A 60,948-nucleotide genomic window follows, 5' to 3' on the forward strand; every position below is an offset into this window, starting at 1 on the left:
TTTTTTTTTGTCTCTTGTCAAGGTGTTTTTTGCAGCTAGATTGTAACCATGGCATTGTCTAAACCTATGTTGGACTAAATGCAGTGATTAAAAAAACGAAATGTACCCAATAGGTTGAAAAGTGACACTTCACGGGCTCTCTGTGTGCCTGTAATACGACACCCTGCCCAAGAGGCACGGTGTAACCTGGGAGTGAGAATGTGTCGATTGTAGAAGTGTGTGGTGCTATATTTACCTGCTGAGACTCTGCCATAGGTTTTCTATTTTCCTCTTTTTCAATGTGTTGGAGAAAACCCAAGGTGTCACCCTTCATGCAGTGAGGTTGACCCCGTAAAGGTAACCAGCACACCAGTAACAGCACTGGGCAGGTGGAATAATAGAAAAATGAAGCCACTCCAGTTTATTCTGCTCCTCTTGCTTTCTGCACTGCTCATTAACTTGTGCAGATCTGTCTGAGAGACAAAACTCTGGGCAAAACAGACATTAAGTTACAGACACCTCAGCCTGTTACAGACACAGAGCTGTAAGCTCCAGTTTTTAGCTTACCGGCCAACAGGCTGTCGTCCATTACAAAACTTTCAGTCTTCTTCTCTGAAACTACAATTCCGATTGACTTCAAACTTGGTATGGATGACCAAAACATAATGTCCACATGCTGATCAGGATCTTCTTCTGGATCTGGGAACTTATGGAAAATTTACATTGGCCTCTTATGAGGGAAAAATTTCAATCGTCTTCTTCTCTGAAACTACAGTTCTGATTGACTTCAAACTTGGTATACAGCTTCTTTATGATGATGTCAACACAAGGTATTGAAATTATTTCAATCCGGATCTGATTCTGGATTTGGTGCGACTTTGAAAAATCTTCCCATTATAAGAGATAGGAAGTGGATTGATCCAATAAATCAGTAAGTATTAATGATATCAAATTGGAATTTGAATTTTTTACAGATCCAATTGGAATATGACCAAAACATGGGCTATTTCTGTAATATAATAAATACACATAACTGGGTGATAATAAATGGCATCTGGATACATTTCCCGAAGCTTTTAATTTGGCCGGTAAGCTACAGGGCCATTGGTCCTATTTTTTTTTTCCCACTAGAAGATTTTCATATTACTATACAACTGTGTGGGCAGGTTTATGCTTTAGAAAAACACAATCTTGAATCAATAATTTTTTAAAAATCATTTCATTTTTGTATTTCACAGCTTTTTTCCTCACTGACGGCATTTGCTCTTATACATCTATTCATTGAGCAAAAAGAAGGGATGAGCATAGAATTTGTGTTTAGTGTTTTCTTTTTATTTGCCTATTTACAATATTTGAATAAATATACACCTTACAGTTTTTACTGTGTGAATGTAGTGTGTGTTAATGTTTATGGAACAGTTTTTGTATAAGATACAAGTAATTTTGTTGTTTTAATGACATGCATGACTATAAAGTATTCTATTCTATTCTATTCTATTCTATTCTATTCTACATACAAAAGACAACAAATGTTAGATATTGTACCGTTACATCTTTCATGTAAGGTCAGGGGATCCACAAAAAAAAAAAAAAAAATACTAATACTGTTGAGCATTATTAAAAGTCATGTTAAAAATGAAACCAGTGATCTTTTAACAGACAGATATCCCTAGAGCCAGACTGCAATCATGAAAACAAATTTCCATTTGAGATTTAATCAGTTAAATGAATGAAGCTGAAAGTTAAAGTGGGCTGAAATAATTTAAGCTAAATCTCACTAAGTTCACCTGAAATGAACTGAATCGAAATTCCAATGACTTGAATTGCATTAAGATTAACAAGGGGATTAAATACACTTGAATCAGAGTGCATGGAGGTACTGATGGAGAATTCTTCTGTCTCGCTTCTCATTTTGCAGGGATTATGCAACAAAATAAGGAGGAAGAGCAGCATGTGTCTCTTGAGTAGAACCTCCGGAAATCTCTGCTTTGCTTGATTATATTTACACTACCAGAGACAAAGACTATATTACCCCACAGTCGCTCTCATGTACCTGCATATGACTTGTTTACACATGTATGAGAAATGTAAGTGATATTTGTGCAAATGATAATAACATGTTTGTGTCGGTGAGAATTGTCTGTGAAGCAAATATGCCAAATTGAAACATACTTTTCATTTTCCATAAAAATTTTTACTTCAGACATTTAAAGTAGAACCCACTGCGAAGTAAATAAACAATGATTCCTGCTGGCTGGGAGTTTTTGCTCTTCCAGAAACCATCAAGATAAAACAAATTATCCCTGGATGCATTATTAACCTTCAGTGTTTAACATTCCCTCATCTCTCCATTTACATCCTTTTAGCAAAGCACTGCTCATAATGCCTGTCACATTTATTATCATCAGTGGCTATCAATGTCTAAAAGTTTCATCCCCCTCTCACTGAAGTGAGTAACATTCCATTAAATTGTGACAATCCATTAACCTATTTTAACAGGTCAGGAGGTTTATCTGAGGGGTCTGAGTCGAAAAACTCTTGAGGCTCAGAATGACATGAATACGACAATGTCCTAGACAATTGTCTGAGTGAGCACCTCAGTCACATTTTTATAAGAGCAATAAAATCTGTACACTTTGTTAACCCATAAACACCCAAACATCTATCACTGACTAAAAGCATCTACTGATCTAAACTGTTTAATACCAGTTGATCCACTAATCCTATCAATACATGTAAATAATTGGTGTAAAATGCAGTTTGTCATATTTTCATGGTCATCAGATATGGCTGAATTGGATGTTCAGAGGCTCTGTAGTTACCATGGAAACACCATCATCTTCTACAGCACTGATTCACCAGTAAAACCCATGGAGTTGGATCATTGACAGTGGATGGAAATAGTCGGTTTATGTTCAGTTAATGATAGATTTGACTGCAAAGTCACTTTTTCTGCAGTTTCCTATGTTTTTGATATAATAACCCTCAACTTTAATCTGAGCCTTCATGAACATCTACATCATCAGCTAATTCAGTATAGGAAAATACCTGATTTATACTGGTAAAATACAAAATATGTAATGCGGCTAGTACAAACACTGAATCCAAATGCAGTAACTCGGACACAAAAATAAGGTTCAATGGATTTATTATTCACACACAGGTGGAAGAATAATAATAATGACAGACTCTTGAGGATAAAGGTGGGAGATATCCTCCTCTGATTCGTCCTCCGGTTCGAGGGCGGCAGCCCGTCTCCCCGTGCGGCGTTTGGGGTATTTTCCCCGACTGGGGAAAAGCAAAGGGAGGTCAGGGACGGAAACAGGTCATGCACAGGCAGGCTATCACTCAGGCAACAGGACATAAGGGCTAGACAAAATACTCACGTACCAGAAAGTCAGGGCGAGAAGATCGAAACCAGGAAATCCAAAGAGGCAGACAAAAACCGACAGGGAGCAGGCAGTAGGCAAAAAACCGAGGAATCCAAAAAGGGTCACAACAGGCAGACAAAACGAACAAACGAGGTCAAGACGCTGGTAAGAACTACGAGAGTTACAAACTGGCGACTGACCAGGGGAAAGGACAGGGTTTAAATACACAAAAGGGAGGGAAGACAACTAGACACAGGTGGAGCAAATCAGGGCGGAGACAGGTAATCAGGACAGAGGTCAGGATGAACGGGGAACAGGAAGTAAAGACGACGGACAAGACACATGAGGGAAAACTTAACAAAATAAAACAGGAAATGACAAACAAAACATAAAAGACAGACAAAACCAGACTAGCGTCTGGCAGCAGGTATGACAAAATACAGAAGATAATATTAACATAAATGTAGTAAGTGAGTAAAGTTTATTGATAAAGCGCTTTTCACTGATAAAAATCACAAAGTGCTGTACATAAAATGGGTGCAATAAAACAACAAGAATAATTTCATAAAATAAATAAAAAGGATAAATCCATCAACCAAAAGCTTTCCTAAATAACTACATCTTGAGCTGCTTTTTAAAAGAGTCCACGGAGTCGACCACATGGAGGGACAGGGGCAGGTCATTCCAGAGTCTGGAGGCTACAGCCTGAAAGGACAGGTCTCCTCGGGTTTTGAAAAGAGTCTTTGGGACCTTCACGAGGCTCTGGCCTGAAGACCTAAGGGTGCACCCTGAGGAGTACAGGCACAACAAGTCAGCAATATACTGGGGGGCCTGACCATGCAACTCCTGGAAAGTCAGGACTAAAATTTTAAAATCAATATGAAATTTGACTGGAAGCCAATGAAGAGCTGACAAAACGGGATGATGTGGGCTGTTTTGGTGATGATAAATCACTTCAGAAAGGTTAAATATATAGAAAATGTCACTTGGGAACTGACACAAAAGTTGCACTGGGTCTTTATGGGTTAAATATGTTTAGCACAATCCAATGTGAATCAGCTCTCCACCTCGTATGGTATAGTAGAGTATAATTTCTTTTAAATGTAGTGAAACATCACAAAAATTGTACATGTTTATATTTTTCCACTAATGAACCCCAAGCATAGATTATATAATGTCTTGTTTTAATACTCACACAACTGTGATTTATTTTCCAGTATTTTGTGTCTGACATATGCTGTATATTGCTATTTAAATTTAATATAAAACCATCTTTCTGGAAATGTTTATAACCATAATTGTAGAGCACATCCATTCATTCTGTCTTAGTGCTGCATCTTAAATGGTTTTCTCTACCAGTTGTCAATCTTCACATGTGCTTAAAATGGATGAATTTTCTATGGGTTTAGACACCAATTGCGTTGCTGTATAGAAGCATCTTTAAGCTTGAGGCTTTGTTGTACATGCAAAACACCAGTCATTTGAGATAACATCACAAAAGCTATGCAGTGTGCAGATTCACAAACCTTGTGCCTTAAGATGGTTACATAAACCCAGATGAAACATATTTAATCAAGTATAGTATGACAAATATCATAGCCAGCTAGGGCGAATAAATATTTGCCTTTGTATAAATAAATACCAGTTGGAGTATCATTAAAGAGCGCCTGACAAAATACTACAGGGCCATTACATCTGGCAAATCAGTGATGCATTGAACTATTTCTGCATTTGGAAACCAGTTCCAAACATTCAGGATGGAATGATTTTTTACTGTTTTACTTTACCGTATGTCTTACATGTATTATGACTGTTAATAACAGCACACAAGAAGTAGAAAACACAGAAATAGACATAAAGAGGGATGTAATTACTTTTTTCATCTACAAAACATACAGTAAATTGGAACTCTTAATAACTTCCAAATATTCAAGCCAAATATTGGAAAAATAAATTTCTCCCTCCCTTTATTTAGCCCTTTATCTTATTCTCCATTCTCTTCTGCTGTTTATTTTAACCAGCAACCAAAGGCATATATTCTACAAAGCACACTCAAATGTAATGTATGAAATGAACAGAAAACCGCTGAAATCCTAAATAATAAATCAGATCAGTCAGACTAACAGATGCAAATCGGCTGGAGAAACTGGTGAATAAAGCTCGCTCTGTTTTTTGAAAGAAGCAGGACTCACTGGGGAGAGCGGTGGAGAGATGCACAGTGAGTATAATGTGGAGGGCATCCTGGGAATATTATCCTTGTGACAAACCAGAAGAGCCACTGCAAAGGGCGACTATACCCTGATTAAGCTGCAGGACTGAGAGGTATAGAAGATCCTTCAAACCAATGCCATCAGACTCTACAACTCCTCATCTGGATGATTCATGGACTGATGATTGGTCATTTTTGTTTAGTTTTCTTTCTTTCTGTCTTTTTATTGAGCTGATGGAAAATGTGCATTTCCCCCTGGAGATCAATACAATTCATCTGTACCTGCGTCTGTGTCTGTATCTGAAGATCATTGACTTATAATTTCAGATAAGGGTTTAAATAACAGAAGTAGAAGAGAAATCAGACACAAAGCAACATCATTTAACACTAAAATGCTGAATTAATCATTAATTTACTCTGGCAGTATTGCAAGTGCACAGTATGAACAACTCAAATGGAAATGTCAGGCTGTCACAGTGTCAATAAAAACAACTGTGCAGAAAACCCGACAGGGAATACAAACACACAAACAAACTGCATTAGGATTTAAATGAGAACTAATGCTTTATTATGTCAAGAGGTGAGTCACAAAATACATAATGAATATTTATGCCATTAATGCCATGTGATGAATCAATTGTCATTGAACCAAAATATGGTAAAGACATAACATAAGGTCAAATAAATTTAGACTAATCATTTTATTTGTCCTATTAAAATTGGTAGGATACATTAAATGCATGTTTAGCTTGTAAATACCACAGCAAAACAATCTTATTATTTCACTTTAACTCTGCCCCCTGCTGGGCCCTGTTTGTCAGGTAGAAGTGTATTTCCCCTGTTCTTTAAATTAGGCAAGGCAAGGCAAGGCAGATTTATTTGTATAGCACAATTCATACACAGTGCTTTACAAAAATGGAAAAGAGACACAATTAAACATATTTATGCTCTTAGCACAGGTGTTAACATCCAATACCTCATTCTTTCACACACACACACACACACACACGCATGCACGCACGCACACACACACACACACACACACACACGCATGCACGCACGCACACACACACACACACACACACACCTGTGGAGCCCTTGAAAGTGCCTCAGGAAAATGGAAAGTTCATCTTCACCATAGCAACAGGATGAAGCCCCTGTCTCCACCCACGTCACATGCACAAACCTGACGGCACTTCAGAGAAATTACAGTGGTTCACAAATAGTGTTCATGATCACACAGCTTTGACAGCTTCTCTCGTCAAAGGACTAATTGTAGTGAAGTATCCAGGAGGACATGCATAAGAGGCTCTAACTTTTAAATGATGTTTTATGTATTTTTTCTGTCTAGCCAAACTACTAAATCTCTATTCAGTGCATCAACCATCTGAGCTCTATTAATCTAACTTATTCAAATAGGGAAATGATAGGGATAAATCACAATAAAAAACAATTCTTAATGTGAATTAAACTTAAGGCTGCAACAAGAAACATTTTATATCCTACCTAAATAAAACATGCACACAGTTCGACTGTCTACCACCTCTCACACATAAATAGAAGCCTGAGATTCAGCAAACACTTTTTTTTTTTTTTTTTTTATGATGTGGATTGTGTTGATTAAACTGCCTGGAAATCCAACATACAACAATGACTTTGAGTACTATTATCGCTCATGTTAAACAGTTTTACTCCAAACAGGCCTCCAGCACGTTTAGTAAGTGACCTTTGCCCTTTTTGCGCCTCTCTGAAACTGTAATGAGACAAGCAAGGACATTATCTTGATTAAAATCAATCCCTATTGCATTACGCAGTGCTACATTCCCTCGCTCGGCTTCACTCATTACAGTGCCCTGTTACAGCATGGAAAACAGGAATCACAAGTGAGAAGGGTCATCAATGTGCTGCTTGTACATGCATGGAGGACCTGTCAGATAATCCCTGCAAGCAGTCATTGTTGTCTACAGATCTTCCTCCAGCTATCTGATATCACATTGTTTTATTATTATCTGTTGGTGTGCTGCATAAAAACATTTAAGGACAATAACTGAATATTCACCTTTCTATTTTCCTGGAGTGTCTGTCTGGTTATGCTTGTGTGTGCATACATCTACAAGTACCAGATGTCTACAGACACTTGAAAAACTTATATATGCAAATAGATTATTTCTGTATAATTATCCTCAAATGAACACAGACCAAATAAAAGGAGGAGATGGGGGAATGATGCAAGAAAAACAAAAACAGAGCTGGAAATACAAGTTAAAAATGCATGAAAATGAATATATTTAGCCTATTGTTGTAAACATCTCAAGACCAGGAAAAAGGGAGGGAAAGTAAGGACAGAAAAAGTAAAAGGGGGAGTAAGGGAAATACATTTTTATTTCCATGTCAAAAATGAAGAAAGTGGGGGAAGCAAAAGAAGAAAAAAACGAAAATGTGAGTAGAAAATGAAGGCTAGAAGGACGAACAAAAAAGCAGAGCGTCACTGAGGCCGAAAATAAGGCAAGAATTACAGAAGAATGAAAATATAGGAAATAAGGAAGGAGGTCAGGAAGGGAAAGAGGAAGCGAGGGAGAAAGGAAGCCAACTAATTCATTTTCACGCCGTTGCCTGTCCCGTGCAGGCTCGCTGAGAAGAAGCGCGAGGCTCCTAGTGAACTCCGTCTCGCGCACCCCGCCGCTGTGACCCTCACTCCACCAACACGCGACCACATTCTTCAACACGGTGAGGTTTCAGAGCCGAGCCTGAACCAGCAGCGTTCCTCCGAGTTCAGAGACACCCAGTTCACCACCAACAACAACACCACTAACACCACCACCTCCACCGGCACCAGCACCAGCACGAGCCACCCGAGAGGAGGCGAGACACCGCGCGCGCATCACCCGCCGCTGACTGAGCACCATGGAGAGCGCAATCAACGGCTCGAGCGCGGATTACCGGAGCCCGTTCCCCGTGCTTTACAAGAACACCACCAGCTTCTGCCGGAACTTCACCGACACCAACAACAACACGAGACTGGCGGATGCGCGATGCGAAGAGGACCAGGGGCTGGCTGGACTCGGCGGCATGGACAACGACACCAACCCGGTCATCATAGCGATTGTTATCACGGCTCTGTACTCCATAGTGTGTGTGGTGGGGCTGGTGGGGAACGTGCTGGTCATGTATATCATTGTCAGGTAAGACATCCAGAGTGCTTCAGTACATATGTCTGTCATCTAAATGCTCGGTATTATTATTTTTTGTTGTCTCCAAACTCTCCTCTGACAAATAACTATAGCCTGTTGCTGCGTTTCTCGCATTTAAAGGTGTGTTTCTGAAGCCAGCTGATATCAGGTGTGTAATACTGACAGTGTTGTTGCCAGCTCAGCGGTAGTCCGTGCGTAAAATGCCTCCAACCTCACCTCGCTGTAAGTTGCTCGTGCGCGCATAAAGCGAGAAGAGCGAGGGGCTGCTGCATAGAAACAACAACCAACAAAGGAATACACATAAGAGTACATTTACAGCACGTACATGGTGTATATTTTCTAACTCATCCTAATACCAGTGCAGTGATGTGGCAAGACTATATAGATCAGGGGTGTCAAACTCATTTTAGTTCAGGGGCTACATTCAGCCTAATATGATCTAAAGTTAAATAATATAAATAATAGGATAAGAACTTCTCAGTAAAAAAAAAAAAGTAAATTCCGTAATGAAAATGTTTACATCTACAAATTGTACTTGAACATAACATGAACAAATATGAACCTGAAAATTCTTTAGTAAAATAAGTGCAATGTTAACAATATTACACCTTAGTTTATCATTTATATATGTGAATCACAACTTAGAGATCACAGTGGATCTACAAATACATAAAACATTAAATAACAGTACAAATATTATTAAAATTCCACATACTTCTCTTTAAGACATTTCAGATATTCACATTTTTTGTTAAAGGCTAGACTGTAAATGTAACCATTTTTGTGTAATTTTACTTTTTTTTTGCACTAAAACAAAGAGACAAATTACAGTTTTCATTATTTATAGGTTATTATGAAAGTATTATACTGGTTTGATCCGCTTTAGACTGAAATGACCTAAAATGATTTTATCATCCTTGATTGTTAATATCTTCAGTGTAATTTTTGCATTTTACAAAATCATCATCATTAAACCCTTTGGTGGGCTGGATTTGGCCCCCGGGCCGTATGTTTGACACCTGTGCTATAGATGAAGACACTGTGCACCATGATGCTTCTGTGATGCTGTTGTATATAGTTTTCCACTGTTCCATTGCATGTTACCCATATAAATTAGACACAATAACTGGATTTCGAGTGGTGCAGCATACTGCGGTTATATATTCAATATCAGGCAAAGACATTAAAATAGTTTCTCATGCACCTGATCTCAAAAACTAATCTTAACCCTTTATAGAGAGACACAGAAATACTCTGACAATCTAAATTCTAACGTCAGTGTTATTAGAGGACATAACAAGACTTTATTAGTTTTGTGAAATTTTTCATTTTTTTTATTATGTAGAAAATCAAGGTCAATGAAGATACCATAGTTGATTCCATACCCATAAGTGGCAAAAAAAAAGAAAAATACAAGAAGTTAAAACAGAAAATACAAGAAAAGCTGATTTAAGGATAAAGGGACATTAGAACATCACTTTTAGAGCATTTCAACAACATACGTGCTGATCCAGACACCTGTCATCATCCACGTTTTCCATTTGAACATCATTCCTAACACTAGTACCATTACTTCATGGTACCTAACAAAGCAGTTACACTCACTGTTCAAGCAGACGTGGACCCTGTAGACCACATTGGACCTGAGATTGTTGACTCACTGTCCCCACTGTAACTGTTGCTGTCACTATCTTGTAATGTATACGGTAATTACCAAAAATAGTCACTGGCCCGATAAAGGGTTAACCAAGAGTCTAGTCTCCATTGTCTTCCACTGCTTTCTTTGTTAGATGTAGGCCCCCGTCATAATGAATCTGTTCAGTGCACTAATGTGTCACAGTCCCTCTAGTAAGTATCAGTAACTTTGTTTGAAGCAAATTACAAGCCTCTCTTAAGGAAGACCTCCTCATTTGAAGAGCTTTTAATCTCCTTAATCGTCTGTCACAAGTAGTAAAGGGAAATAAAACGTGATTAGTGGGGTTCATAATGAAAAACTGCACAGCCACTTGAATGACTGGTCCAGTGGAGACCAGTCACCTCACAGACACATTTTAGTCTCTAAATTTGTTTTTGGAAGGTGGCATAACACTTATAACTTCAACCTATACAAGTGTGCACATGTAGTGTACATATAGACTAATTACTTAACCCTGATGCTGGTAAAAACACTTTAACTTTGAAAGGAGGACTTGAACATAAACATTTCATATTTTTGTTCATTTTATATGAACGGTATGGCATTGAAACACCCCTTTACTGTGAGTGATATTAGCCTCCAGTAACTGAAGCACATTTTTACTGATAGCCTATTTACACAAAAGATAAAAGTGTATAGTGGTTAAATGCTCCCTGATTGGTACTATGTCATTCTAGATGAGGTGCTGCGAGGTAATAAAAAGTCACAGACTGATGAACAAATAGAGTGATGATGGAGGAAATATGTGCATGGGAGACAAAATAGGTGAGTGATGAAGTGGTCAAGAACAGAGGGTAGGAAGATAAATGAAAGCTTTAAGCAAGTTAAGAGCTGAGGACAATGAAGATAAAGAGGAGGGTCCACCTTCTGATTACCCACTTTAAGGGTCTGACAGAGTCAATCAAGAGTGACTGAAGGGAGGATCTGCTGCACTGAACATGGTGAGACAGGTGCTTTAATGACTTTTAACACTGGAACACAGTGTCTGTAATGGAGGACTATAATACTTTATTGCATCCCTGCTGCAAGAGGTTTGCTTTTGCAAAATCTGCAAATTGTGGATGTGTATCCGTTGATGGATTTGACTTTTTTGCCTTTCCGCATAAAAGCAGGACGTGGTTCTGGAGGATGGAAGATAAAAAATCCATGACTTAACCACCGGAAACTATTCACACCCTGACTTAAACAGAATTAAGTGCATTTATTAAAAAGAGATTTAGGCTATAAATGGACTTAGTTAAGGATTAGAAAAAAGCTCATGGCTTGGTTTTTATTATATTAATACATGCATTTCAGTTATTTTTATATTTTTGCATATTTTTCTGTATTAAACCAAGCCTTGGTGTCTTTCCCAAACCACAACCAAGTGCTGTCAGTTCCTACATTTAGTTTTATAATAGGTGTAAAGTACTGTTGTTACAACCATGTGATCTTAAAAAACAAGGTGAAGGATCTTTGGTGGAAAATTCATGAAATATTTAACTTCTATATTATAGCAGAAAGTTACCAGCAATTAATACACATCTACAAATAATGATACAAAGCATATTTTTGGTTGAGAAATGCTGAGATGGTACATCAGGGCTGCTGCTGCCTTTATGCACTTCACACACTGTGTGTTGGGCATCAAGCACCAGAGGGGGCAACAAAATATACTGACAATCACTGTCATAATTTTAATTATAGATCATTTCAATTTAAGATGAAGCACAACTACATTAGGCAATACAAGGTACATTTACATGTACAAGGTAATGTCAAATGTTTAATATAATGTAAATTTCTGTCACAGTATGTGGGATACAGGGGTTGACCCATCATCTTCAGTTCAGGTTTTCACTCACAGGTTTTATAGTTGTTTTTTTGTTGTTGTTTGTTTTATTTAAGCACCAAAGCAACTCCACAAAATCTACTAGGAGGTTTACAGATAGACTTTAAAGGTCATTGTTTTGGTTAAATATCTTTCCACAATGGTAATTTAGCTTTACATTATGAAAAATACAATATTAATACACAGTATTATTGCAAATTGTATTAAGGAAGTGCTACACAAAGCTGTTAAGCTCAGGGCCACCAAACAGCCAGCAGCACCCCTGTTATAGGTATCTATAGTTTGCACAAATGAACGACAGCAACGAGGTGAATGGTTTGCTTTAGCACTTCTTTGTTGCGTCCCACTTCCCCAGTGTATCAGAGGCAGCGACAAGCCAATCCTCATTTGGCATCCCCTTGAGTTTGAGTGCTTCCCCAAATAGTTCTGTTTTGTTAGAGAATGCATGTGTCTTTAGTGGATGTATTCTGCATGTATGCTTGATGTTTTCTACCCCAAATTACCTATGACAGAGCTCTCCCCTGGCACTTGTATAGCAATAGAAATGAAGCAGAAATTGAACAGAGAGCAGTGGGTAAGCAAGGCCAAGTACAATCCCATTTTAGAATACAAGTTATGTACCAGCATTCTTTTAATGACGTGGTCTGTATCTGCAGCTGTCTGGCAGAAGTACAGCAGTGTTTATGATGTATGAGATGGTATACAGATCATGTTATGTATTCCAAAGTAGTTTGTCAACACAAAAGATGATAGATGGTGAAGGGCATTATTTGTGATTTTTGCTCGTTCATCCTTGGCCTGTACTGTGGGGAGAGGACATCTCAGCTTACTCCTGCTTCCTCCAGACAGTGTTGATTGCAGGCATGTATGGCTGTGAATATGTTACTGGCTGAGAAAAGTTCAAGGGTTTGGAGCTCTAGTAAGTTAGCACCACTAATGGCACTTTAGGGAAATTGGGAGGAAGGTAAAATAAGTCTCATTCAGCTCATTCAGCCATGAGGGTCATTAACATTCATCAGCCTCTTTGTCTTTCTCGCTATCTCTGCCTGTCTCTTGGTCTTTTCTCTCCCTGTTGGCAGATTGAGAGTGAGCACCCATTTAGCTAATGACACACTGGATATTTACTTGTAAATGGGAAAGTTGTCTGGAACTCTCAGTCCCCGCTTTACAGTCACGGCCTTGAATGCAATTTTGCTAGATTAAATAGAAAGAGCAGTGGATGAGAGATGACCCCCTCCCCTGATAAAACCCTCACTGTCTGTGTAATGATAACCTGAAACCCATAAAACATCCTCTCTGACTCTTTATCGCCCTGGCCTCTTCTCTCCCTCCCCTGCACGCACATCCGCAAACTTCTTGTAAGCAAACAAATACAACCAGAGATCTGCACGCTCAATCGGAAAAATCAATTGCGGTTGAACAGAAACCATTGGGTACCACTAGGAATATGCCTCCAGTGCAGAGTGCTTCCTGTTACCATGGCAACACAGGGAGGCGTTTTGAGTATGATGTGTGCAAATGCCTCTCCCCCCTCTCTCCCATGGACGCCACTACCTCAGTTCCATCTGGCATCTGGCAGCAGCTGTACCTGGTCATCGTCAGCAGGCACATAGAAGTTAGAAGTTTAGATGCTTTTCTTTAAGAGATAAACATCTGATTCTGTGAACCTGCTGACCTGTGACACCACCAGTATCCTGCTTAAAGCATTAAACTACTCATAGCTTGCATTGCATTTACCGTAGCTAACCCACAGATTTCACTCTTAATTGTTTTCTTCTCTTTTATCTCGAAAAGAAAGTCTAAACATCTGCAGTCCTGGTGTTTATATGGGAGGTTAAACTCAGTCTCATGAAATATGTTGTTATGGTGAGAGTCATGCCTGTGCTCTAATGTGTTTCTTTTATCCCTGCTGCTTGCCATCACAAATAGGAGGTCTCATTACTCACATTTGTGCTCCAAATAACTAACCTGTTTGGCTTTTGATGTGTTGTGACATCAGGTCAATGCTACATATATAAAAAAAAAACCAAAAAAAAAAAACAAGATTATATAATATGTTTTTGTACAGAGTGCACAGGATAAAGACAAAACTATGAATTGATGCTAAAGTCAATCTGTTATATAGAGATATTACATTACAGGCTATAATAATAAACTATAACAGGAGGTGAGCTGAGTGAGATAAAAGAGAATAGCTTTCACCTCATTAACGCAAATTAGTTACTCAGTGTGTAGTGTTTTTTTTTCCCCCGAAGAAAAAAAAATCATGTAAATTAGCTCTCGGGATGAGCAACTTGACTTTAAAGACTAGTGAACGCACGCATAGCTCAGAAAGTCTATGCTTTTCATGATTTTTTCATAGTTATCATCATGAATGACAGCTGTTGTTGCTCATCACACGAGTAACTGTGACGCACACAGTAGGAGAATCAAGCAGTAGCTGAGAAGGCAAACCAAATAAACCCAATCAATGTACTGGTGGTTTTTCAGGACCATATTTATGATTACATTCCACTTTACATTTCTTTCTAGTAGTACATGTAGTAAACATGTCACATCCTTCATTTTTCCCTCTTTCCAGCCTGTAAACATTTGGGACCTGGTGCTTTGACCTCAGTTTTGTAACAGCTGCAAAGTGCTGAACACCACTGTGTACCATGTCCTTCAGTATTGTTAACCAATGACATGCTGACAGGCTGATAATAATTGCCCATCTGTGGATTTAATGCTGCAATTACGTTGTTTGCTTTGGAGTACTGACAAACTCACCTTGCACGAAAGGAGTCAAGATAATTTGATTTGGTGGCTCACCTCCACCCCTGGCAACAATAAAACTATCAGCTTCCCAATGAAGATTAATTGGTTAAATTATGCCAAAAGCTGCATGAATTTCAATAACTGAAATTGTTATCAGTATGAAATGCTTTTACTGCCCAATATGCAGTACGTGTTTGTGTGAAAGCGAGGATTGAGTAAATCAGTGCAATGCAGTGCACACAACAGTAGGATCTGGGGTTTTCTTCTTGTGTGGGAGACATTTATGGACAGAGAAGTAATTATAGAGGTCTTCCTGCATGTGAGAGGGAGTAATGAGCCTCCTAACACCACTGGACACAGAGTTAGAGTCCTGTCACTCAGGCTTAACAAGTGTTGTATTGAACAGAGCAGGGAAAAAAAAAGAGACAAGTAAAAAAAAGTAAAGAATGACCAATGCTGGATCATGACAAGACACACAAGGTCTTAACTTTGAAAAACTGTGGACGAGACTGAAAATGTTTCAGGAGAAATGAAAGACTTTTTGCAGTGACAGATTTAATAGCCTGTAGGAAACAGACAGTATTTTTTTTCTTGTTCTGCTTGATGATTGGTGAAAGCGCTTGGCTCTTTTGTCCCATCTGTCAATTACGGTGACTCACTCTTTTTCTTCCTTGATGCAACTCTTTATAGTCTCTGACAGGTGCTGTTAAACATGTCCTTCTTCATCAGCACTGGCATTTTCAAACAATAATTATATTAAGGATTTGTACACAAAATCAATTTGACAATGTGATACACTCCAGTTTGCAACAATGAAGACTTTATGCTCTTAAAAATCAGATTTTACAGAAGAGTTGTGTCACTGCTGTATTCTTTGCCAAAGCTAAGCAATGAAAAAGACTGAAATTATTTTTCCCCAGCAGTTTGAATGTCCAATGCAGTGTGCAACAGTGCATGTACTTATTTCATGTGGATGGAAGCCAGGGGTTAAGGACTCAGAGAAACCCTGCAGAAGATCCACAGTGGAAAACAATTATGTTTCTAAGCAACAAGCTGCTAAATTCTTCTTCAAGTCCTTTTTTTTTTGTTAGTAACATCATAAGGAACTGGGTTTGGTCTAAATTGGTTTTCTATCTTGTTTTTCATCATCATGGAGAGAGAAAACCATTACAAGAGTGAATCACAATGAAGTGGACAGTGATTATCAACCACCTAGCGAGCAAAACACAAAGCAGCTGTTGTTGAATGCATGCAGCGCAATAGATTTATGCCGTTTGAAGTATTTTATAAAATGACTTCAAGCATCTCACAACTAGGCCAAGTTTAACCTGCCATCCGTTTCAAATGACAAATTGTCTTTTCTTCTACATATAATTACACATTTGTATAAAATGCTGCTAGGATTGTTTTTCAGCCTTCCAGATGGTTTTCAATTAATTTTACTGTAACACACCTTGACAGCATCAACCAATGTGTCAAACATTTTTTTATTTTCAATTCACTAGATGCATAGGACATATAGAGAATTGAGATAATGTTTCTCTCTCACCCTGTTAAATACTATGCATTTTTTAAAGAAGTAAAAATACAATAAGAATAAGAACAAATAAGTAGTAAGATAAAATCATGTGGTTTGTTCCTCCCCTATCTCATTGATACAATCATGCAATGGCAGATTATGATTTAATGGAAAATACTGTGAGCTGCGTATAGCTTGCAGCTAAAAATAATAAATGGATATTGACCTAAAGTTATCAATGCCAGCACAACCTGTGAGCATTACCTGCAATATTTTAGTTTAAAGGAACCATAGGAAGACACTTCAAACTGAAAAAACACATTACTGCCTATATGGTAAACAAAAGACACAAATGTTCCCTTACTGGTAATGCATTTGTAGGTACTGTAGTGGGAAAAGTCCTGCTGATGCAATCAAGACTTCCTTTGAAAACACAACACATCGATTCACAAATGCCTTATTATATTTTAAATGGCAGATTGATGACCACCGTGAGAATTACAAAGTGGTGTTTCAGTGTATTACAGTTAAAACATGCCCTGAATATTTCCTTTACTTTGTTTTGTAAAAGGATAAATAAGCAGGTACATAAACTAAAAAAAAAAAAAAAAGTTAAATGTGCATACATTTGTGAAGGATATTTATCAGTTATCTGTAAGTGTGCATGACCCTTTTCATTAACCTGTACATTACACTTTACGATCAATTTTTCATCACCTCTCGCTCTTCATACACGTCCATGTATATTGATCACCCTGGTTTGATTCCAGTGAAGCTCAATCTGAACAGTATCTCCACAGTGTTGATGTATGTTCTTTGTTCATGCTTTCATGAGTGAACTGGCAACAGCATGAGGAGAATAAAAATCATCCTCATGTCAGATTTATGTGTTGCAGCAAATGGCCTGAGGATGTTAAAAATGAGGATGAGCTGTAAAGTGGACCTGTGTGGGTGTAATACCATATCTTGTCTTGCAAGTCTACAGCTGCTGATGTATGAACTGTGTAAATATGCAACCCATTTACAACAATAATGTTGATATTGTACAACCATAATGTATAATGTCAACATTTCTGAGAAAAGCCTCATATTCGTATATACAATTCTAGACATGTCTATATCAGCATTATAGAGTTTCAATTGCTTATTTTGCCGTTATTGTTTTGAAGAAGTAGAATGATACTGTAATAACCACTCTCAGATACTTTACATGTAGCAATAAAAAAATCTAACTATTTTTGTAGCTGGGATTAACCTCTGAGAACATTTTGTTAGTGTTAAGGAAATATATCGAGTCCTGGTTCAGTAAAGAAAAGTTTGCAATATGTAAATCTGAAAAACTTCTTTTTTTTAATTAAAATATTAAATTTTGTATGCTCTCTAAACACCTGGCCTACCTCCATTTTACTGAGGAAAATTATGCTGAGGTTACACATATCTGTGTTTTGCAGACATATTCCAGCAATAGAGTTCAAATCTGTGCGACAAAGTGACTAAACTATATCTTAAAGGATTATGTGTAGTTTTCATGTGTAAATATTAATCAACAGCAATCAACACTTTGAATTACTCACTGAAGTGTGAAGCGTTTGTTTACATACATCTGTGTTAAGATATTATCACGTTTCTTCTCAGACAGCTGGTCAAAATAACACTGTATCTCATAATCTTCACATGTGGCATCAGAGGATAATTTATGTTATAGTTGTATTAGCATAGTTCTGTTTTTAGACAGAAAACAGCCACAGTAAAAGCACCTCAGTTTTCAGACTGGGTATCTGAGTCTGTATGCGAATACGTTGGACCCCAAAGTCCACTTAATTTTATCAATGTGAATGCAAACATTCCATGCACGAGTACTGTACTCGAGTCCTGCTCAGAAGGTAGTCCTGAGTATGGACTTCGTGGATTCCAGTACGGAACTTTGCAGTGTGACAGCAATCTGGATCCGAAACCGGAAGTGACCTAATCACCAGTAGGGATGGGAATCAAGAACCGGTTCTTTTTGAGAACTGGATCCCTGTAGCTCAATTCCTTGGAATCGTTCACTTGCCTGCTTCACGATTCAGCTTATCGATTCCAGCTTCATTGCACATGTGTGATGACGTCACATGTAGACTGCATTGTTTTGGTTTAAAATGTAGCCAACATGGCCTTGAGGCAGAAACGCTCTAAAGTATGGCTATATTTCACATAAAAAGATGATACCAGGGCCACTTGTAACACTTGCAAAGCTTCCATTTCTTCAAAGGGGGGAAATACCTCCAATATGTAAAAAGATTTGTCCATGCAGCATGCAATTCATTTGCAAGAATGTCATGTGTTGGATACGCTACATAGCAACACTTGTGAATCTAGCGGCAGAGCAAACACCAGGGCGTCATCCGGTCCAGTTCAAGGCAACAAATGTCCTGACCCCTCAAATAAAAGTTTCCGAAGGTATGGAAAAGGAAAATAAGGTACACAACAGCGGGAGACAGAGGAATTAGTAAAGCCTCTTAAGTTTCACTTTCACTTTGTACAGTCCTATGGTGTGGCGACCCCCCCACCCCACCCCATTCCGAACCAGGCCTGGCCTGGTATCATCTGTTATTATTATTTGTGCATACTGTATATTTTATATTTTCTGTGCAGAGATGGAAATATAAAAGACAGTTAATGCAAGCAAACCTATTTGTACTCTTTTATTCCCTCACCCAATGTGAACTGATAAGGAATCGGATCGATAAGCAAAATCGATAATGGAATCGGAATTGTAAAATTCTTATTAATTCCCATCCCTAATCACTACGAGACCATAGATGGTGCAAAAGTACCCCTATCGACCCAGACGCTCGGTGACATATTAGGGACAACGAAGGTCTCTCTTCTTCTCTTTGCCTCAGACAGGCTAACAGATAGAAAAGTATTGCCTGTCTTGCTGCCATTGTAGACAAATGAACACAACAGTTGCTCAGATGATGACGTAAGGGTTTGTCACTTCTGCGTTTGTTGGATAGCTATAGAGTTCCTTCCACACCGCCACTTACTGTTTAGGCCCAGTAACACCCACTTGTTCTTGGGCCGCAGTACGTGCTTGTGAACGCAACATCAGCAGGAAAAGTATGATTGTATTCAGGTACAGCACGGATCCAGATACACCATCTGAAAACAGCCTTAGTCTGAAACATGGATCAACAAACATATTAACATAACATAACATAACATAACATAACATAACATAACATAACATAACATAACATAACATAACTCAGTAATTGTACCTTCATAAGCTTCAAACTTAATCTCACTACTGTAGTAGAAACTTCAAACCTCCTTCTTTTACTTTAAGTGTGTCCAGTGGTGAAAACAGCACCAGTGCTTCTGGTTTTTATCGCTTCTTTTCATTGAGTGAACATTCTGTCTCGCTGGCTCTAGCTCTCATCTCTTCACAGAGGGCCAGTTGGTCAAGACCCCTGGGTGTCAGTTCCCCTATAGCATCAATTTCATCAACAAGCATCGTATAGTGAGAAAAGTGAAGTATGTATCCTTGTAACACCAATGACAGCATGTACTATCATCTTTACCATATGTCAGTATTGTTATTCCTATAAAAACTATATGTTACTTCTAAATATTTAAAGTAAAATATATTACTTGCAGCTCCTATACAATTTACTTGCTGAAGAAATGGAGAAAAGGTTCTGTTCTTGCTTCGAAAAGACCAGTTCTTCCACTCTAATTTCCTCAGTGTTCTCACTTTCAATGTTCTCACCCTCATGGTTTCCTGGGCTATGTGCGTCCCATGATACACATGTAATTGGCTCTTTATGCTCACTTGAAACTTCATAGCTCCATTTGTGACCACAGAAGAGCCGAGCGCTAATGCTGCAAAGAAAAAAACAAAACAAAAAAAAAATATCTGTTTTGAAGCAGGAGGTAGCATGAAAAAAGAATTTCTGTCATCTTACTGAATACATCTTGTGTCCATAATGCTCAGAGTGATAGTGTTTTTTTGTTTTGTTTTTTTTTCAGCAAAGAAAAGAGCAAAGAAAACCTACACAGTCTGTTGAAATGTAGCCTTTAAACCTTGGCTAGCCCTGGGTGGACATGTTGTCATTCCAAACAGACAATGTACATCCAAGAGATTACAATCGAACCTTTGAAGATGAAGTCCACCGCTGTGTAAAAGGTGTAAAAAGGAAAAAAAAGACATGAAATTGCTCCTTAACATTTCAGAAGGAAATACTGTATGACATTGAGGGCTTAGGTTACCAGTGGTGCTCGCCTCGACTGCTCTTCACCACAATACGATGAAGCTCATACAACCCCATGGGGAGAATAAATGCCACTCCTAACTATATGAAACATTTCTCTCATGTACATTTGAGCCAACGCACTCCCGCTCATTGTTGATTGTGTGTTTAAGTGCATTTGTATGTTTAGTCTTCTCATGCATGAATGATGTCTGAATGCATCGCTGTGATCCCCTGGGCGTCACACTGAGCGTAACATTTGTCACTGTGCACTCCCCATCCATCTCTGACAGAAGCAAACTCCGTCTCCCAAACTATTTGTCTCTTTGATTTAGGGATTTACAAATGTTTTACTTTATCTGTCACTTCTCATATTCATACTCATACTAATGCTTATGTCAGTAACAGCGGGCGTTCCCGAAAGAACCGAGGAAATGTTGGTTTTCCAGCTGAATAAAGGCAACTTCAGTTAATTTTAGGGAGTCCTACCGATGCATAGATACTAAAATGATTCACTTGCAGATGAATACATGAAAAAGCACTTTTGAAAATATTTTCATTTATTTTCATATTATTATTTTTTGCATCTGAATGGATTTCTCAGATGTATGCTTCTATTCAAGAATGTAGATTTGCATATAGACTTAAAAAACACGTCTCTACCAATATTCACATTTCAGATTGGTTTTACATAGAATGTGATGGAAAGCCCTTACATTTTCACCCCCAGCTCATAACATCTTGACATTTGGCCAGGGCATCGTATTTCAGCTGATACAGCCGATACTCCCCTCATTCTTGGTTTAACATTTCAACAAGAAAATATAGGCCAAAGAGAGAAGATGCAAAAACAAACACAGCAACTGGAACACTGACCCTGGTCTTTTCAACATTTCTTTCAATCTCAAGAGATCACTGAGGCCGTGTTCTCATTTTCAATGGTGTCAAGGATACAGCAAAATAGAATAACTACATAGAAATGATGACTTAACATAGAGGCAAACATAACGGAGTATAATTAAAAATAGTAGTATTCAAAAGCGAGTAGTCTGTAATCAGAATTTTAATAGCTGACCCATAAGTACAGTAGTGTTGTGTTGTAGTGTGTGTTGTTCCACACAATGTTCCAGGTTAATGAAACTGAAAAACTAAAGCTCATTTTACAATTTTAATGTTTGGACCCTCAAGCAAAGATGAATATTGAAAAAGAATATAAAGAGGTGATATCATGTGTCTGAGTCCATAAACATCAGTGTCTGACTTTAACCGTCCAAGCCTCATCTTCTCTGTCTTTAATGTCCAATACCCAGGGCAACGTGACATCATGAAATCGTGTAAATATACACACCACTTTAAATTGCCGTTAGCTCTCCGCATGTATGTTCATGACACGTCAAATACCACGCACTCAGGGTTAGGGTCACAGTTACGGTTATGTGAACTGGAGATCTTGGCATAAATTGACGTGCGATCAAATGGCATTGAATAATACGCGAAAGGACAAAAATGCGTACATATAGCACACCAAATACCATAAGAACTGGCGTGACATACAATGCAATTTCATGAGATCAGTCTCACCCAGGGTGTCCTGTTGTGTCAAAGCTTGGCCCTGTAAGACTAGTTTAAGTGTTGAAAGTGCTCATGTATATAGTGTTTGCCCATGTTAATACATTTTGTACTTTGTTGTGCCAACACCAAAAAAGAAAAAGGACATCAGGAGATTTTTACCCCCCAGAGGTTCCGTAATAGGAAACTAACCCAGTAGAAGTCATGTCATTTTAAAATAAAAACCAGCTATTTAACCTTACCAGCATTTCCACTTTATATCATGTCAACTGATGTTAATTCACCGTTTTAGATAGTGTTAACAAACATGATAACCCTGGTTTAACAGTATAACAGTCAGGTTATCAGCAGGAATAAATGTTTATGCGTGGATGTGTCAAGTTATGAGTTGAATTTCAGTCTGGAAATGCCACCATGAATTATTTGTGTTCAAGAAACAGAAAGAGGTTAAATAGAATAACAAGTTGGTTTTATAACATCAGCTTCACTCCATATTTTGAATTACCATTTCAACCTTAAGCTAAAGGGGTTCCAAGCAGTATTGATATAGCAAACTCTCAACAGCAGGTGAAAGGTGTGTACCAGAACTTACTTAGGACTACCAAAACCACCAATGTATCATTACTATGTACCCAGAGACTGTATTAGTCAAATAATAACATGTGAAGGTCATTTTTTAACGCAACACACATCAGCATAGACATCAGCTTCTTCAAATAAAAAAAAAGTGGTGGTCAAAATAAAATTAAAAAAAACACAGATGGTCAAATAATACTGTGTCTTACAATCTTCCTATGCTTTGTCTGCTGATAGTTTACATTGTAGCTCTGTTAGCTTAGCTATGATTTTACAACAAAGTAAAGCAAAAAAAAAAAAAAACACCTCCATTTTCTGTATAGTTTGTGCCATTAGTAGCTGCATTAAAGATATTTTTGAAATCAACCAAACAAGGTCAGAGTTTAGACTGATAAGTGGCTCAACAAACAGCAAACTTAGTAATAGTTAATGTGTTTCCCTACGATTATATTAGGGAGACTAACCTGTTTACACATCCCATTGCCCATTGACACACCTTCAGAGCACTTTATTCTCAACACTTTACTTTAATTTTCTAATTAAATGCTGAGACTGAACTTATGCCCTTGTTTTAAGTTGAAATGAGTGAAACAATGCTACTTTGTGATGTACAAATACCTCATTAATGTAGATTTTTCAGATCTCTACTTGAGTATTTGTTTATATATAACCAGAGAGTGACTATCAGTTATTTTTTTTAGATTCTATCATAGCATACTTTCCCAACATCAATACATTATCAGCCTACATGAATATGACAATACCACATAGAAAACATGAACTTTGGTGTGTAGAGTTATGTATATGTAGTATAACAGATGTCACATAAAAGACAGATGATAAAAGAGAAACAGATGGTAAAAACATAAAGAAATACATTTTACCCATTGAGTACATTTCACAGCTTGTTTTTTTTTTTTTTTTTTTTTTTCTTGCATGAAGAATTTATTTCAACAGTTTAACTCATAAAGACCCAAACATCAACTGGCGACCAAAACCATCTACTGGTGTAAAATATTTAATACCTGTTGATCCACTAATCCTATCAATACAGGTAAATAACTGATGTAAAATACAGTTTGTCATCTTTTCATGGTTCAGAGGCTCCGTAGTGAACTTGGAAACACCATCATCTTCTACAACATTGATTCACCAGTAAAAGACTTTGAGCTGGATCAATGACAGTGGATGAAGACACTTGGTTTATGTTCAGTTAATGATATATTGTATTAAAAAAGTCACATTTTCTTCCATTTTCTCTGGTTTTGATATAATAACCCTCAACTTTAATCTTAGTTTTTATGAACATCTACATCATCAGTAATTATAAATATAAAAAAACAAAAAACAACATATGATATTTACCAAAAAATCCAAAATACAGAGCATAACATTAGAATAAATGGTAATAAAGGCTAAAAAAATAGAGCAAAAATTCATTTGGGAACTGCCACAAAAATACCACTGGGTTTTTATAGGTTGAACAGAATATCAATCCGTACTTGGAGGTGTTTGTACTTTTGTTACAACTGGGAACGGGCTAACCACAATTGAAAGAGATAAAGAAACTGAAGAGTAAATCGTTCACAACCTATTAAACTAGAGGGGACAAATTGAACTGTATTTATGACAATGAGTAGCACCAGCAGGGTCGGTCGGGCCCTGATCCTAACACACATTCTGATATTTTTGACTGAATAGATAATGCTTTACAAAAACCCTTCCATTTGAGTTCACCCATATCATTTTTTATTCACGCCACTCACAGTTTGAATTAGAATAACAGGTGTGCTTGGTTACACTCTCACCGAGCCTGCACACATGACCTCTTTCTCTGTGCTTTTCTTTGTGATTCCAACATGACCATAACCTCATGTGATAAAGTTATCAATTAGTAAATGTTGCTTTTCACCCTCTTTGACACACAAAAACAAAAGCCTTGGCAACGTCGTTCCTACTGGATTTTAGAGTAACATTTATTCTACAAGCTGTGGTGGGTTTCTATGACAACAAGCAGCTTTTATGATGCACTCAGAGTGTTTGATGAGTGTTCTGCTGACAATAGGAAAGTCATTTAATTTTTGTTTAAGTCATTAATCCTTTTCTGGGTTTATTTGTCACTCCATTTCTCAACAAGTGGATTTTACACTTCGATGAAAAACACTTTTACTATCCACACATTCTTTCAGGCATCCATATTTTTAAATTTATTAGTCTTTCAACTAAAATAATGGTTCAGTCAATAAATCTTTCCGGCCACTCAGCGAAATTATTATATCTTCTTGAGGTTGTCTTCTTGACGTCTGTCTTGTTTAATAGCAGTGTTTTTTTTTTTTTAGTTTAATCCTAACTTAATGCACTTGTGACTGTGGTGCATGAAAATTTTAGCTTTTTAGAGTGTTCTTTTTAGATTTCATATGTCTGATTTGCAGATGGACAACAGAGGAACAGATTATGCAGCATCTAAGAATGCTTTTGATTTAGAATAGGGATGGGATTTTTTTTTCTAACTTTTTAAAGCCGAATAATGAATCATGAAGTCAGTTTAGGTTGTGTATTTTCATCATTTACACTTGATGTCCACCTAAAAAATTCAATATATGTAAAAATAAATAAATAAAAATAATAATAATAATAATAATAATAATAATAAAACAAAGAGCGGGTATATGATAAATACACCATTTAATTTTGCGGACTTCACTTCACAAACATAGTACTTGATAGAAATAGTGACAAATACATTAGCTCCACATTTTTATGAACATGTAAAGACCCAAACATCCACTGGTGACCAGAAACATCTACTGAGCTAAACTGTTTAATACCTGTTGATTCACTAATCCTATCAATACATGGAAATAATTGGTGTAAAATACAGTTTGTCATCTTTTCATGGTCATCAGATATGACCTATTTGGATGTTCAGAGGCTTTGTAGTTACTGTGGAAACACCGTCATCTTCTACAACATTGATTCACCAGTAAAACCCATGGAGTTGGATCAATGAAAGTGGATGGAGCCGCTGGGTTTATGTCCATTTAATTATCTATTTTATTGAAAAAGTCATTTTTACTTCAGTTTTCTCCATTTTAGATACAAGAACTTTTGACTTTACTCTGATCTTTAATTAACACCCACATGATGAGTGAATTAAATACAGAAAAATACATGATTTTTCACTGAAAAATGCAAAATACAGAGGATAATTTTATGACAAATTGTGATAAATCACTTAATTAAGGTTAAATACAGAGAAAAATCCATTTGGGAACTGATACAAAAGTAGCACTGGGTCTTTATGGGTAAGGTAAACCTAAATGTCCTCCCATTCCCCAGTGCAGATAAAAATTCGTCAAAAAGAAGACACCTAAATGTTTACCATTTTGACTAATTAATCTTATTTTATGGCGGTTTTCAAATATTCTGTTATTGTCATGAATGAGCTAACAAGAAACCATTTATTGCTGTGTTTGATCATTAGGGAGGTGAAGATTATATTATATAGAATACAGTGTATTATCTGGTGTAAATCTAAAGATTTCCAGGGTGTCTTGCATGTGTCAATCTGAACCCCATCCCAACAGATGTTTTAGCTCTGTTCTTTTTTTAATGAATTTGACAGCTTAGTTGTGCCTTAATTTTCTTCTCTTTGTGTTATTTCCCCCACAGCACTGTTGAGGTTTTGTGATTATTGCCTCTAAAGATAAGGCCCAAGGCTGCATTAAGCTTAAGCTTTATTAGTATTCATTATTACCAGGCCGTTCACTGAGTCATTCCATTTAGTGTTCATATGAAATAAAACAATTTATACATCTTAGTAGCATGGCATTTTATCTGTCTGTTTAGTCTTTGTTGTGTTGCTTCCTTTAAATAAAATACACTGCATGGACAGAAAAAAAACAGTCTCACTCACAGTATTTCACTGGATCCCCTTTATGTTTGATTACAGGATGGTAGCATTTATGCCACACAACACTTATCCAGTGTCACAGTAAATGTCACAACACTTACTGCTGTCCAGTCCTGGATATTTTTTCATCAACATCTTGTATTGATGGTGGGAGAGTCTAGCTTTAGGAATGAGTCTTTTCAAAAATCTGATTCTCCGTATGGTCTGTTGTTTTCTGTAGTGTGGAAAACTCCTCATGCTGTTGCTCTGATTGGTTGTTAGTATGTTGTTAGGCACTATGCACTATTTTTCTATTATTTTCCTTCTTTTTAACTATGTTTATTTTGTCTATTTTGGTAAAATAATTTTGTAGATATTTTTCCCAGTTAATTGCGTTTTTCTAGGTTAACTATTCTGTCCTTTTGTAGTGTTTCTTCTATTTTTATATGCTTGAGCTTAATTAGTTTGGTGCCACTGAACGCTATACAGTCGAGAACCTGAGGGGTGCCTCTCTCTCTCTATGTCTTCTCGTCTCTGTTCCATTGTTCAGTTTGGGGGGCGCATGTCCAGGAGGCATGCCTCTGATCCACCTCACACAGGTTTTGCCTCATGCCTGCAGTTTAGCTTTTTGTTAGCCTTTTGTTAGCTTTTTCTTTTTGTTTGGCCAGGTGGGTCCGGATGTCCTGTTTTCGCTTTGCTTTTTGTTAGGGCTTAGTTTGTGGCTTGTTTTCTGGGCAAGGTAGTGGTATGCTGGCAGCTTCTACAGCCCTGTATAGGGCTAGCCTGTCCAGGGCACCATCCTTATTTTACTTTGGCTGGTCCACTCTGGTCTTTTCTTTTATTGCTTTGGGCACAGGGTTTTGAAGGTTTTTTTCTGGTTATATAAAACCAACTTATTCAAGGTAAAGAAGAAAAAAAAAAAAACATAATGGAGAATGAAAAAAGAAGAAATCGAATTAAACTAGAAAAGCACTTGGAGAGCCCAGACCTCTGCCAAGGCAGATCAGTCCCCCCCATCACCACCAAAATTTAATCATTTGTTTCTTGTGTCAGTATCAACATTTCCTGAAAATTTCATCCAAATCCGTCCATAACTTTTTGAGTTATCTTGCTAACAGACAGATGAACAAACAACACCCCCCCATCTCCCCCCAATCACCACCAAAATTTAATTATTTGTTCCTTGTGCCAGTATCAACATTTCCTGAAAATTTCATTAAAATCCATCCATAACTTTTTGAGTTATCTTGCTAACAGACAAACAAACAAACAGACAAACAGACTGACAGTCAAACCCCGATGAAAACATAACCTCCGCTGTTCCTTGGCGGAGGTAATAATAAAACAGTGTTTTCTGAATGATACCCTCTGACTCCTGTGTCCTTTGAAATATGTTTCACCTTTGCGTCGTCACAATGTTTTAGTGCATCCAGAGGAATTTCTGGTCTTTACCTGTCGATACCACATGTGTAGCTGTCTGTCAAGTTGTCATCTGTAATTTATTATACTGTGTTTGCAGGTTTGAAATAGACACGTGAACATGTGTGAACATGTGAACATGAGTCCCCTTGGAAATCAGACCACAGTGTAAACACTTCTCTAGCACCTCCCAGATATTCTCAAAGAGGTTCAGGACTGGACTCTGCGGTGGTCAAGCCATGTGTAAAAATGATGTCTCATGCTCGCTCAACCACTCTGCTGGGTGAACCTGATGAATCCTGGCATTGTCCAATCTTTATGCTTTCTATCAAACTGATGGTTATTTCAGACATGAGGAGCACTTAGTGCATCAGTTAAGGTCAAAGTGCTCATTTCCACCTAGAATATATCACTGTTGTAATTATCCATTGAAAGGGTCTTACATTTTTGCTTTGTTCAATACAGGTGGGAACCTTTTTTTTGTCAGTGTACATTGTCATAGTAAACATATGACTGACAGCCTCTATATTACAATCAGAACACATTTTGTATCTAAATCAAATCATTGTGTCATGACACCGACGATGTGTGTGGGTCCATTTACCAATGTTTAAGATTGCATTGGGGTTGTTTGTACTGCAGCATATTCTCAGTGGTGCCTGTCTAATGTCCTCCATTTACTAAAATGATTTTCAGAAGTCCAAAGGATGTTTCAGCTTCTTCAACTCAGCCTACACCACAAGGGAAATATGGTTTCCTAACAGGATTGACACTAATAAAAAAATATGTCCACTGCTATACAGACAGAAAAAAGAAAACATTTTATTGGCTGTAATAGCTAATGACTCATTCACTACACTTTTTCAGCTCATCATTTCAGCCGACCCAAAACAAAAATATGAGACGAAGCAATAAGGGTTATTATTGCACATTTCTTGAGTCTCCAATTTTATGCCCTGATAGTTTATTTCTATTACATTAACACTGTGACATGTTCAACCACTTTAAAGACCTGGAAATATTGACGCTGAAAAACGTGCTCATACATCAAGTGTAAATAAAATATAAATGATTTCACTTTTAAAGATGCATAAGTCATCTAAGGGCGCCTTTTAATAATCACATTTATATTCACATTAATGTGATCTTAACCCATAAGGACCCAGTGTGAGATTTGTAGCAGTTCCCAAATGAATTTTTCCTCTATATTTCACTGTCCTTAAGTGGTTTATCACTACTTATTGTAATATTATCTTCTGTATCTTGTGTTTTTTTTTTTTCAATAAAAATCAAGTATTTTCCAACATTTAATTTACTAATCATGTAGATGTTCACAAAAGCTCTGAGTAAAGTTGGGGATGATTATATCAAAAACAGAAAAAACTGAAGAAAAAGTGACTTTTTCAGCAAAATCTATCATTAACTGAACATAAACCAAGTGTCTCCATTCACTGTCATTGATCAAACTCCATGGTTTTTACGGAAGATGACAAACTGCATTTTACGCCAATCATTTATATGTATTGATAGGATTAGTGGATGAACAGTTATTAAACATCTTATATCAGTGAATGATTTTGGCAAACAGCCACTAATCCTATTAATCCATGTAAATAATTGGTGTAAAATACAGTTTGTCATCTTTTCATGGTCATCAGATATGACCCATTTAGACATTCAGGGGCTCTGTAGTTACTGTGGAAACACCGTCATCTTCTGCAACATTGATTCGCCAGTAAAACCCATGGAGTTGCATCAGTGACAGTGGATGGACACACTGGGGTTATGTTCAGTTAATAATAGATTTTGCTGAAAAAATGTTTTTTTTTTTTTTTCAGTTTTCTTTGGTTCCGACATTATAACAATCAACTTTATTGAACTTTGATGATGTGTAATGAACATCTACATGATAAGTGAATTAGATATAGGAAAACACTTAAAAAAAAAAAAAACATACACAAAATATACAGAGGATAGTATTATAATAAATGGTAATAAATCACTTAAGAAAGGTGAAATATAGAGAAGAATTCATTTGGGAACTGACATAAAAGAAACACTGGGTCTTTATGGGTTAATATGGGATGGAGTTGCAATAGTTGATAAGATGGTGATTATTCAAGTTCAGTGTTTACTTTGGGTAAGAAGCCTGCTTTAGGAGGAGACCTTGAATGCAGCATGAGCACCTCAGGCGGTACTTCCCTGGTTCAAGTGAGAGACAGTAGCATAAATGTAGATGTAGAATAGATGTGTGTGAAGTTCATGTACTGTGTGTAACTTATGACACTTATATTTGAATAGTTTTATTGCTATACATCACTCCACTCATGCACCACTTATTGCAGAGCTCAATTTTTTTTTTTAGCTATTATATTACTGGTCAGGGACAGATGGCTTTTATCAACAATAGAACTAGTCATGACTCATTGTATTCATCATATTAAGCTGTGTAATGATTTTTTAATAACTCGAAAATGTGCTCATTTGATTCAGCAGAGTTAAATACTGTCAAACACATCAATGAAATTCATGCCAGTCAATTTTCTAATGGCAACATGACAAAAATAAGTAACTAAAGCAGGGGTCTCAAACTCATTTTCTTTCAGGGGCCCCATTCAGCCTGATTTGATCTCCAGTGGGCTGGACCAGTAAAATAATAGCATAATAATCTATAAATAATGACAACTCTAAATTTTTGTCTTCGTTTTAGTGAAAAAAAAACAACATGAAATTTTGAAAAAACTTACTTTTATAAACTATACAAACAAAAACATGTGAATAATCTGAAAAAACTGAAATTTCTGTAGAAAAATAAGTGCAGTTTTAACAATATTATGCCTCAATTTATCATTTATACATGTGCATTATGGATCGGATCTACAAACACACTAAACACTTAGTAACAGGCAGAAAATAGTTCAAATTGTGCTTAATTTTCTTGAGGTTGTTCATATTTCTTCAGGTTATTCACATTTTATTGTTACAGGATAGTTTATAAATGTTAATATTTTCATAATTTAATGTTATTTTTTGCACTAAAACAAAGACAAATATTTGAAGTTATCATTATTTATAGGCATAGTGTAATATTATTTTTTTCACATCAAACCGAGAAGAAAATATGGAGTCATTATTTCTTGTAGGTTATTTTGCTGTTATTTCACTGTAGATCATATTGGTCTGTATGTGGAACCTGAATGAAAATGAGTTCAACAGCCTTGACTGGAATTTTTGGACTTTGAAAAATCATCCCATGGGCCGGATTGGAACCTTTGGCGGGCTGCATTTGGCCCCCGGGCCACATGTTTGAGACCCCTAAACTAAAGCAATAAATTTTTCCAAAAATCAAATTCTCAGTATGGTGGTCAAGTATTTTCTGTACCGTGGAAAACTCCTCTGTGCTGTTGCTGTGATTGGTTGTTGCTATGTTCCACTGCAACCAGAGGAAAAAAGTCTTTACCTGTTGTTGAGGCCCCTTAGAAAATATTAACCTCAAGGTCCCAGAGAATTGACTTGACAACACCAAGCTACCTTATGTCCAAGATTGGGTTCTGTCTTCTACAATCGAAGTTCAATTTGTGGGGAAATTCAGGAGGGAATATGTGTTGAATGTTAATGAAAAACAAACAAACACTGGGTTTCTGAGGCACCATCAGACGAGACACTTGTAAAGCCCACATTTGGCACATTGTTTGACCCTGGGAGCTCTTCTCCATCCCCTCAGGAGCTCCTGCAGTCTCATTCCCACTGTCATATTTGTAGGAGTTTCTGTTTGGGATGACAGATGGTTGACGGATTGGTCACTTAATGAAAACACATATATGGATCAGACCAGTTGAAACAAGATTATCATGTACCTTTGGCGTGACATCAATTCTGTTACATACCAGATGAGTCCATTTTGGAGTTTAGATATTCCTTGTGCTATAGACTGCTCCAATGTTGTTGCACAAAGGGGAAAATACAGTATATAGACCAGATATGATGATCACACTGCAAAAAATGTCCTGCTAGAAATAAGCCTAATATTCCTAAATATGGTCAAATTGGCTTATATTAAGCAAAAAAATTCTGCCACTGGGGCAAGAAAAAAATTCTTGTCTAGAATTCCTAAAACAAGCAAAATAGTCTATCAACTAAACCTAGACAAAAATGCTAGAATTTTAGCAAACAGTGCTTAGTACAAGAAATAAAATCACCTCGATATTAGCTGGGAAACCTTATTAAGAAAAATGTTGATTTTTTTTCTTTTAAATAACAATATTTTTCTTATGTAAAAAAAATCTTGTCAAACTTTCTTTTCCCTATTTAGATGAAAAATAGGACAAAGGTTTTAAGAAATAAGGCTTTTTTCACTTTCTTAGAAATCATTTTTTGCAGCGCAGATGACATTATAGTCGTTACTGCACATTATTGAAAATTGACTCACTTTTGTGTGTGTCTTTTACTTGACTATTTCTATATTTCTCCTTCAATTTTGGACTGTTTTTATAATTGATGTCTGTATTTTACTCTGAGAACCATACAAAACTAAATTTTGTTCCACTGTACAATGGTATTTTTGCAATGACAATAAAGCGTATTCTATTCTATTCTGTTCTATTCTATTCTATTCTATTCTATTCTATTCTATTCTATTCTATTCTATGCTACACAGAGGAAAACCTCCCACTCTCTGAGCAAATTACAGCCAAACTGCTGCCAGACTATAATAACTCCCTCCCCTTCAAAGGTTGTTATTTTATAAACAGAGAGCACTCACATGTACATGCATCACTAAGACTGGGTGTTGTTCAGACCAGTGTTCAATCTATTCTTATGTCTAGCCTTAACCCAGACTTACTAGAGCTTTGTAAAGTCACGTTTAGTAAAGATCAATTCCTGTGTAACCTAATTTTCTTTTTGCTGTTTTTCAGTTCCTAAAACAAATTACTACATTGTTGCCCATGAAGTTGGAATAAAATATTTTTGTATTTTATCATTAACCCATAAAAACCCAAATATCCACCATCTACCAAAAACATGTACTGATATAAACTGTCTAATATCTGTTGATCCACTAATTTATCAATACATGGAAATAATCGGTGTAAAATGCAGTGTGTCATCTTTTCATGGTCATCAGATATGACCCATTTGGAAGTTCAGAGGCTTCATAGTTACTGTGAAAACACTGTCATCTTCTACAACAGTGATTCACCAGTAAAACCCATAGAGTTGGATCAATGACAGTGGATGGACACGCTTGGTTTAAGTTCATTTAAGGATAGACTTTGCTGAAAAAGTCACTTTGTCTTCAGTAATTTCTGTTTTTGATATAATTGTAAGAGCCAGGATGTCCATTTTTTGTTTGTTATTTTGAGGTGTTGTACATGTTTGTGCCAGTAAATTCTTAGACCCCTTAGGGGCCGTTTACACGGCGTAGGATTCAGTCGACTCCGGGAAGATTTCATCGCGGATTAGCCTTCTGTTAACATGGAAACGGTGCCTAGAGTGCCTGAATCCGGAAACTTTTGATACCAGGGTCCAGGGTGGAATGTTATCGATACGCTCCGCATTTCAGCTCCGTGTTAACGCGAATCGGAGCGTTCCGGGGTAAAATATGACGTCACCGCATGCGCGCGCAGCCATGAACCGCCAGTTAACCCATTCCAGGCCAGTTGGTGGCGGTAATGCGCCTCCAAGCTGGTTTGCCAGCCTCTATGACACAATACAGCTGCAGAAAAAGAAGGAACAACCACAACAACAATGGCCGGTTTCAGAACAACATACGTGCTGCTAACTGTGCTCAGCTCGTCTGTCCAGACAAAGAAGTCCTGCGTCTTTGTACGACCACTCGCCATTGTTGTTTGTAAATAGTATTGTCGTCTTCTTCTTCTTCTTCTTCTTCTTCTTCTTCTTCTTCTTCTTCTTCTTCTTCTCATTTAAAGGCTGTCTAAACCGGAAATCGTTTGTGCGCAGGCGCGTGTTTTACCGCCACTGTTTCACTACAGCTCTACATCGCCAGCTACTGGTCTGGCATGGCCACTACAGCGTATTCAGCCGTCCTCGCGGACTCATGTTAACGCAGATCGTTATCATAGCCGCTTCGTCTTAACGGGGAATGATTTTATAACGCAAAGGAGAAATCTTTGCGGAGTGTTGCCATGTAAACGTACCCGTACCACGTAACGTAAGTGGCAGTTCTTCCGGTCTATGGGTTTTGGGGTATTTAACCATGTGAGTTAATCAGAATTCCCACAAATGTCACATTGGATCCTTATGGGTTAAATGATTGTGCAATGTTGTTTATTCTTACGAGATAAAGTGTATCAGAGACTTAGTATGTAATCATTACAGCCGGTCAAAGGTGATTCCTGATGCGTATGAATAGGAATAAAAAGAGGGATATACTTGAAAACAAAATTAATCCATCTTTATGTGCAACAGTGTATCCTAGATTATGACTAAACAGATATATCAACACCCAAAGCACACAAATGCACTGAGGGATCCATAGGAAAAAAAAAATCTCTAATAATATACAAAAAATCATATATACTACCATGACTATATCTGTTTTTCTCCTCCTGACATGACTGTCTTTTGTAGTAATGTCAGCGTAAACACATGCATACCTCATACTGGAAACCTCGCCAAAGCCAGCCACAGAAGCACATGCCCAGCAGACGTACACGCAGTCCCACCCTGTGCACCTCCATCCATCACACTGCTCACACACTGTGCATGGACATTGTTACTGTCTGAAGCCAAAGGCATACAGATGTCTGTTCACATGAGCAGCCTCTGTTTCTGCAACCAAGACTTAATAGTTTATCTTCTCCCAGCAGCTGCCCATGAATCATACACAAGTGTACACCCATACTGGCCAACATCACTGGCTAAGGATGAATTATCCAGTTTATCCTGCTGTGTAACACATGCCATGAAAATTAATCACTCTGTTTTCCAAACTGTTTAGGTCAGGGACGTCGGTTTCATCCTGACGGTAAAATCATTTTCCAGATACAGATGCACAAAAATCTCTGTGCTATTTACGGGGCTTTAACTGGCAGGGACGCTTTCATTTTTTTAGTGCATATTAGCTTTTTAAAATGACCAATTTAACCCATCAAACATTGCACCAGTCCACAAACACCCAGAGGAAACGTTAACTCCAGACCAACAGATGACGTTTAGTAACATAAACACTAATAAATCCCAAACTAATTATATTTTTATAGGTCCGTAAATTCTTTTTTTAACGTCACTTTGCACAAATTAATAGCCACATCTCTTTACTTTTTTTTTTTCTTTCTGCCTCAGCCTCTAACTAAATTATACTAAGCTGAATTAGCTATGTGAATATCTAACATGATTTAATATTGTCCTTTAGGGTCTTTGGAACTAAATTATACAAGAGTGGGACACAGAGTAATAATGTGGCTAAAGCAGCGTATGACAAAGAAAAGTACAAAAAAAAAAAAAAACATCCAGTACTTTTCACACAGCCTTTCTTTCTTACACTTGACCACAGAAAAAACTCTGTGTTCCACAGAGAAAATGTGACTGTTCAGTTTTAATTCCCTCATTATTATGTTCATAATGGGAGTCACGCCTGCTGTATGATTCTCTCCTGCATGGTCACACGTGTTGCCATGGTGAAGAACACATGAAAACAGGCAGTTATCATCTAATTTGCTGAAATGAACGTGCAGACACATTTGAAAGGCTTCACGCTGGGCACCATTTTTCACTTTGACATGCTCCTGTAATTGAAGAGATAATATATGGACCTCTAACCCAAATCCATTAAGTGCATCTGAAAAAAGATAGAAAAGTGCTTCTGAATGTAAATATTTGTTTGGCTTATTTCAACAGAATGTTTGTTTAAGTCAGAATAAATTACTAAGGCTATACATTTGATTGACACTTGTTTTTTTTTGTTTTGTTTAATTTTGTGTTAAAGCTTCACAGAGTTCAAAACTGGAACGATGATTTCATTCAAGAGATAAACGACCTAATACTAACATAAAAAATGGACTGTGCTTATTACGGAGCCAAGATCAAGGTTATTCTAATTTTTTTGTCACAAATATTTCACAGATTATTTGATGTCTGTCAACCAGCGCACTACAGTATTTTATCATCATTATAGTTTTTGCCCAAAAGGTCTCCTTAATATCATTGCATTTGCACATATTAAAACAACAAATCCTCTGCTGCCTATGGGCTTGTAAATGAGGATTATTATTTAAAGTAAAATAATAAACCAGTGTTGTGTATATGCATGTATTTCAAACAACTGAGACAGTTGAATAATACATCAATAGTGACATAATTAGATTATTATGCTTCTAAGGGACATATTAGGGATCATTTACTGTACAATTCAGATTTTCATCATTTAAAAAAAAAAGCGAACAAGCCAAAAAAAACAAAAAAAACAAAACTAACGCGTGTGATACAAGAAATTGAAGAAGGCACCTAACCCGCACAAGTGGATACTCTAATGGACTAAAGCTATGAATAATACATGTCACAGAAAGGACTGTTTTGGGGGGTTTTAAGATCCATTACTGCACATCTATTTGCCTCTTCTATGCTTCAGTGATTCAGGAAAAATCAAGTCAAGATAGAGAAGAAGCAGATGGAACCAGTTCCGTTGTCATACCTCAGTAATGTTTTAATTTTAGCAGATGGTGACAGACTAGTCTGGCTTCTCTGCTGCTTCACAATCACTTTCTCCTTTTGTAAATAAATTAGGCCGACTATTTACAATCTGTATTTGCTGTTTGTTTTCAGAATAATAAAAATACCGAGGCAATGTTATCTTCTGTTTATAGAATAAATTGAACTCTCATTTTCCTGTTAGGATTTTCTCTCACAATAAAAAACTGTCTGAAGGAGATCTGTGTCATTTTATGCCTAAAATTTAACAAATGATTGCTGCTGGTGTGAAAATTAACTCCGCATTTTATTATAATCATCTGTCGTCCTACTTTGTTTGCAGTTCAACTTGATAAAAGAGTCACTGTTTGGTCCATTATTATATTTGGAGGAAAAAAAATCAGACAGCGAGTAATTTTTCAGGAAAGATTACGTATAATACATGAGAAAATCACTTTTATTTCAGCAAGTTATCACTGTAATGCACATTTAACAGCCATATTTGTTTTCTAAACACTGAATAGTAAGCAAACACCAAATCCCACATTATTTAAGAGTAACATTTGGAGAGTGTTACAGTAGCGATGAAAACATAGTGATGATTAATACTGCAGATCCAGGATTAATGCCGAAACTAATTACAAAATACCACTGGGTTCATTTAAATGGGGTGAGACCTCATACAGCTGTACACATGTAAGCCTCAAACATACAACACACAGGAGAAACATTACACAGCTATCATGCGTGGCCACGCTAACAACAATCTGAAGTCAATAAAGAAGATGGTGGAAATTACTGCCCTCTCTGACACACCGCTCAGCATAGGGTGACAGCTTTTACTGCGTCTTCAGGTGTCTTCACAGTCCCCGTGCAAATAAAGCCTGAGACAACAAACGTACTAAGCTGTCAGTGTTCAAGTTAATCAGAATTTAATGAACTAACTGTCATCTCAGGTTGTTAAGAGGATTTGGGATTATTGCGGAAAGTGCTGCAACAAAACAGAGGTAAATTACCTCTGTGGTAGAATGACAGTTGGGGTTTAATAAAACGAAAGCCAGTGGGTTTAATCTATCATTGTCACTTTATGAAGCCAGATTAATTAAATAACCTTACATCAGGGGGGTATCTAAGTAGTGTTTACATGACACAGATAAAAAATAAATAAAAATGAAAATACAACAAATGTGCATTAAAATTAAATTAATTACAGGGGTGAATTGAGAAAAAAACTTCAGCAAAATCAACATATAAAAGTGAGATAGAATTGAAGTGCGTTTCACAAGCTGAGTCTCCCTCTTCTTGGATAGCCTTCATCATTTTGGTTGATTACCTCTTTACTGTGTAATGATACTCAGCAGGGCTGTTTAATTGCTCACAGGCGTACCGACCTCATCTGAAGCTACAGCAGGAGCAAATCCTTCCCGCATTCAACATTTTGAAAAACAGAAGCAGCTCGATTAGACTGACATTCTTCAACTAGACCGCAAGCTGCAGGCTGTGAGTGAACTTTTCACTCAATTTCTGCTTATACATGTTTATATAGTAAAAGGCTGCAGTTTTCTGTTGCTTCTTTGCTGTTGTTACGCCACTTATAGAAATGTTTACACCTGACAGGAGACATTTGATGCACATCCCCCTCATTTTACACTGTGGCCCTGTGGAATGATTTATGATTTAATGCTGAAAAAAAAAAAAACAATCCTTACTTTTTACTTTATATGCAGGCTATCAGTTCAGCCTTTGAAAGAGGTCTTTATGGCTTGGACCCTCCTCCTGAAAAGCCCATTCTGTTCTGATTAGCCACTTAACAGGAAAGCTGCTGCCCTGTGCACAGCATTGAAAGGCCAACCCCTTCCCGGTTCGCCCCATAAGACCATATTTTGGATAATAAAATACATATACATATACATATTGCAGTCAATGGCATGTGACAAGTATTTTTATTATTTTTTTTATCTTGTTTGAATTATGTCATCATTTACACAAATTATGTAAATTTAAAAAATATTTTTTCAAGTCAGGAAGGTCAGCATTTACAGGTAAAACTGTTGACCTATCAGACTGTAATATAATATGATACGATTCACTATATCGTCCCATTAGGGTCATTAGTATTGGTTCCCAGTGCTGTAGCATATAGCTGCAATTAAATAATCAACTGTCAGTGAAAATCTGAAACAATAATGAAATGAAAATAGACAACACAAGATTCTCTGTGTGATCTGTTCAGTTATTGAAGATGTTGCTGCAGATTCAACATGACAGTCTTGTGGTGATTTTCACTTATTTTAATACTTTTTATCAAAAGGTAAAATGTGCCACAGCAGCATTCATTTTGGTGTTGGTGACGTGTCACTTGCATCAGAAAATGCAGTCAATTCAGCTGTTTAACACAAAACTAGATGTTTATTTAGTATCGTTGCCACAAACTGTGACTGATTTGGCTTCTAAATGTTTCTTCTGAATAAAAATAAAAATATAAAAACAAAAATCATATGTTGGAATGGTCACACAATTCAAACAGGATTGAATAGTTTATCTGACCAACATTAATAACCCCCCCAAGAGTGTAGGGCAGTTCGGTCCTCACACTCAGATAAGATTATTCTAATATAACTTTTACTTTAAATTAATGAGCAGTTAGGTGCAGCTACCAAAAGGATGTATGTATGAGGGCGTGTTTTTTTTTTTTTTTTAATGATATTTTAACTTATTTATTATTTGTCACATATTTTATGTGTTTTTTGTCTAAGCCAAGTTTCTTTCACAGGAGACAATAAAGTGAACCTTGAATCTTGAAATGTAAAATGGATGTGTTATGAATGAACGTTAAAATGAAAATTAATGTCCAACTGTTCAACCTAGAAACACACAACCCTAGCTTGGATTCATGCACACACCATCATTGCAGTGATAATGTGTAAGATGTACTGCAGAGGCATCAAGCTCCATGTAGTTCAGATTATTGTTTTTAGCTTTAACAATGAGGTCTTCATGATGGGATCCAGGCTTCCGTCATGACTACACTAAATGTTAACATGCCATACTTTGTTGCTGACACGTGCTCTAAACAACAAATTAATTTCAGCAACCTGTGTTGTGTCTTTTTCTGATGCATCTGTGCTCTTTTCAGTGTTTCCACTTGACTATCATCTGAACAGTGTGCGCCTCTTACATCGGCTACATTTTCTACCACGTTGAGTTAAAAGAGAGGTAACATTCTTTGTGATGTTCCTCTTGAATATGTTGATTGATTTTGCTTTTATGCAGTGCAAAGCTATGACTGTGTATTCAGGGAAGCACTTAGCTTTTAGTTCTTTCACTCTACACAGTCAAAATGGACCTGAGCTTTTGTCCTGTGTAATTTGGACAATTTTAGTAAAAAGGTTTTCTAGGCAAATTTTCACACACCTCACATATTTGGTTTTGGAAATTATACAGTGTTGGACTGCTGTATGTGCTGAAATGACTCCATGACATGTAAGAAATGTTGCTCAGACATTTCAGCAAAATCATTCATCTGTCACTTGAGCTAGTAAATGTTAAGACCAAGTTTGTAAGATGGTCTGTAAAACCTTTCTGTGGGTGTTTTCAGATGAACATACAGAATGCAACACTTTCAGAAAAATTGATATCTTTAAACATAACACTATTTTCATGACAATATAAACCTTTGTCAGTTATACATATACCCTCTACCCTCTGTTGCCCAACCTTTTTGAGCCACATCACATATTTTATATTTGAAAAATCACAAGACACACCACCAAACAAAAATGTCACAAAAAGTATGTTTATTGAAATATAATGCAAATCTAGTCTCAATTTATGTACTCAGTGTGAAACCTGGGCCTGATTAGTTGAACACGAAGCTGATATTCTTGCAGGAATTGAAAAAAAGACACACATAAAGATCTTCCTCAACAGCTCTGAGCCTCTCTCTTTTTTTGTCTTTATATCAGTCATGCTTGAAAAGCCCATCTCGCATGGATAGGTTATGGAGAAAGGGAACAGAACTGAAATAGCTTTGTTTTCCAGAAAGGGGAACTCCTTGGCAGCAGTCACTAGACACTCTCCGGGGAGGGGTGGGGGGGGGGCACATTGGGGGTGCAGGGGCAACATTGTCATGGGGCGTTTGGTACGAGAAAGCTGAAAGGGGTGTGTCAGCGACCACTCGGACAGACCCTTGGTTTATGGATTGAGGGCCATCGTATAAGAGTATAATAGAGGCCTACCCCCCACCCCAACCTAATCTGTGGGTCCCATGGGTAGCCCCAGGGGCGCCGCTACCAACTGTGGGCCCTATGAAAGCATAAACATTGTGGACCCTTCATAAATTCACTATGTTCTCAGTCTGTTGGACTAGGTTGGGTGGTGGGGGTGGTCCGTACATAACGTCACTTACACTAGTGTGAAACAAAAATGCTTTCAGCGTCCGACTCCCAGCTTCTATGCCTGTGTTAGGCAGTGGATCTTGTACAAAATGTTCACAACTTCTAACCTGTATCCACTAGACCCCCTCCACTGCTCTATGGGCCCCCCACAAATGCCGGACCCCATGAATTGTCATTTTTACCCCCCTTATCGGTGCCCCAGGGTAACCCGCTAATCCGCACATCACTAGCGAGTGATGAGAGGGCTTTATCAACAGAATGCACCGCATCAGGGCTGGTTCACTTTCACTTTCACTTTGCAAAGGGAAACAGGAAACTGTTGTAGTGGATCATTAGCGCCTGCAGTCGTACGTATCTAAATCACACTTAGAGTACCGATCAGGTGAAATTGGATAATCTTCCACAGCACATCTGATGATTTCTCACTACACACTTATGTTCCACAGCACAGTGGTTGGGAAACACTGCTCTAGATGACTAATGTTATCACAAGCACGGAAGAAAGGTTTAGAAATAGTATTTCATTGAAATGTCATCCTGTAGGAACTGCTGTTCACTGTCATACAGAGTGACTGAACCACAGGAAAGGCACAAAGTTCAGAATTCAGCTCTTTCATTTCACAATTAGATGAAACATTTCAAACAGACAGCTGAATAAATAACATCTACCATCCACTTTCTCTCCAGATACACCAAAATGAAAACCGCCACCAACATCTACATCTTCAACCTTGCTTTGGCCGACGCACTGGTCACCAGCACGTTACCGTTCCAGAGCGTCAACTACCTGATGGGAACCTGGCCTTTTGGAGACGTACTCTGCAAGATGGTGATGTCCATTGACTACTACAACATGTTCACGTCTATCTTTACACTCACCACTATGAGCATCGACCGCTACGTTGCCGTGTGTCACCCGGTTAAAGCGCTGGACTTCAGGACACCCCGCAACGCCAAGATCGTCAACATCTGCAACTGGATCCTGTCGTCGGCCATCGGTTTGCCTGTCATGTTCAAGGCAAAGACTGTCGTCACTTGTAAGCATGCTCACACACATACACACTGACAGGTCTTGTACAGAATTTGTCATCTGCACTGACCTCCAAACACATAATATGTAATATGTTAGGTAGCCTTCATACATGGAACATCCTGAAAGCAAATAATAATCACAAATACGATTATGATTATGAAGCAGTTACAGAAAGTCACGACCTTCAAGCAAATCCATAACCAATTGGATACTGTTGAATCATCCTGTTATGTTCAAGGGCTGGAAAGCAAATACAAACTTGTGAAGGATGCTGCACAATATTTGCAAAAAAATGGAGAAGAGAAGTGTCCTTAGAATATGATCCAGTCTTTCACCAGGTTTAATGAGAAGCAGTGAGGTACGCTATACATTATCCTGCTGCCACAAACAAATGATAATGAAAATGTAATCATGAAAAATAGATACAAGACAGAGAAATAAAATATAAAAGAAAAAAAAAAATGAAGCATTACTTCATCTTCAGCTCTGCAGCTTAATTATGTACTCCTACTGGCCTCATAAAAACAGACAGCACAGGAAAGTTGTTTAGTTTTTTGTGTAATTGGGCGCCATTACGATTCAGATAAAGTGTTCCTTGCCTGGCTGGTAACTAATATAACTGTCTGAATATGCAAGACGCTTCTTGTGTAGACAGGCTTCTTTGTTAGGGTGTAATTGCTGCGTTAATGGAGAGAAAACCTCCAGTGAAATTAGTGAGGCACAACTTTTACTTTGTTTCTAGGAGAGAGAGTAATGAGAGATTACAGATCACAGTTAGTGTGGCGTGACTCTGAAGGAGATGTTGTTTTAGATCCACAAAGCCTGTGTTTCTGTAAAAAGTTGAGGTTAAATTCCTGAAATCACTCTGTTTTATTCGTATGCAAATTTCATTTAACTGGGGGTCGGGATTAAACATCTGTCAGTCTGCTCTACTGTGAAATAGTAGCAACCAAGACAATTCCATGTTACATTTCTATTTCTGATATTTTGCTATTACAATATTTTTTTAAGAGATAGAAGAATTGTTACTTGAAGATTTTTTATTTATTTTTTCATGTGCAATATCCTTAAGTGCAATTTGGGGGTAGTATTTATTTTTAGATATGGGTGCTTCTATGAAACTGGGTTCATTTTGGTTCCTGGCACTTTGACAGCTTTTTTAGACCCAATAATAAAAGAGAAATTTACACATATTTCCCCACAGGATGTACCTAATGATGACCTCAGATAAATGCCAAAAAAATTATACTCTTGCTCTGAGCCATCCCAAAATTAATGACTTTTTAATAAAATATTGGGGCAAAAAATAGGACCAAAACTGGGACATGGACAGCTACCTAAGTGTCAGTGCATTTGATCTGGGAAACGTGGCTTGAAATGGTCTTATATACCGCTATAAATAAAGACACTGTTAAATTTGTTGATCTAGTGGTTTTTCTAATCCAGACATGTGGGTTTTTCATGAATCAGCAGTCTCATTCCAGATTTTGTGTGTAACTCATTGTGTCCACTCATGTTACATGCAGAACCTGCCCATTTAATACAAATAAATCGCAAGTGATTTTGCAACAGCGGTAATTTTTGTGAAACACTCTGCTTTGCATAACTGGTTTGATTACCAATTTGTACCTGTAAGAGAATAAAAAGTTACTAGAAAAAATAGTAGCACGTAATTTCTGTGTCCTTTTTAATGTGTTATACGTGCATTCTTGCATAAAAATAATATAAAAATAATACTACAAAAAAAAAAAAAGTGTTTTATCTGAAAAATAGTTTCTCTTTTATCTCAGTAAATATTTATTTTTAAAATAGACCCAAAGTGCTTCCAAACTTGCTTTATAACATTTACATCTGATTTGAACTGTTAGCCCCCATGTCCTTTTTTTAGGGACCAGTTTCATAGAAGCACCCATATTTATAACAAGTCATTTAATTGTTTTAATGCTGCTTTTATACTTTTATGCTTTTTATATCTCTGACTTCTATTTTGATTGTATATTTTAGTCTTTTACACTTGCACTCTGATAGACCTGTGCATAATACTTCCTATATACCTGAATGTGTACAAATATGTGTACACAGTGAATGAAGCTGATAAAAATACCTCCTTGATAAATTATGCCTGTGATGAAAGTTTGTGTTTTCCTTAGAGCTTCAAAACACTGAATATACACCATGTGTGCATGTGTGTCTCTCCACCCCACAAAGCCTCCAACATCATCGACATTGTTGACTGCAAGCTGGAGTTCCCCCACCCGTCCTGGTACTGGGAAACCCTGCTGAAAATCTGCGTGTTCATCTTTGCGTTCATCATGCCCGTCCTCATTATCACAGTCTGCTACGGTCTCATGATTCTGAGGCTTAAGAGTGTTCGCATGCTGTCGGGCTCCCAGGTAAGAATAATCTGTTTGTCTTTTACAAACATGAGCTGCATTTCACACCTCATCAAAAAGGTTATTTTCTAGAGTTTGTGCTGAAGGCTTATGATTATGAAGTCATAAGGGAGTTAAAAAAGAGAATTTGGGCATCACTAAAGACCTTAAACCCAACAGCCTCTGGACCCACCACTGTTTGTAAATGTATGAAACACAATAGAAGTATTGCTTACACTGGCATGCAAATATAATGCACTCAGGGAAAGCAATTAAGGAAAGCTAAGTTGAGCCTAAGGCTGTAGTTAGGTTTTAATCACATCAAATGAAATGACCTAAAAACAGTATATAAAGAAAACAAATTGCTCTCACTATTCAAGATGTTTTACCAAATGTTTGACTTTGGGCTGAATGCTTTTTAAATGAGGCTGCATTTAGATACAAATAGAAAATTATCTGTTTAACAAAACAGAATTAGTTCTTACTGTCATTTCTTCTGTTACCATAGTTTCAACCACCTCCTTTATTTGCTTTTAACAACAGGTCTCATTGGATCCTTCCTCAGTCCGTATATCATTCGTTCATTCGTTTTTCAATTTAAAAACAAAAAACAAAAACTTGTTTTTTTGTTTTTCATTTTCAAAACCAGAAGGTAAAATGGATAACGGTTCATTTTTCCATTTCCCAATGTTGCGCTCAAATTAAAAATGGAAAAAACGGATAACGACCGTTTCATCCGATTTTGCTATTTTCAATATAGTTAAGTTGTCTGACCCGGAGGTACTCGTTACTAGGGAAAAAATAAACACACGGAATCATGGCCGGACTGGAGGAATATTTTGCTAAAATTGAGCAGCTGTTTGATACGGAAGCATATTGCATTCACACAAAAAAATAAATTTGGCTCTGTTTTTCTGAATTAATGAGATACTGTTTTCTGAAAAAAATTTAATTTGGCTCTGTTTTTCTGAATTAACATGAAAATTATCTTGTTAATTGAGAAAAACAGAGCCAAATTTATTTTTTTGTGTGAATGCAATACGCTTCTGTACATATCAAACAGCTGCTTAATTATAGCCAAATATTCCTCCAGTCTGGCCATGATTCCGTTTGTTTATTTTTTCCCTAGTAACGACTACTTCTGGGTCAGACACCTTAACTATATTGAAAATAGCAAAATCGAATGAAATGGTCGTTATCGTTTTTTCCATTTTTCATTTGAGCACAAAATCGGGAAATGGAAAAATGAACCGTTACCCGTTTTTCATTCTGGTTTTGAAAATGAATTTGATTTTTGGTTTTAAATTGAAAAATGAATGAACGAATGATACATGGATTTACCTCGTATCTGATCCTCTTTCTCTCGTTATCTGTCTTATCCTCCAAACACACCTCACACAATTTTCCCTCCTTTTCCACCTTTTATTGCCCCTCCCTCTTTAACACCCACACATAGGAGAAGGACAGGAACTTGCGTCGGATCACCCGCATGGTTCTGGTGGTGGTGGCTGTCTTCATCGTGTGCTGGACACCGATTCACATCTTTGTCATCATCACAGCTCTTGTCAACATCCCCAGCTCAACACTGCAGACTATCACCTGGCACTTCTGCATCGCACTGGGTTACACCAACAGGTACGTTCAGCTGAACACTTGGACATGTAATCAATCAAATCATTTTGGTTTGTGTCTATGAGGGCATGCATCTGCCTTTTTACATATATCTGTTTTTTTTGTTTTTTTTTGACTAATAATTTGCTCTAACTATACTGCAATCACACAGGAATTACAGTTAACTATATTTTACGAAATAAAACCACATTGGCTAGTATTTTAAGAGTTAAAATGATTTATACTGTATCTGCTCTTTATAGGAATGACTAATATGAATTATTTTTGACCTTAGAAACAACAGGTAACAAAACCTAAAAGGTGGATAAACTTAATCTCATAAAGAACCAGGTGTGATATGACCTAAAGCTCCAGATTAGCTACAAAAAGGACCTCATGGGGACATATTTTTTGCTGTTTTCTAAGTCACATTCTCCCTGTTTATGCACACACTGTGGTCTAGTGTTTGTTATCAGTTCTGTGCACTGTACACAAATCAAAAATCCAATAATTTCATATCAGGTTAGGGTAGAAATGCGTGGTTAAAAGTAAAGCCCTAATTTCTGGTCAGAAGAATAAAAACATGTAGTTTTTTTATAATTACAAAAGGCTTGAATATTAACAGGTTTCTAGACATAGATAAGTGCAGCAGTGGCAACCTATTCAAGAGAGTGGTTGAAGAAATTACAGAGCACCACTGTGTTTATACTGAATAGCAGAATGGTATTAAAGGTTCCTGCCACTTCTCCATATTTTTGACTGGATACTTTTTTTTGTGCATTATCAACTGGTATGCAAACAGGAAAGTCAATAATATATACATTTTCATTTGCTTAATTCAGGAAAAAGGATAAAAATGTAGTTTCTGTACATTATATTTTACATTAATTTCTGGGAGGTTCTTGCAAACATGCCAACAAATACGATGATAATAATAAAAAAAGAACAAAAAGGTTAAACTCATGCATCCTGACTGTACATCCTTCATTATATTCAAGCCTGTAATGAACTTGAAGAAAGTCTGAAAACCTTTATGAAGTGAGCACAGGGCAGGATGAATTCATTTTTGATGCTGAAAATAGTGTCACTGCATTTTGTGCTCGGATAAGTACCCATGCTGTGCCAGTTTCTAGTACGCATCGCACTATCCTCTTTTATACGAAGCAGATTTTTCTTTTTTTTTTTTTTTCTGTGTTAAAATATCAACCTGTTTTTGTCATCTGCAGTAGTCTGAACCCCGTTCTTTATGGCTACCTTGACGAGAACTTCAAGCGTTGTTTCCGTGAGTTCTGCACCCCAAGCCCCTCTGTCCTGGAGATGCAGAACTCATCCCGGACCGGGGTCACCAGCCGCAAACTCCCACAACGTGAACACAACACTGCAAACACAGGAGAGAGGTCCAATCAACAGGTAGTTACTGAGTGTTACTTACATTGTAAAATAAATAAAATATCTACATAGAGAACTTCAGCAGAATGAGCTCTCCTCTTCTCTCTTTCGACTCTGCAGGTATGACTAGCCTTGGAGGGGTCGTCAGTGGACTCTCGCTGTTGTGGCAGCGCTGCCCACGACGACCTCAACTCGGAGGTCACTCAAGTCACTACAGGGCTGTAAACACACACAATCCTGGACATGTCTTAGAACAGGCCATTTTAGTTGCAGCACTTAACCAGGTCAGGTAACTATTAGCCGAACTACTTACTGCATGGATGAGCGCAGCTTACTTTTATGGAAGTACATTTAGAAATAGGACAGGTTAGACCAAACATGACAACAAGCATCAATATGACTTGGCCTCATAATAGAAGAAGACATGATTGCACTAAACTGTGCAATAATACTACTGTTATTTATATTAGAACAATATGATCATTATAAGTATTTAAATGTTGATTATTATTATAACATACAACATAGAGGCTGAATATGTACAGAAAATCAAACAGATGCCTCAGCTAGAAACCTGACCGCAGTTGTGAAATAATAAAACCCACCCATGCAGACTTTGAATATGATCAGTCTGCTCTGTACAGAGCTGCTTCATTGATTTAAGCCTCATGCTCTAAACCTTATCTTATTATGAATATTCCTTGTTGTAAAAAGAGATCAATTAATTATCCAGTGTTTTCTGAACTCATTGCTTTCACCACATCCTATAACCTTTCCTACTCATGTTTTGCTTTCTCTGATAAAAAAAAAGGTTCATGTGTGTCTATATAGTGTGCAACAAACATGTGCATTTGCAAAATGCAGAGAGACTAAGATGTTCTAATGTTAAATTATGCAAATGCATATAAAACAGCAAGTGTTATTTAAACTTATTTACAGTGCAGACTGTGTCCTACTTATTTCTGTACTGTTCATTCATCTGGGGTGGTTTTCAACCTTATTATTATGGAACTGTGCTGATTGAGCGACGCAGCCCCATGCTGACTCTATCAAAGAGACTGACTGTGTTGAACTGTGCTCTCTCCTCATTTCACCGAAAACTTGGGTGTCATTTAGTGACCACTCAGTCTTTGACATTTCCGTTCTTGAATTTTTAAGTCTTTCATTTTCTGTTGCTTCTTTGTAAAAAAAAAAAAAAGTTTCAGATATTATTACTGGACTTCTTATTAAGCAGACATACAGTACAGCACTGTATGATCTCTGATAAATATGACAAATGTTTGAATGTACAGAAGGGAAATCAGCTGTGTTTACAATGGAATCATGGATCCTTTAAACCAGCAAAAAGGTGCAGCAGACTGTTTGCTAAATGCACAGGGTGTGATGCTGTGACATACAGAAGGGACATCTTGTACACTCCTGCTGTATGCCACAGTATGTGATTCTCTACAGTATGTGATTCTCTACAGCCATTACAGCAGGTATGGGGTCATTTGGAGTCATATCTCCTTGAAGCACTTATTAAGCAAGCCAAGCAGGATTGTACATTGTATTGTCGTAATGTTGATAATCGCTTGTGCTTATGTATCGTGCTGTATGCTCTTGCCAGTTGCCTTTACAGTAGCTCTACTCAATATTCTGTGCACCAGTATTTTCAACAATCTGTGAAACTGATTGTATTAATCCATATGTACAATACTGTAAGTAAGTGTTGCTTTTTCACAAACATGAATGAAATCATAAAATTGACCGATAATGCTTTCTGATTATGCTAAACCAGCAAGTTATTGTGCTTCTAAATATAACATTTGTTATATTGAATCTGCCTTGTTTGTTAATGAGGTGTATAAAAACAGAATAAATGTGTGTATAAAATAAAAAAAATAAAGACTTTTTGCTTGTTTCTGCGCATTTATACTTTTAAAAAGGAGTGAAAACAGATGCATTATCATGTCATTAAGCTCTCATTTCCGTTTTGATTACAGAGCACTAAATCAGAACTAAAATTATCTAGTAAAGCCAAGACTAAAGAAACCCAGCAAACCTGCCTTGAGCAAGTTTTCGTCATAGTGGGAGGGGCCAGAACCTTCCAACAGAAGCAGACTGAGGGTGGGTGGCCATCTGCCTCAATCTGTTGGAGTGAGTTGAGAAAGAAGACAGAATAGAAAAAGCACCAAGAAACAATTTTTAAAAATGACTGAGCAGGTGGATGAGGCCAGTAACAGCACATCAGAGACAACCAGGTCCAAGGCCAGAAACACCTGCAGACGAGGACAGAGAGGGCACAAATTAATGACAATCAATAGCAGCAAATGCATGCATGGAGAGTGAGAGCAGAGAGGCGCTGACAGCGTCACAGGAGGTCCCTCAGCAGCCTAACACTATGGCAGCAAAACCAAAGGATGGTTCAGAGCTTTATGAGAGACCAAGGTTTTACGCCTGGTTCCACAGAAGGATAGTCTGGCAGCTAAAAGCTCTGCATCCCATTCTACTTTTGGAAACCACAAAACCTCCACTCTGAGAGTAAAGTGATCTACTGGGACTATATGGTACTAAGAGGTTGGTCATTGTAAGGACATGTTTGGTAAGACATGAGTTAAAGTGCTGTTCTTGATTTAGCAGGGAACCAATGGAGAGAGACTGATATGGAAGGGATATCATCTTTCCTGCTGATTCCTGTCACTGCAGCTTTTTGGATTAATTGGAGTAATTTAGACATCATGATGGCACAGAAATACAGTAGTTCACTTTGAAATATCTATGCGTCTCCTATTTTTATCTATTTCCTATAGATTGCACAGATGGAAAGAAGAAATCCTAGACACTTGTATGTGTCATCAGGTCATCCAGGCCTTTATGTCTTTAAATCAAATCAGATCAAATCAAATTTTATTTCTACAGCGCCAAATCATAACAAAAGTTATCTCATGACACTTTACATACAGAGTTGGTCAAAACCAGACTCTAAGCCAATTTACAGAAACCCAACAGAATCCTCCAGGAGCAAACACTTGTGACTGGTGACAGTAGCGAGGAAAAACTTCCCTTTAACAGCAGAAACCTGGAGCAGACCCAGACTCCTGGAGGATGGCTCTCTGCTGTGACGAGTTGAGGTTAAAGAGTGAGAGTAAAGGAAGAGAAAAAGAGAGAGAGAGATAGAGATAGCGAGAGACTGGGGGAGAAGGGGGGAAGTAGGGGGAGACACATGGATGCAGTTGATGCACAGATAACTGAACTAGAACATCTATGGAACTATATAATAAACACTATCATAACTATATGGATAAGTGAGTGATGACGATGAAGGCAGGAGAGAGGCAGGACCACAGCAGCAGGTCCAGAGATGATCCAGGGAAAACCTCTGATGATCCTGGGAAAACCTGTGAGGCGATAAAGCACAGAGACTCCAGGGAAGAAGTCAAGTCAGTAACATGTATTCACTGGGGCGTAAATAGAAGAGAAAATTAGGAGAGAAAAGGTCAGGGAGAAAGAGGAGCATAGAGGAGGTCGGAGAGGAGGAGGAGCAGAGAAGAGCTCAGTGCATCCAGATGAGTCTCCCAGAAGTCTAAGCCTAAAGCAGCATAACCAAGAGCAGCCTGAGCTGCCCTAACTATAAGATTCATTAAAAAGGAATGTTTTTAACCTACTCTTAAACATAAAGAGGGTGTCTGCCTCCCGGACCGAGGAAGGGAGGTGGTTCCACAATCGTGGAGCTTGATAGCTGAAAGCTCTGGCCCCCATCCTACTTTTGGAGATTCTAGGGACCACCAGTAAGCCTGCATGTTGAGAGCGTAGCGCTCTAGATGGATTGTATGGAACTAAAAGCTCTTTCAGATAAATAGGTGCCTGGCCATGAATGGCTTTGTAAGTGAGGAGGAGTATTTTGAAGTCTATCCTAGCTTTTACAGGGAGCCAGTGTAGAGAAGCCAACACAGGAGAAATATGGTCTGTGATACTGGTTCTGGTCAGTACACGGGCAGCAGCATTTTGGATTAGCTGAAGGGTCTTTAAGAGATGCTTGACTCTGTTTTTTTCATCTGGCTTCATAACCTCTGATGATCAATGCAGGTTATGAAGGCAACATGCAATTGATGATGAAACACTTTTTTTGAAAATTTAGGTTTTTTTGTTGTTTTTGAGAAAAACATAACACAAATACAAACAGTAATACAACAAACAGCAGGGGGAGAATCCAACATTCAAGCAACAATTAGTCCACATGTACATCAATATGCTCATTTACTCATATTCATGTTCTTCTTTACGGTAAAGTTTGAGGACATGCCCCCCAGTGTTATTATACAAAATCAGGCCTTTCAGCTGAAACATAAGTGAGCCATTTTAATCAATTTTCAGTGAAGATATCAGTTTAATATCTCAGTTTAAATGTGATTCTCTTCATAACATACATGATGAAACACTTTTGAAGCATTCATTGACATCACTCATTCAGAATTCATCACATTAATTTATAAAAACCAACAGTGATTGTGGAATGAATTTTCTGTTAAATACAATGTAATTCTAAAATGTATAGACTAGCAGAGTACATTTTATCTTGTATATGAACAAAACATTATCTTCACTGTGATCAAATCTTTGTTCAAAGAGAGGAAAAGATAACACCTTCCATCCTCAGTCTTTTATTTCTGCATACTCAGATGATGATCTGTACAAATAACAAAGTGTAAAAATGAATTACGGGGAATATTTATGACAAAATATGTTTTGTAGCTCCTCACCAGGCATTGCTCATGCCCCACAATCATTATGAGGCAGGAACCTTTTCACCATAAATCATTTGCAACCTTCTGGAGATAGTTTTTATTGCCAGACAAAACATGGGAGGCTCCGCTAGACTGCTATAAAATTATATTTGTGGAACACTTGGAAATGTCTCTCTCTAAGAGTGAGTGTGCGTGTACGTACGTGACTAAGCGAGAATTAAGACGTCACTGCTGACATTTTGATTTCATATCACAGGAAAAGTGAAATTAAAAATATTGACGTGGGTTCATAATATACACTGCAGTGAATGAGGAGGAAGTACAATGCAGAGATGGACTAGAACGATGTTTTCTATGGAATATGTATGTGACACTTCATATTTGTCCGTTTTGGTGTTTTGTCTTGTAAATAGGAACTTTGGTTTATAGAGAGCAGAAGACCATACTTTACTTTACCAAAAAATTGAACAGTGGACAATGGAGAGAGACAAAAATTGATTGTTGATCCAGTTTGGATTATGCCAACATTTACACATATGATGTTTATACGTAAAAGACAATTTTACAAGGTAAAGAAAGAAAAGAAAAGTTTGTGTTAAACAGCTGAATGGGCTGCATTTCTTGCAAGTGATATACATCATCAGTATCAAAACGACTGCTGCCTTAGCACATTTTAACTTAGCTTTTGAGTATTACGAGCAGAAAGTATTAACCCATAAAGACTCAAACATCTACCAGTGACCAAAACCATCTACTGATGTAAAATGTTTAATACCTGTTAATCCATTAATCCTATTAATGCATGTAAATAATAGGCGTAAAATGCAGTTTGACATCTTTTCATGGTCATCAGATATGACCCATTTGGATGTTCAGAGGCTCCGTAGTTACCGTGTAAACATCATCATCTTCTACAACATTGATTCACCCAAAACCCATGGAGTTGGATCAATGACAGTGGATGGAGACACTTGTTTTATGTTCATTTAATGATATATTTTGATGAAAAGGTCACTTTTTCTTCAGTTTTCTCTCTTTCTGATATAATATCCCTCAACTTTAATCTGAGCTGTTATGAACATCTACATGATCAGTTAATTAAATATAGGAAAAGACCAGATTTTTACTGGAAAAATACAAAATAGTAAGGATATTATTGTATTTATAATAAATGGTGACAAATCACTTAAAAAATGGGTCTTTACGGGTTAAGGGGCAGCCATGGCTCAGGTGGTAGAGCGGGTCGTCTAATAACCGAAGGGTTGGCGGTTTGAATCCCGCTCTGTCAATGTGCTGTCGTGTCCTTGGGCAAGACACTTTACCCTCCTTGCCTCCAGTGCTGCTACTCACACTGGTGTATGAATGTTTGGCGGTGGGAGGGGCCGTAGGCGCAGACTGGCAGCCACGCTTCTGTCAGTCTGCCCCAGGGCAGTTGTGGATACAGATGTAGTTTACCACCACCAGAAGGAGAATGTGAGAGCGAATGAATAATGGATCCTCTGTACGCGCTTTGAGTATGCGTTCATAGAAAAGCACTATATAAATCTAATCCATTATTATCATTATAATTAAAAGAGGTGAAAATCCCTGCAGTTTGACGTCTGAGCAGATTGTGTGCAGACAGTTCCAAAGGCATCCCCTCTGTCACAGTTTGCCTGCTGCTGTCCTCTCCGTCACCATACCACAGCTGATCAGTCAAACCCATTCCACCTTCTCGCTCCCTCTCACTCATCCTGACAGCCACACCCACCTCATCAGGCCAACTCTCCCCACCTGCTTACCCAGCTGCAGCTCATTCCCAGTCAGCCCAGTATAAGCCTCAGTGACTCTCCAGTCTTTGCCAGATTGTCTTTGAATCCTGCAAGGCTCTCCAGCATTATCTGAACTCACTCTCCGGTTTCCGCCCTTGCCTGATTAGGACCGTGTCTTTTCACCTCAGACAGTCCTGGTATCTGACCTGTTTTCTGTCTGTGACTCTGAGCTCGTTAATTCTGGATTTTCCTGATTTTGACTCTGCCTGGCCCAACCACACCTGTCTCCCAGTTAAACTACCTGCCTTCTGTTCCGGTCCACGTCTTTTCGCCTGCTCCCCTTTATACTCCCTCTGCTTTTCCTAATTCTGTGTGTCTTCAACAAAGACATTTCTGAACTGATTCTATGCCTGGTGGACTGCACTTGGGTCCTAACCAAATGGATGATAACCTCCATGATTATAAGGTGGGTAGTCTTTATATCTAGTTGCTGATAGTTCAACAGTTTTACAACTGCACCGTTGTTGACTTCTACAATTGTCTTTTAACCTGAAAAATAAAACTTGTAAATTATGGCATAATTCAAAGAGGATCAAAAGTAACTTGCCTCATGCCTATAGCCCCTTTTACATAGCAGTTCTACCCCCAGAATATTTCACCTGTATTCCAGAACGACATCTGTGTAAATGAAATGGTGGGATCATTTGGTCCCACCTTTATCGCAGCTTTGTAACGCCTCTGGAGGTAGTATCACAGCAAGATAAAGGTGGAATCATGATTCCAGAACGCTATGTAAAAAAAAAAAAACACCTCTCATTCTGCAACCAAGGTGTGATGTTTTGATGATGTATTGCATGTGCAAACTCCGTGCCAGGGGTATTTAAAAATGAGCGTGGGCCGTGCAAAGTAAACAAACCTATCAATGCGACCAAATAGATGTCAATCTTGGGAGACACTGAGATCCATGAGCTGTTGTCACTTCGGGCAGAGGACTCTATCCATGCTAACATTTGTGGAACGGTGAAAGACTGGAGAGGTTAGAAACACCACTATGCTCAAGGTATTTCTGACACGTAAATTATACGTCACACTATATCCCACGCTGCGTCACCGCCCTTTTGATTCCCGAACACAGGTCCGCTGTGCAAAAGTCTGCCTGTCTCGCCTCGGTTACTCTTTTGGCTTGGCTGTGGAAATTGGTCAATTAAAAGGGGATTAAACCAGTGATTTAAATTTAATCCGAACTATTCTTTTTCGACTGGAATAAGGTGTTTACATGGGCATCTTAAATAAGATCTAATGTTTATTCAGATTAAACCAGGAATAAAAGTTGTCATGTAAACGCACGGAATGGTGGAAAAAAGGTGGGATCACCATCTCACCTTTTTTCCGGATCTCTGTGTAAAAGTGGCAACTGATTGTAATACCATGTAACAACAGCGGCAGGACTTCTGCTCCCTATAGCATCAAAAGTCGGAAGTGTTAGACATCCATTCACCAACCTCATCTTTACTCCCTTATTTTATAGGAACACTACTTCCTGACGCTGCCTGTTAACACTGGACATAAATTCTAAAATGACGTGGAACCATTCACTCCCAGGATACTCATCTGTCATTAACCTGTCATTCTGATTTTATTATCATGAATTGCATGCTGCTTAATGTCTAAGTAATAAGTCATCTGCCTTAATGATCCCTGACTTTCTGAATGTTGGTGATAAAGCAAGCCAGTTTATTTTCTACCATTTACAATATTCTGACCCTTCCCCCTCACTGTGCGGGGGTTACCTACTTCTACTACTGTCATATGATGCTGTTTGTTACCAAGGGGACAAACTGTGTCCATTTACACACCATTTCATCTCTTGTATTACATGCGTTAGAGAGCATACTCTGATTGCAACACGCTTTTAAACCTTTCATCATACAAATTTGAGCTGCTGCAAGGTTGTGCTGCTGCTGCACAGATTGGATCTAAAACCCACCATCACTTAAGAAACGTCAGTCTGAGTCAAACCAGTGTTTATTCACATGTAAACCATATGTTATACTCAAATAATCTGTCTGAGGTCTGTTTGTAGAGCTTTGTAAATGTTTGAGTACATTGAACAGTGTGCATTACTGTAGATCATTGCATGTATGAGCAGGGCTGAACAACAATGGACAAAAAAAAATTGTATCTCAATGACCAATCCGTCTTTTCCATGATCTCCCTTAACAACAAATGAGCCAACTGTAGCCTATGTGTCATATTCTACACATACATGTACATACATTTTACGCAAAGTCATTCAGTCCTCTGCTTTGATTGACTGATTTTTGTTTTTTAATTTCAAATAGAACATTAAAACCAAAACAAGAAAAAATAATATAAAAGAAAAGAAAACGTATTCAAAAAGGAGCAAGAGGAAGTTTAACTCATAAACTTACCCCATCCTTCCACCTACCCGAAATTCCCATGTCAGATCCCATAAGTAACTCAACAAATCCTACACATATCACACTAAATTCTGACTAAGCATAAAACACAAAAATGTTATACATATCAAAAATAAACTCTGTCCTTTTCGTAACAATAATACACATATCAAAAACAAAAATAAAATGTCCATTTCATAGCAGTAATACACACATCAAAAATAAACTCTGTCCCTTTCGTAACAATAATACACATATCAAAAACAAAAATAAAATGTCTATTTCATTGCAGTAATACACATATCAAAAATAAACTGTCCCTTTCATAGCAGTAATGCACATATCAAAAATAAACTCTGTCCCTTTCATAGCTATAATACACATATCAAAAACAAAAATAAACTGTCCATTTCATAGCAGTAATACACATATCAAAAATAAACTCTGTCCATTTCATAGCAGTAATACACATATCAAAAATAAACTCTGTCCATTTCATAGCAGTAATACACATATCGAAAATAAACTCTGTCCCTTTCATAACAATAATACACATATCAAAAATAAACTCTGTCCCTTTCGTAACAATAATACACATATCAAAACAAAAAATAAACTCTGTCCCTTTCATAGCTATAATACACATATCAAAAACAAAAAAAATAAACACTCTCCCTTTCATAGCTATAATACACATATCAAAAACAAAAAATAAACTCTGTCCCTTTCATAGCAGTAATACACATATCAAAAATAAACTCTGTCCCTTTCGTAACAATAATACATATATCAAAAATAAACTCTGTAGCTTTCATAACAATAATACACATATCAAAACAAAAATAAACTCTGTCCCTTCATAGCAGCAATACACATATCAAAATAAACTCTGTCCCTTTCATAGCAGTAGTACATATATGAAAAACAAAAATTAACTGTTTCATAGCAGTAATACACATATAAAAAATAAACTGTCCATTCATCATATTTTCTTAACATTTTGGTTTTGATTGTCTTTTTAAATGTGTCTTCTCAATTTTACCCATGGTTTCCATACCATCTCCTCATTTTGACTTTCGAAACAAAATTACACTGTCTCATATTCTTCATGTGCTGCATCTGTTGGTAGTTTACATTATAGTACAGTTAGCTTAGCTTTGTTTGTGAACTGAAAACAGCCACAGTAAAAATACAAATCATATCCATTTACTGCACAATTTTTGTTGTCAATAACTGCACTACAGATCTGTTTGGAGTCATCCAAACAAGGTCAGAACTGTCACAGTTTAGTCTAAACTATGGATCAACAAACGGTCACCTTAGCAAAGATAATAACATCACATAATAACTTTATACTTTCATTTCATACTCAAACTCACCAGTGTAGAAGAAATGCTGCCATATCATCATCGAATGCCATCGAACATTCTTTTCCTTTAGAGCTGTGTCCATTAGTGAAAACAACAACAGTGCTTCTAACTTTTATCACTTTGTGTCTTTCTTGAATGTGAAAAATGGTTTTTAGTGGTTCTCATCCCATCTCATCACTTTCTGATACTTTGGTCGAAGACCCCCTGGCGTTAGTTTTCCCCAACATGGGAGAACAGAGTAACTCATTATTCCCTCTAGTGGTCACAAAAGTCCAACAGACTGTCAGTGTAAGTATATTTCGTTCATATCTCTACAATCCAGTGCATCGGCATCATTACTTTAACTTCATTGCCATTTATTCTCAACACTAATGATAATTTTAGGTCATTTTTTCATGTTTAATAGACATTTCCCCTTTGATGGACTTGCAATAGAAACATTAATGCTACAAATGACCCATGAAGCAACTCTCTCTATACAATAACCCATTTACCCTGGTGTGTCCATAGGAATGAGTCATCAGAAAGAGTGAGAGAAGCAAAACGAAGAAGTATCATGTTCAGTCATTTAGTACACCTCATGTAGAACAAGCATGCATCTAGTATATTCAATAAATTGCCCACCCCTGTGTGACAAAACGTCATCCGCATGATCACACAAGTGAACTGGTGTGTCTGCATTGTTTATGCACATGCCCTCAGTCTGTCTTATATACAGGCCTTCATGAGGCGTGAGCATTATGTTATTGGAGGTGGCAGCCTGATTAGCCCTGTCACAGTGATTATTGTGAAGTGGTGCTGAATGTGTCCTCCTACAAAGGCAGCGCTCTCATTCAGTTACCCTATCAGGAGGCTGCCCTAGAACTAATCACCCAAATCAATATTTAATGACCTCATATTTCAAAGGTCAAGTCTTCCTGTTGACAAAAGAAATTTCAGGAAGAAGTGTGGTATTGAATCATTTCTGCATGCCACCAGTGTTTCTTACATTTCTGTTCATGATGATGTGTGATCTGATGGTAAAGATTGAGAGAGTTTTATACTTTCTAGGGCTGGGTGATATGGAAAAAAAAATCACAATATCACAATAATTTTTTTCATATCAGACAATATCGATGTGTATCACCAGGGGTGGGATTCGAGAATTGGTTCTTTTTGAGAACCAGATCCCAGTAGCTCGATTCCTTGTAATTGTTTGCCTGCCTCCTTAACGATTCTGCTTATCAATTCTGCCTTCATTGTGCATGCACGATGATGTCACGCATACGCTGCATTGTTTTGGTCAGAACGTAGCCAACATGGTGTTGAGGCAGAAACGGTCAAAAAAGACGACACCAGGTCCGCTGGAATGCTTGCAAAGCTTCCATGTCTTCAAAAGGGTGGAATCCCTCCAATATGCTCAAACATTTGTCCACAGCATGTGATTCATTTACAGGAATGTCACATATATGATACACTACTTAGCGACGCTTGTGAATGTTGCAGCAGAGTGAACGCCGGGCCCAGTTCCAGTTCAGGTGTGGGCAACAAACGTCGTACCGCCTCAGATACAAGTTTCCAAAGGTAGTGGAAAGGAAAGGAGGTACTCAACAACGGGAGACGAGCAGAGCTGAGTTGAACCGGTTCCATGTAGTGGACATGTGGCAATAGACGAATTAGCAAAGCGTCTTAAGTTTCACTTTCACTGCACGCCCCCAAACCTGGCCCAGCGTCATCTGTTATTATTTGTACATACTGTATATGTTATATTTTCTGTGCAGAGATGGAAATATAAAAGACAGTTAATGCAAACACACCTGTTTGTACTCTTTTATTCCCTCACCCAATGTGAATTGATAAGAGAATCGATAAGGAATCGGATTGATAAGTAAAATCAATAATTGAATCGGAATCGTTAAATTCTTATTGTTTCCCATCCCTATGTATCACAATATAAATCAAATCACTATTTTTGTCAAGCTTAAATTTTCCGTTTCTCATAATTTAGTTGTGAAGACATCAGAAGGTTATTTTTCATTTAAATATCATTTATTTTCTGTCAGAGGTTGAACATGACAGATGTGTTGAAGAACATTATACAACTGTTTCAGAGAAATAAAACAGGTACATATATTTAAAACTAAACTAGAAGTCTGACCAGCAGGCAAAAGCTTTCAAGTTTTAAAAGAGAACACAAACTAAACAGACCATCTTCACCAAACAATACTGGCAGTATACACATGGGGGTACGTTCTTTAACTGCCAAAACTAATGTAAAACCAAAAATGAAACTTAAGGAAAGGCGAGTGTTTGCATTCTTCACATTGGCTACATGTATTCATTCAGTACACCTCCATATGGTATTGAAGGCCCTGAACTGAAACGCTTCGCACCCTACTTTTCAGTAACCCAGTTGCCCAAGTTCTCGGTCACATTTTCTCCTGCGGGAACACTCATTACCTCCCGCTGCAGCCCAAACATTAACGTGTGTGCTGTGGCTGTTCTTACACCTGTTTTGTATGTGTCAACCTAACTTGCCGTGGCTCTAGCATGATTGGTTTGGTGTGGCGCTATTTAATTATGATTGGCTGTTCTTATATCTGTCAAAACATGGACGAATGAATTATATCAAAATTGTATCAAGTATGTCTCATATTTCTATTGCGAAAAAGTTATTTCACCATATATATCATTATCGTTTTATTTCCCAGCCCTATTTAAGAATGAGGACATACGTCATATCACATGACATATGTGGAAGGCTGTGCCATTTTGAACTTAGAAGTTATCAGTTGGGCAACAGCTTAGTACAGAATCAAGATTTTAAAAAAAATAAAAATAAAAATGGATAAGGCAGCGGTGAAAGCAAGGGGTCCCTATCGAGAGAAGCTCAACACCACTACCACTGCTAAGCAAAGGTGTTTGGAGAAGATCAGAGATATGAAGGCTGTAGACTGCTACGAGCTACCAGTGTTCACCAGCGTCCAACTGGTGCAGGGATCTGGA

At 37.5% G+C, this 60,948-nt stretch overlaps 1 protein-coding gene across 1 annotated transcript; it reads left to right on the forward strand.

Annotated features, from left to right (window-relative positions):
* Positions 1–8,178: 8,178 nt before the first annotated feature.
* oprm1 (opioid receptor, mu 1) lies at positions 8,179–49,589 on the forward strand. Its single transcript, XM_030156420.1, has 6 exons — positions 8,179–8,741; positions 41,978–42,327; positions 44,532–44,716; positions 46,152–46,330; positions 47,533–47,716; positions 47,816–49,589. Exons 1-6 carry the CDS (start codon positions 8,464–8,466, stop codon positions 47,819–47,821), a joined length of 1,182 nt encoding a protein of 393 aa, XP_030012280.1. The 5' UTR covers positions 8,179–8,463; the 3' UTR covers positions 47,822–49,589.
* Positions 49,590–60,948: the final 11,359 nt, after the last annotated feature.

This window comes from Sphaeramia orbicularis, chromosome 15 (genome assembly GCF_902148855.1).
Source record: "Sphaeramia orbicularis chromosome 15, fSphaOr1.1, whole genome shotgun sequence".
Classification (NCBI taxonomy): Eukaryota; Metazoa; Chordata; class Actinopteri; order Kurtiformes; family Apogonidae; genus Sphaeramia; species Sphaeramia orbicularis.

Coding starts and splice junctions, on each gene's coding strand:
- oprm1 (XM_030156420.1), top strand. CDS start 8,464: ATGGAGAGCGCAATCAACGGCTCGAGCGCGGATTACCGGAGCCCGTTC. Junction 42,328..44,531: donor GGCAAAGACTGTCGTCACTT/GTAAGCATGCTC, acceptor CACCCCACAAAG/CCTCCAACATCATCGACATT. Junction 46,331..47,532: donor GCACTGGGTTACACCAACAG/GTACGTTCAGCT, acceptor TGTCATCTGCAG/TAGTCTGAACCCCGTTCTTT.